This window comes from Hyalella azteca, unplaced genomic scaffold (genome assembly GCF_000764305.2).
Source record: "Hyalella azteca isolate HAZT.00-mixed unplaced genomic scaffold, Hazt_2.0.2 contig8449, whole genome shotgun sequence".
In the NCBI taxonomy this organism is placed as follows: Eukaryota; Metazoa; Arthropoda; class Malacostraca; order Amphipoda; family Hyalellidae; genus Hyalella; species Hyalella azteca.
This window is the reverse complement of record NW_025938541.1, coordinates 1,264-73,352: the sequence shown is the minus strand read 5'-3', so window position 1 is coordinate 73,352 and position 72,089 is coordinate 1,264. Positions and strand designations below refer to the sequence as shown.

At 37.9% G+C, this 72,089-nt stretch overlaps 2 protein-coding genes across 2 annotated transcripts in view; both read left to right on the top strand.

Annotated features, from left to right (window-relative positions):
• LOC125178274 (basic-leucine zipper transcription factor A-like) overlaps positions 1-20,612 on the top strand; it is a 21,100-nt gene extending 488 nt beyond the window's left edge. The window contains exons 1-2 of the mRNA XM_047881648.1: positions 1-631; positions 19,873-20,612. The exon at positions 1-631 is cut by the window's left edge and continues 488 nt beyond it. Coding sequence (XP_047737604.1) covers positions 538-631; positions 19,873-20,612 — 834 coding nt within the window. The 5' untranslated portion in view covers positions 1-537. The remainder of the gene's footprint in view (positions 632-19,872) is intronic.
• Positions 20,613-32,864: 12,252 nt separating this feature from the next.
• LOC108665425 (myosin-A) lies at positions 32,865-64,959 on the top strand (the record flags this gene model as incomplete). Its single annotated transcript, XM_047881647.1, is given in 17 exon segments — positions 32,865-33,851; positions 41,995-42,219; positions 42,339-42,455; positions 44,118-44,277; positions 45,801-45,902; positions 47,171-47,325; positions 47,715-47,825; positions 50,030-50,151; positions 50,521-50,689; positions 51,049-51,222; positions 56,867-57,056; positions 57,711-57,882; positions 59,427-59,619; positions 59,851-59,858; positions 62,017-62,278; positions 63,429-63,528; positions 64,830-64,959. Coding segments are annotated over 17 exon segments (3,377 nt in total), but the record flags the coding sequence as incomplete, so codon positions are not given.
• Between the last annotated feature and the right edge of the window lie 7,130 nt (positions 64,960-72,089).

Here is a 72,089-nt window from a genome sequence, read left to right as displayed (position 1 = left end):
TGGTGCAGTTCACTTATTAAGTTTACTGTTAGTTGCTCGTTCGAGTGAGTAACTCTTCTAAATATTGGAAAAATTGAAATTTGAAGTTGAATCCGTGCCTAGTGTTTGTTTTGAGAAACATGTGTTACAAATTACTAGTGAATTAGCGCTTAGCTTAGAATAATTTCACTAAGTTCTGTTGATCTGAAAAAAACTTATTCGTGTTGTGGGTGTTCAAGCGCCATTTAAGAATTAACAGACTGATAATGTAATAATATCAATGAATTTTCTGTCGAAGCGCGCGAAATTTTTTGTTCGCAACAACCTCAGTTTTTAGGAATGCGAAACTTTGTTCAGGCAAAACGGTATTCCTGTAGAAATTCACACCGTTTAACATTTCCTAATTAAATTTACTACTGATTAACTCTGAAAATTATCGTAGATAAAAGTATTAGGATGCCTATGGCAATTAGTGACGTGTCAAAGAACTGGTACGTCGTGACGACGTTCAGAAGGACGATGATGGCAGCGACGTAGCGAGGCTAACGTTCACTCCTGATGATGGCCGCTCTCGGGCTCTCGAAACTCTTCATTCTCGATAAATATTTCTCTGAACTGCAAAAGTTTTACGAAACTGAAAAGAAATTACAAGGTGAGTCTGTTTCTGGCGTTTCGCACTTTAGGTCACAATTTCACGTTAAAATGTTTTAATGTGAATGTTCCTTGTTTGTGTCACGTCTTGACATTTAGTTCGATGATAATGTTGTCTGAGAGCAATACTTGTCACTCATCTTATCATTATCTTGGTAACATTGTACATGATTTACATTATATTAGACTTTGCTAATAGTTATGTTCGAACTGTGCATATTAAAATGTTTCGTATTAATATCCTCCATCTATTAGCCCGTCTCATCTCCCCCGTATTACTGGCCTGCCTGTAATGTTATTGAGCCGTCTCATCTCCCCCGTATTACTGGTCCATTTGTAATGTTACTGGGCCATCTCATCTCCATCGTATTACTGGTCCATTTGTAATGTTATTGAGTATCTTTAGGATCCTTAGAATATGTTTGGGACGTAGCAGTCCCAGGCCACGATGGATCGCCGCCTCTGATTATCGTTCATCCGCCCTCATTTGGGCCACCTGATGCACGATGCTGTTGCTTGCTTCTCGCCGCTGGTAGTGTTGCAGGGGAGGTCGATCTGGGATTGTGCTCAGGATCACGTCTAGNAATGTTATTTAGTATCCTTAGAATATGTTTGGGACGTAGCAGTCCCAGGCCACGATGGATCGCCGCCTCATATTATCGTTCATCCGCCCTCATTTGGGCCACCTGACACGGAAAGGCGTTGAATAGCCTTGCGTTGGCACCTAGGCGTTGAACAGCCTTGCGTTGGCACCTAGGCGTTGAACAGCCTTGCGTTGGCACCTAAGGCGTTGAACAGCCTTGGCCCTGCCACGGAAAGTAATCCTTTTTAACATGACATTAACGTTGCAGCCGGTTTTTCGTCAGTAATTGGTTGACTGATATACGGACTATTAACAATTTTTGATAATACCTTAACGTTTGTGTCGTGTGCAAAACTCACGAAAATAACAATTCATGCGGTGAGAAGATATTTCACCATTCTTCCCTCAGTCGCAATTATAAGCATTTATTTACCTTAAACACTACCAAATAATCAAACAATTGTCTTCAAGAGCGCCTTATCTATTTATTTCACTTTTGACTAGTCACAACTTGTAAAATTTGCATTCAATTGGTGATCTTGGCAAACGAATGACATAAAATTACCTGGTTGAATTCAACAAATGAAACTGACATAAACGAGCTCAAAATGTTTCCCGACTGAATCATTGCAGGTGTTAGTTGTTCCTAGATCATTGATGATTTCTAAGAATATTAAAACTATCACAAATCGAACTCGTTGAAGCAGGTAATTAAGTAAACCTGATCATTCTAGTTCTCATAAACGATTCTAAAATTTCAAAATATTTGAGTTTGATTTATTTCTCTCTATCTTCATTCTGAACTTCACTGCTAACAATTAACAATTTTGACAGCGATCAGCCAGCGAATTAATTTTCTCGTATCTATGATGCGCTGTCGCACAACTTCTGTCGAGATTTCGGCCGCAAAAAGAAAGGAAATTGAAATTCGTGATCAAGACTGCAACTCCACGCAACTTTCGGCTGATCATTTGGGCGCGATACTTCCATATTAATTCGAGTTGAGCCGTTGTCTGAAAATGTTCGCCATGAAGAGGTCGACTACACCCGAGCGTCCAGTGGGAGATGGTGTGATGGATTCGTCTAAAGAAGATGAGACCGCAGTTTGCGAAGATCAGCGTTCTTCCGAAAACACTGCAAATAGTTATGGTACTAAACGTCAATGGTTTAGCAGCAGCTCTAATGATTTCATCGACGAAGTGAAGGAAGTTCGCAAAGGAGCGAGCGATGGTTGCATGGAGAGGACGACAGCTGCTTCATAGCATACAATGCAAGACAGCACGATGGATTCGTCGAAATAAGATGCTTTGACTATGAGATGCTTTGACTTTGAGATACGCCAAGTTTGTGAAGATCATCGTTTTTCCGAAAACTATGCAGTGTGCTCAGCAGGCCGTAAAAAGCTACGGCTTAGCAGCGGCAGCGACGAAGAAATGAAAGTTAATGAAGAAGCAGACATTTTTGTCATGGGCATGGAAGGCTGTGGTAAGACTACTTTATTGGAGTTGGCGGTGGAGAAGAAGATACCGAGTTGGATGAAATTTCAGCCGTACGTTGCCAACTACTTACTGAAGCCTTGGCTTAGGAAGCAAGTTCTTGTGATGCAGGAACTCAGCGGCAGCCTACATGAATAAATCTAAGTGTTCAAGAAAGTGAACAAAAACGGCTTAAAAACATTGATCTTTCTTGTCGACGTCTCGGATCGGATGAATCTGTCTACGTCCATCGAAATCCTCAAGCAAATCATGCTCGACGGTGACCTGGGGGATTTACCAATCTTAGTGCTCGCTAACAAAGTCGATAAGCTGAGGGATGTTTTCGCGGGTGCAGAACAAGTAGACCTATTGGACTACTTAGATTTGAGAGAGGCCATGGAGTCCGATGAAGCACGTTGCTGCAACCCCAACTTTTTGTCGGTGTTGCCCTGTTCTTTGACGGAAAACTGGGGTTATCAATGCGGTCTCCAGTGGATCCGATAATATTACGATTGAGACCGACGAAGATCGACGCTGGAACTGAAAATAAAGCCCAAATTTATGTATTAATTTGGATATAAATGTATTTGTTATTTAAAAATTTGGCAATTGATAACAACGTGATTTTAGAAACTATTAACTAAACTTTAAACTTTGATTAATATGAAATTTGCGGTACAAGGACCTTTTGAAATTTGCGGTACAAATTTATTGTGTCATGTCTAAAAACTAACATTTAAGAAATAAATGGATCGACAAGTCTTTGATGTATGCGTTTTTTCTGTACCTAATTAACGCAGTTTGCAGTTTTCCAATAAACGAGTTTCATTTAACGAAATCAGAAATCAAATTACCGATTCAATTGTCGTGAATTCAATTAAAGATAACATGTAACAAAAATAATTCATTTAAGAGATAACGGGAGACTCAGATATTCATTTGCGTGTCTGACGCCGTGATGTCTGTAGTGTGAGTGCAGGCATTCATCACATGCATGTCTGACGTCGTGATGTCTGTAGTGTGAGTGCAGGCATTCATCACATGCATGACTGACGTCGTGATGTCTGTAGTGTGAGTGCAGACATTCATCACATGCGTGACTGGAATGACTTGTCGCTCAGAAGGGAAACTTAAAACACTTGGTATTTTTGCGCGTAATTAATTAGTTGTGGATGCAAGTTTTACAGCTGAATTATTCACTATAGAACTGACCTTAAATAGCGCTGTAATTTTTTTTATCCCAGGCTATCATTCGTTTTTACGGCAGACCAGCTAAAATGATATCGTAGGTTGGCCGCATTTAGGATTTTAGTACGACGTCAGACTTGGCTGGAAATCTCAATGTAGGTTATTGTTATGATCGATTTTTTTCTAATCGTTATGATATCAGAAACAATCCTGATAGCGATCAATATTGTTGAAAAAGACCTAACCAACGCCGAGAAAATTAATTATTGATATATTATTGTTGTATGATACGGAGGCTGCGACGCATGACTCGCTTGCATCGCCAGTGAAATGCTGAGACCAAAAACATGTCCTCGGAGGCCCAGGCTGTGAAAGGCGGCATGTCGGCCGCCGCCTCCGGCCATTGGTTGATTATGGCGGGGCTTGGCGGCCCTCCTGCCCGCCACTGCGCTGCATGGCGGCCCTCCTGCCCGCCACTGCGCTGCATGGCGGCCCTCCTGCCCGCCACTGCGCTGCTCGGTGGCCCTCCTGCCCGCCACTGCGCTGCTTGGCGGCCCTCCTGCCCGCCACTGCGCTGCTTGGCGGCCCTCCTGCCCTTTAATTTTATCCAATTGATCGAAATTCTTTTTAATTTCGAAAACATAAATTCATTCAACTGATCGAAATTCTTTTTATATATTGATTACGTGACTTGAAGATGTGCGCATTTTGATGCATGTGAATTATTCAGTGGGCCATCAATCTATTGCTAGCAATATGACCAGTGTGTAGTTTCTACAGCCACTAAAACCGATGCCTGGTATGGCCTAACTTATGTGCTCTGGCTCTGTCTACTTTCACGTTTTTGTTTAGGCACTGCTTTGAATTGTAACATTTTAAGGTACTCATCTTTATTTATGACCTTCAATCATAAATAACCTCTTGTATACAACGTTTGCTTCCATTGGAAGTTCACATGAATGAAGGTTGGACTAGAGAATCGCTCGTCATATTTGTAGCTCAATAAATTATTGCAGCTAGCATCATACGTAGCTCCTACTATGCGTTATAAAAAGTACGAAGAATATTTCATATTTTAAGTCCTGAAAACATTTTGCATCATGATTTGCAGTTACAGTGGGTGCAAAAAGTATTCGACACAAAGGTAAATTTGTATTACTTTGAACCTCAACTTTAATAAAATTACAATTATCAAGTCAACATTTAATGATATTAATGTTTTTGGTATGATATTTGCATTTCCCATGAAAATTAACATTAGAATAGTGTTTATGTTATTTTGTTGGATAAGCTTTAATTAAATAATTTTTTTGTGTCGAATATTTTTGGCACCCACTGTACGTGTTGTTTTTATTTTTTGGCCGCGTGTATCTCAGTACAGTCAACATATCGTCCCAAACTCGACCAGATTTACTGAGTAAGCAAGTAAATATGGATGCTGTGCCCAGAAGTTAAATGCATGTATATATACTCCGTGTATCATCATTGAGATCAAATCCCGCTCTAAAAACACGATTTGGAGTCTTCCGTAGTAATAGTTTTAATAGACTGTGCTCTGATAGATGGTTTGTGTCATTAGATAATTGATATACTGCGTGTCAGTCTCGTGCTGTTTGTGCCATTAGATAACTGATATACTGCGTGCCAGTCTCGTGCTGTTTGTGTCGTTAAATAATTGATATACTGCGTGCCAGTCTCGTGCTGTTTGTGTCATTAGATAATTGTTATACTGCGTGTCAGTCTCGTGCTGTTTGTGTCGTTAGATAATTGTTATACTGCGCTGCAGTCTCGTGCTGTTTGTGTCGTTAGATAATTGTTATACTGCGTGCCAGTCTCGTGCTGTTTGTGTCATTAGATAACTGATATACTGCGTGCCAGTCTCGTGCTGTTTGTGTTATTAAATAATTGTTATAATGCCATTAACCTATAGCTATTCTGCGCTGCAGTTTCGTGCTGTTTGGCTTACAGTTTATAATTTTTTCTCACAAGAAGTCTCGATTTTTTTGTCTTGTAGATCATTTCTTGCACTGCGTTCAAGTCGCCAGCCCTTGTCCACCTAAACCAAGTGCTACATTTTAGGCTTTGCGGTCTCGTAAATAATATATTAAACTGACCTACAATTAAATGACGATTCACGTTCCATTGCATTTCCGGGCTTCAACATTTTATTCTTCATGCCTTTGCCTTATAGATAATTGTATTCCTTGCATCCTAGAGAATACATTGTGTTTGTAATTTATTAGTGCCTTCTCTGTATTGTTTTTCATTTGTACAAATACTGTTCTAGGTGATCACTACTCCTACTTTCCAACTGTTGCTATTACTACCTCTTCTTATCAATTTTTTCTTGTGGTCATCACTCAGTTGCGTTAAGGTCCCAGACTTCTGGTATCATTACGTACACCTTCTTCCAGTCTAAGTTATATTTCTTCATTCTAATTGTATTCCCTGCGTATAACTCCTTATCCGTTTTAGTGTATCAAAGGTTTTTATTGCTGTTTAGTCTCGTTTTGTTGTCGTTTGGGTCATTACTTTAACCGCGTTGCGGTGGTTACACGGATTATGTCCTTATACCTGCGTTATAGTATCCAAGATTTCGTGTCTGGGATCATCTTTTTTAATGCCAGTCCGTCTTTTGTGGGGCATCATTTCAACTGCTGGCCATTTCGGATTGTTAATTTATTAATTGTTATTAAAGTTAATTGTTAGCTTTTCAATATAAATTTATCGAGTATAAAATATGTACGCATTTTTAGCACGTTTCTATAATCAGGTAGATTGAAGACTAATTTCCTGGTCTTCAATCAAACCTGTTTAAAACAACAAATTCAGCCATCTTGCGCTGATATGAGTACGTATGTACAAAAAGTGTTTAATATTTAGAAATATTGGAATATTTACATTTTACAATTTTTTTATTCAGATTTTACGTTTTCATATAATCTAAATTTTCTTCTATAACTTGCATAGTTTTTTTTTATCAGAACTATAAGGAAGTACAAATTACGCGTGTGTGGCATGACCGTTGGTTGACACAGTGACTTACAGCGCCATGCTTATCCTGCTCTCTGAAATGTTTTGGCTAATCATTTATATTAATCAGATTTTATATTTCATCGCATTATATTAGTTTCAATTGGATGTTTTGCGTTAGGTTTTATGAGACGGAAAATTATTGTTTGTCATAATTTATGTGACTTGACATTTTCCTCAGTTAATTATTATGATTGATATTTTGAATGAGAAGAATGTCATTATTGAATATGCAATAATTTACATGTATTTCAAGCTGAAAGTCCGACTCACATGGTGAAAGTCGTCAATGAAAATTTCTAAGTTCAATTTACTACTGCATGTTTTTTGTCTTTCTACCAAAATGATTTTAGTTCGGCAGGACGAAGAGAAAGTATTGAAGTTCCCTGTCCTCTGTAATCAATCCATGTTTGGTCTGCGAAGAACTCCATAGTCTGAGCTGACAATACTGCGAGTCTGAGCTACTCAGTTTACAATACCATGAGTCTGAGCTGCTCAGTGACATAACTCTGAGTCTGAGCTACTCATACCTAATTCTATGATTGCGATGTAGTACGTACGCATTAAATTCTATGAGCAACTTCTTAGAATTTAAATAAATAATTTATAATTATGCGGAGAGACAAAAACTAAAAAATACTCTATTTTTGGTGAACCAATATAATGAGAATAAAGTGAAACCTAAATGAATGAAATCTCCGATGAGTCATGCAGTTCAAATTTTAAGATTATGGCGAGAAATTTACAACGAAAATGTTAGTTTTCAGAAACAGAAGTTGCGCTATTACATCTACGGATGGAACCCTTTACATATTGTATAAAATGTTTCATAAAAATTGTTCAAACGTTCAACCCCTATCGAAACTTTTATTCCTGTCAGCCGCTGGCACAAGGACGCCCCAAATTCTTGTTACGGTGTAAATTAGAAGCTCTATGTCCGCTTTAGGTTCCGGTTGCCGGAGCGAAATAAGCGCCGAAATGGAATCTTGTGAAATTACCCGTCGAGCTTGGGGCTGTCTCTTATACACATCTAGATGTGTATAAGAGACAGAAATTGCAGCAAGGAAGGCGGTATCTTGACAATCCGATGACCGAAATTGCAGCAAGGAAGGCGGTATCGAATATCCCGACGAGAGCAACACAGCTTCTTGAAAATAAGCGCTGCGCTTAACTCCAGTAGTGCATGCCAGAGTTGACCGGAGTTGTTGCTTCTCTTACAAGGCGGCCGATGTAGGGCTAAAAACTGCGCCTCGGGCCAAGCTTTTTGTGCCGCGCTGACGATCGGTCTGGTCATCACATCGCCATAGAGCGCTTCTGTGAAGCCTCAGCGGCCTTCTGGACATCACATCGTCATAGAGCGCTTCTGTGAAGCCTCAGCGGTCTGGACATCACATCGCCATAGAGCGCTTCTGTGAAGCCTCAGCGGTCTGGACACCACATCGCCATAGAGCGCTTCTGTGAAGCTTCAGCGGCCAGGACATCACATCGCCATAGAGCGCTTCTGTGAAGACTCAGCGGTCTGGACATCACATCGCCATAGAGCGCTTCTATGAAGCCTCAGCGGCCTGGACATCACATCGCCATAGAGCGCTTCTGTGAAGCTTCAGCGGCCTGGACATCACACAGCCATAGAGCGCTTCTGTGAAGCTTCTGCGGCCTGGACATCACATCGCCATAGAGCGCTTCTGTGAAGCTCAGTTGCATGTGATGAAGCCTGGTTATTTGGGTGGATTGTGTGAAACTTCCTGGGTTGTTATGGTGGTAGACTGTATGGTGAGCAGCCAGGGTTGGCATGGTGAAGAATCCTATAAATAAGGACCATGGGTAGAATAAAAGAAAAAAGGAACACATAAGAATCCTGAAATCCTAAGATGGAATATCATACTAAACTTCAAAGAAATGACTAATACGAGAAGCCTGAAGAGAGGTTCAATGGATAATATTATTGAAAGGACCAAGGGAAGGATTTTAAAATTGGAGGAAGAATCTTAAACTAAAGAAATAATAATGAAAACGAAAAAAATACAGTAAAGTAAGGCCTAGAAAAGAATATAAAAGGAAGAGCTAAAGAAAGAATCCCAACGGCAAGAATAGAAAGATTGATAAAAGACTTCCTTTTTTTCAACACTACTCTCCGGCCACTGATGCTCAGGGCCTATACTTTAAAAAAAGTTAAGAGATCGTAAGTTCATCAGCCAATCATCGACGGCCTTTCAAGCAAAATCAACCAATCATAGACAAGAAAATAGAGCGTAAGTACTTACGTTCACTACGTTCACTTAGCCAGTTTTGAAAGTATATGGCCCCTGGAAAGTATGGCTAGACTCTTTTAACTAAAGTTTAACTGCTGAAACCACGACTAATCCTTCAATGAATTTTCCATCCGCTGTTTCTGTGCAGCGACATTCCTTCTTCTTAGTTGACAACTCTTTTCATCTTGTTCAACATCTTTTCTTCTAATTTTAGCTTTATTTAGCATTCCTCTTTGTTTTTTATTGGTAAGCTCTCTTCTAATATCTTATTTCTTAACAAAAATCCTGGACCTCTTATATCTTTTTCTAAGGCTTCACTCTAGATTCAATCGTAACAATTACATATCTCATAATAATATCTTAGCACACGAGCCCTCCAACACTATTAACCCTCCTCTAAAAGTTTCTGGCAATCCTACATCTCTCTTTTTACCGGAACTTTTTCTCTCCAAAGCTCCTTTTGACCACTCCAATGACTTTTATGTGGTTATGTGGTATTCTATATCTCTCTTACCGGAGTTTTTTCTATCCTAAAGACCACTCCAATAACTTTTCTTCCATTGACCACTCCAATGACTTTTGTTGGTATAAATAAACGATTCTAAGACTCCCGAAGTTGCCGGATATGAGTAGAGGGATATGAGTAGAGGGATATGAGTAGAGGGATATGAGTAGAGGGATATGAGTAGAGGGATATGAGTAGAGGGATATGAGTAGAGGGATATGAGTAGAGGGATATGAGTAGAGGGATATGAGTAGAGGGATATGAGTAGAGGGATATGAGTAGAGGGATATGAGTAGAGGGATATGAGTAGAGGGATATGAGTAGAGGGATATGAGTAGAGGGATATGAGTAGAGGGATATGAGTAGAGGGATATGAGTAGAGGGATATGAGTAGAGGGATATGAGTAGAGGGATATGAGTAGAGGGATATGAGTAGAGGGATATGAGTAGAGGGATATGAGTAGAGGGATATGAGTAGAGGGATATGAGTAGAGGGATATGAGTAGAGGGATATGAGTAGAGNATAATATATTATTATATAATATAATATTATATTATATTATATATTATATTATATTATTATTATCGCTCTATTATAGAGCGCGGTGGCAAAAGGCGTCCATTTCATTTGTTAACGTCCATGACTGTAAAAAGTGTCGTCAATTTTGCAATGAAGTATTTTGGTCACACTATACGACGGATGTTTTTTTAATTTTTGTCAAGGGCAAGTATAAGTGCGTGCGTTCCAGCAGTAGCACGTTGATATTAATATTGAATTAAGAAGCGCAGCGTTGAAACAGAACTAGTTCAGTGGTCGCCGGAAACTGCTCTAAAAATTAAGTTGTGATTTCCATCCTATAGGTGGTAGCTAACTTTTTATCAAACGATGTTCTTGTAATTTATATTTCGCCGCCTTGAAATGTTCTGATGATACGTGACTTGCGAACATGGTTCAACACTACGGCTTGTGAACACGTTTCAACAATAAGTGTTATGAACATCATTCAACTCTACGGCCCTGCGTAGGTCCTGCCTGCGTAGGTCCTGCCCTGCGTAGGTCCTGCCCTGCGTAGGTCCTGCCCTGCGTAGGTCCTGCCCTGCGTAGGTCTTGTCCTGCGCAGGTCCTACCCTGCGCAGGTCCTATACCCTGCGCAGGTCCTACCCTGCGTAGGTCCTGCCCTGCGTAGGTCCTACCCTGCGCAGGTCAGCGCAGTGTGCCCAGCTATACCGCAGTCTGTTGAGCTCGAGTTTGGTCTGTCAACAGAGCGCTCTATACACAACACACGTCTCTGCCACACAACACACACGTCTCTGCCACACAACACACACGTCTCTGCCACACAACACACACGTCTCTGCCACACAACACACACACGTCTCTGCCACACAACACACACGTCTCTGCCACACAACACACACNTCATTGAGCTTTCCCGCGACCTCTTATCTCATTGAACTTCCCCGCGACCTCTTATCTCATTGAGCTTTTCCACGACCTCTTATCTCAATGAGCTTAAACACGACCTCTTATCTCATTGAGCTTTCCCGCGACCTCTTATCTCATTGAGCTTTCCCGCGACCTCTTATCTCATTGAGCTTTTCCAAGACCTCTTATCTCATTGAGCTTTTCCACGACCTCTTATCTCATTGAGCTTTTCGGCGACCTCTTATCTCAATTAGTTTTTATATGGCACTTATCTCTGACGACGTCTTATCTCATTTGTCCTTGGGTCTTTTAATATCGTAAATCAAGCAGAATTAGATGTGTATAAGAGACAGAGCGTATCCTGCTCAGCTATGCAAGAAATGTCGCCTGCGCGTCCACTGTTGATGTTGTTGTTGCTGTCGTTGTTTTTGCTGTTGATGTTGTTGTTGCTGTCGTTGTTATTGCTGTTGATGTTGCTGTTGCTGTTGTTGTTTTTGCTGTTGTTGTTGTTGTTGCTGTCGTTGTTTTTGCTGTTGATGTTGTTGTTTTTGCTGTTGATGTTACTGTTGTTGTTGTTGCTGCTGTCGTTGTTTTTGCTGTTGATGTTACTGTTGTTGTTGTTGCTGCTGTCGTTGTTTTTGCTGTTGATTTTGCTGTTGCTGTTGATGTTGCTGTTGCTGTCGTTGTTTTTGCTTTTGATGTTGCTGTTATTGTTACTGTTGTTGTTGTTGCTGCTGTTGTTGTTGCTGTGATTATTGATGTTGTTGCTGTTATTTTGGTTGTTGCTGCCGTTGTTGTTGATGTTGATGTTGCTGTTGCTGCTGTTGTTGTTGCTGTTTACGTTGTTGTTACTGTTGTTATGGATGTTACTGTTATTATTGATGTTCTCGCTGTCGTTGTTGATGTTGTTGATGCTGCCGTTGTTCTTGCTGTTGATGGTACTGTTGCTGTTGTTGTTTTTGCTGTTGATGTTGCTGTTGCTCTTGCTACTACTACTGTTGTTGTTATTGCTGTTATTGTTATTTTTTGTTATTGCTGTTGTTGTCTTAATGTTGCCATCAGGCTACGATGGTCTGTATGGATGAACACATTTGCAGGCTGACGTAAAATACGCAGCAATTTGAAATTCCGCGTATTTTACGCAACCTTTCAAATTTTCAATATTGGAGTAGGAATGATTGATTTTATAATGCAGAACTCAGTTGATGATTTTTTAATGCGGAACTTGGCTAAAGTCATTCAATATCATCGAAATTGCACATTCGAATATAAAAGAAAAACATAATCGTCTTCCTAGGTTTAATAACTTTTTATCTACTCTTATTTAACTATGGTGCTCGGTAAATGAGATGCTATCTATTTATGTGACCGCGCGACACGGTGGTCCTGGGGCCATACTTTCAAAACTCGCTAAGTGAACGTAAGTACTTACGCTCTATTTTTCTTGTCTATGATTGGCGGATTTTGCTTGAAAGGCCGTCAATGATTGGCTGATGAACTTACGGTCTCTTAACTTTTTTTGTTTGAAAGTATAGGCCCAGGTTACCATGTATGCTACCTGCTGATAAATTGTTAATTTTATTCCATATGAACAATTTAGAGCATCAGGTTTTACAGAAATATTTTTTTTGTTCAGTGCAGAACAATAAGTTTTTGACGAAATTGTAATTATGAAACTTGGTGACGTTGTATTGTAAGTTGTATTGTAATTACCAACCTTGGCGACGTTGTATTGTAAGTTGTATTGTAATTACCAGCCTTGGCGACGTTGTATTGTAATTACCAGCCTTGGCGACGTTGTATTGTAATTACCAGCCTTAACGACGTTGTATTGTAATTTGTATTGTAATTATCGACGGCCGCTGCAGTGGCCCGCACCGCGAAAAAAAAAGCGGCCGTTTTTTTCAAAATTTTTTTCTGGTCATTCGACCGTACGGCGACCGGAAATTCTGGCCGCGGGCACGGGCTCATCAGGTGAAATTGCGGGAATATTTTCCATCTGGCATTTATGGTCAGTTTTGTGTGAGGAGGCATGAGTCTGTACTTTATGAGGAGGCATGAGTCTGTACTTTATGAGGAGGCAGGAGTCTGTACTTTATGAGGAGGCATGAGTCTGTACTTTATGAGGAGGCAGGAGTCTGTACTTTGTGAGGAGGCATGAGTCTGTACTTTATGAGGAGGCAGGTGCAGTGCAGCTGCCTCGCTTAAGTCACAACTCATCGTCTTAAATTGGACGCTTAGCCGTTTGATGTGCCGCTTGATGAAACTCTTGATCTGCGGCTTAATGTGCCTCTTGATGACACTCATGATCTGTGGCTTGATGTGCCGCTTGATGTTACTCTTGATCTGTGGCTTGATGTGCCTCTTGATGACACTCTTGATCTGTGGCTTGATGTGCCTCTTGATGATACTCTTGATCTGTGGCTTGATGTACCTCTTGATGTATTCTTGATGCAGCTGCCACCTGATGCGCCCTAATTTAACTGTTTGATGTGTGCTTTGATGTCGAAAATATCACTGACTATAGTATAGTAATTCATTAATATCATATTCATCATATTCATGCTGATATTCATTGATATCAGCAAGTCGCTTATCTCTCAGTCTGAATTTGTACAACTCAGATACTAATAAATAATACTAATACTAATAATATTGATAAATAATACTAATGTTCTGCATGTCTTTACTGCAGCGCATTTACTATACTGATAATTAATCTATTCTGTACAATCTTTCCCGCGACCTCTTATCTCACTGAGCTTTCCCGCGACCTCTTATCTCACTGAGCTTTCCCGCGACCTCTTATCTCACTGAGCTTTCCCGCGACATCTTATCTCATTGAACTTTCCCGCGACATCTTATCTCATTGAACTTTCCCGCGACCTCTTATCTCATTGAGTTTTCCCGCGACCTCTTATCTCATTGAGCTTTCCTACGACCTCTTATCTCATTGAGCTTTTCGGCGACCTCTTATCTCATTGAGCTTTCCCGCGACCTCTTATCTCATTGAGCTTTTCCGCGACCTCTTATCTCATTGAGCTTTCCCGCGACCTCTTATCTCATCAAGCTTTTCCGCGACCTCTTATCTCATTGAGCTTTCCCGCGACCTCTTATCTCATCAAGCGTTCCCGCGACCTCTTATCTCATTGAGCTTTCCCGCGACCTCTTATCTCATCAAGCTTTCCCGCGACCTCTTATCTCATTAAGCTTTCTCACGACCTCTTATCTCATTGAGCTTTTCGGCGACCTCTTATCTCAATTAGTTTTTATACGGCACTTATCTCTGACGACGTCTTATCTTATTTGTCCTTGGGTCTTTTAATTTCGTAACTCAAGCAGAATTACCCCGGCAACTAAGTTACTATGAACCTCAGTTGTGGCATGTTTACGTTTCGTTAAGATTGGTTGCTTGTTTGTCTACAATCGTTAGGGACAGTTGTGGCGTGTTTACGTTTCGTTAAGATTGGTTGCTTGTTTGTCTACAATCGTTAAGGACAGCTAGCCTCTTACCATGCCGAAGAATTAGCAACATGTATAAAGTTAAGGAATGTTTGCGTTGCGTTACGACAGGAATGCTGTTTATTTACGAGCTGTTCTGGCAGGACATGCGACACTGCGACTGCGTACTGAATACTGATTCTGTTTTTTTTTTTCATTGGATTTCAATGAAGTTTTTTCAAGCGTGGTTCGTTAACCCTTAGAAGCATGCGACAGTCCCCAGCTTTCTTTGTGCTTGTCGTGGGCATATTTTTTCCCGTATTTATTTTCTATTTATTTGTGTTATAAATTTTGTATTCTGCATCAAATGCGAAGGATGTTCAGAATTATTAATGAGAGTGTCAATGGTGTGTTGCTGAGGCTGGTTAAATAATAATAATAATAATAACAAATAAATGTTAACTCTTTCGCAGGCAAGCATTGAAATATCCTACAATTCTAAATTTTCATCCTCGAAAAAAATGTAAGAACATTTCTAAGATATATTTACACCTTTGGATTTTCTTTATTTCTTTCTTTTGAATGGGTAAATAGCAGTCGAATAAGTACTGTAATTAGGCTAACACAAATGATTTAATTTTAATTCAAGATGTAAATGTCCCCATCAAAATTGATTATCCAACTTCATTTTACTACTATTTCATCAAATTACATTAATTAATTGATAAGATATTGCCACTTCCGCCTTTAAAAAGAAAGGAAAGAGCCTTAATTTTATATTTAGGGTCAAATCTTCATTGAAATGGTCACATTTTCATTCATTGGACTGGTATAAGATGATGCTAGGAATTGTACGATGATTAAAAATTTAAAAGCGAAGAAAACTCCACGAAAATTCAGCATTTCTCTATTGAAAACGTTTTCAATAGAGAAATGCTGAATTTTTGTGGAGTTTTCTTCGCTTTTAAATTTCTAGTGAATCTGCGATTCAAGCAATCTAGTGACAGCAGCACGTGGAGGCTGTAGTGAAAATTTTTAAGTGACCATGCATAGCAAGTTAAATTATTTTATATTTTGTATTAATATATATATTTTATAGCTATATTTTTTAACCCTTCACTTTAAGTGACCATGCCAGCTGAAGGATTAGAAAATATAACTCAGTACTCACTGCAGTGAGTGACAGAGAGCGCTTTTTCTCGTCGATGAAAACGTCAAATAAGGGACGGACGGACAGACGGACGGACATGACGTTTTTTCCATAAATGAGAAAATGCGCTAAAAAGATGTTTGCTGCTGCAGTAAATCTTGGGTTAAGATTATTGATACACTGGCGCGATATTGCTTTGATTATTGTCTACCAAATGAGTGTAGTCTGTCAAATGAGTGTAGTCTGCCAAATGAGTGTAGTCTGCCAAATGAGTGTAGTCTGCCAAATGAGTGTAGTCTGTCAAATGACTGCACTCATTAATAATACGCTGTTGTGCTCTAAATAAAATAATTATAGGCTTTATTTTATTTATTTATTTTATTATATTTTATATTTATATATATTGCTTTATATTTATATATATATATTGCTATATATTTATATTTATATCTATTGCATTATTATAAAGCCTGTCATGGCGCTGGGTTAATTGTACGCTGTTGTTCAGTAAGTATCGTAAAGCAAGTCAGGACCTTGCTTTACGATACACTTAATTGCTGCTTGATTTACCCCCTTCCCTGTTACTATTTTACCCCTAATTGCTGCCTGATTTACCCCCGTCCCTGTTACCATTTTACCCCTAATTGCTGCCTGATTTACCCCCGTCCCTGTTACCATTTTACCCCTAATTGCTGCCTGATTTACCCCCGTCCCTGTTACCATTTTACCCCTAATTGCTGCCTGATTTACCCCCGTCCCTGTTACCATTTTACCCCTAATTGCTGCCTGATTTACCCCCGTCCCTGTTACTATTTTACCCCTAATTGCTGCCTGATTTACCCCCGTCCCTGTTACCATTTTACCCCTAATTGCTGCCTGATTTACCCCCGTCCCTGTTACCATTTTACGCCTAATTGCTGCCTGATTTACCCCCTTCCCTGTTACCATTTTACGCCTAATTGCTGCCTGATTTACCCCCCGTTCCTGTTACCATTTTTCGCCTAATTGCTGCCTGATTTACCCCCTTCCCTGTTACCATTTACTCCCATGAACGCTGCACCAAATTCTTACGAGCTTAATTTAAGTTCTTATTACGGTCGATTTAGAGGCGATTAATCCCCCCCTCTTATTACGGTCGATTTAGAGGCGATAAATCCGCCCATCTTCATCTTCATCTATCTTGTGAGGATTCGGCTCATTGCTTCTTCTTTTTTTTTTTGTTTCTTCGTGAAATGAAATTTATTTCAACGGTATTATCATTTTACAGCTTTTGATGAGTCTTAACAGGATGCTTGGTATATATGGAATGTTATCCAGTGAAAACCTTTAACTTGGATGCCACTGTGTTATAAATTTTGTATGTGTTGACCAGTTAAATAATTCTTTAATCATGAATTTCATCAAAACCATGCTGGTAACTTTTTTAGTACTTCAAAGATCACGATGTTTTCAAACTGCCGAAAAAGATTTTTTTTGAGCTTTACAATGAAAACATTTTATTTAGCCTCCATCACTGCATTGCTCTGTCTTTATACATTCGATGTTGTAGGCAACATATTCAACATATATATATATTACATATATATTTTCATGGCATATATATTTATAACTGAATTATATTCTGTCGTATCTCTTTCTTCGGTTTCAGTCACATGTTTCAGCCATATATATATAGTCTAACTGAGCAAAATTTTCTCAGTTTTTATTTTTTTAGCTCTGCCTCGTTTAATTCTAGCGGCTAATCTATATAGGTCGATTAGTGGCCGTTGATTATGAGGAGAAATTCTTTTAGGAGATCATGACTGGACGCTCCTGATGCCTGGTCGTCAGAGCTTCGTTGTTGGAACCTGTTTGTTGCGGAGGCCACGCATATAAACTATATATAAACTTTCAGAGTTATTCTGATATTTATTAGGAGTCTTCTGTTTATTTATCCGAAAAGGTACCTCTTATTTTTCTAAAATTAAAATTTTTCTCTCAACTTCTCGTAATTCAATATTATCGTATTTTAAATTATCATGATTTCTTCAAGGTAATTTAAATCATATTGAACAAATTCCGTTGAGTTTTATTGAGCGCTTAGTGAAGCGTAAAAAAAGATATGATGCAGCAATAATAATTTAATATTCCAGTCAAAATCATCGTTTATTTACTATTTAATCTATCTCTTTCTCTATTTCTCTATTTGTTGTATGTTGAAAAGGTTAGGAATATATATACATATATACCTGTCTGGTATATATGTATATATATTCCTTGGATCTGTATTGTTGGCTGAGAACAATGAAAAGCAGCACCATTCTCACCATCAGGAGTTAGTGCTGCTGCTGGCAGCACCATTCTCACCATCAGGAGTTAGTGCTGCTGCTGGCAACACCATTCTCACCATCAGGAGTTAGTGCTGCTGCTGGTGCAGAGCGTCGGTCATTTCATGGCTGCGTTCTCCTCATCGCTGAGCTCATTAGTCACAAACCTGGGCCAGGCGAACGTCCTGTCGCCTTCGCCTGTCTTTTTACTGTCGCCTGTCTGTTTACCGTCGCCTGTCTGTTACCGTCGCCTGGCTGTTTACCGTCGCCTGTCTATTTACCGTCGCCTGTCTATTTACCGTCACCTGTCTGTTTGCTATCGCCTGTCTATTTACCGTCTTTCGCGTTCTTGCTTCTTCTTCTCAAAATTAACGCACTCAGGCGAGGACGGAGGCAGTGACGATATAGAGGATAAAAAATAAAATAATAGGAATAAGAGAAAATCATTTAAAATGAAAACGATTCGAAATTTATGATGAAATTATGAAATTATTTATGATGCGCGCACATCACAAATTGCGTATCGTTTTTTTATCCAGTTTCAATTTTTCCTTCGCTCTGCTCGAATAGTTCCTCTTTTCCGTATCTGTATTCGCCTTAACTACGAAAAAAAATCGAGTAATGAATTAGTATGCTACAAAATGATTGTTAATTTAGAGCTGTCAAGAAGTGTTTTTGATCTTAATTAAGTGTGATGTTAAGTTTGGCTACAACATTAAGCTTTCGATAAAGTTTGAAGCCGTGACTACACTCAAGTCTCGGCCATCGAAATTTTGGTCAGGAAATTCTAAGTTAGGGATATAATTTTTGCTACTTGCAGTGGAAAATTAATTTATTTATAGTGCACTTTAAGTTACAATTACTAATCCAGGTTTTGTCAAGATCGTATGATTTTGCAAATAATAAATTTATTAATTAACACTATCATAAGTTTCATTGTTTCATTATTTCACTGAAGCGAATTTCGACGTTGCTGTCGTTGTCTTGCTTGGCTGTTCCGCTAAATTCCCCGCTAATGAGCTGTTACTTGCAGTTATAAATTATTGCTCCCCCTTCCATAAATTAGTGCTCCCCCCTTCCATAAATTAGGGCTCCCCCCTGCCATAAATTAAGCCTCGGTGCCATAATGAGTGACGGTTACCATACATGGAAGCCCCTTCGTCACGACGAATTTCGGATGGCAGCGCTTCTTAGGCAATCAACCGTCGGTATGCGGTCATTATAGTTTTTTTTTTTCATTATTTATTCTCTTTAAATATGCTATTAAAAATTATGCGACTCTGCACCGCAGTTGAATTGACATTCTTATTGATCGGAAGCTATAGATTATTACTTATTATTGACATTCTTATTGATCAGAAGCTATAGATTATTACTTATTATTGACATTCTTATTGATCGGAAGCTATAGATTATTACTTATTATTGGTTAATAGTGCAAAACGATGTTACCGGTCAAATACGATGCGATATTGTTGAAAATTAGGTTAATTTCTTTTATACACTCGGCCGATGAATGGAAGAATTGTCTGTGTTGAAGGCGTAGAGGAAAGTTTTCTGTGTTGCAGGTGTAGAGGAAAGTTTTCTGTGTTGCAGGTGTGGAGGAAAGTTTTCTGTGTTGCAGGTGTAGAGGAAAGTTTTCTGTGTTGCAGGTGTAGAGGAAAGTTTTCTGTGTTGCTGGTGTAGAGGAAAGTTTTCTGTGTTGCTGGTGTAGAGGAAAGTTTTTTGTGTTGCTGGTGTAGAAACAAGATTTTCGTGTTGCAGATGCATGAACTATTTTGCCGTGTTTCTAATTTCTGTAAAAGTTTCCTTTATTTCAGGTTTATAAACTTGTTTCGTAGATGTGTGAAAAAGTTTTTATAAGCAAATTTTGTGTCTTGCAGATGTATGCAACACAACTGAAGCTGCTCATCTGGAGCAGCAGCTGCGTTCGCTGGGCTGTGAACTTGTAACTCTGCGGTCTCGGCTGCCAGCAACAGCTGTAACATCTGCACAAAATATAACACCAAACATATCAAACAACAACAACAACAACGAGAGTGAAAACTGCAACAAGCCTGAAAAAATTCTTCCACCACAGCTGCCAGCCGTGAACTCGAGCCGCATTAACCACCCAAATTTGCTCGACTTGAACCCCCCGTTGCGCCATAACCCCTCGACCCTGGCTGGCACTACCAACCCTCCTAACCTAAAGAACCCCAGAAATTTTTCTCGGGTTAACAGCAATACGCGGACAATCGAAAACTCATCCTACAATTCTCATAGTTTTGCCCCTCGTGCCGCTCTGCATCAGTCCGAAGAGATTTGTTCTTCGGCAACCACGACCAACAACTTCAGTAACGGCAATTTTCACGCCAACAACAACAACACAAATATCAGCAGTAGCGACTTCCACCGTATCCATCAAAATTCATTTATCCTGCGGCACAGTCGCCCACAGCCGCTGCAGATCCACCAAAAGCATCCTACACAGAAGCCTCCTGCCGCTCCCCCTCCTGCTAAACAAGGACTTCTGAAACCTCCTGCCCAAGTACAAGCCATCCACCAAATCCCGGATCGCGCTCCCAAAGAAAATCCTGCGAGTGAATCCGCTTCTAAAAACTCAGCGACGGGAGGTGAGTGATGCGACCACTTAATTTTTTGTGTTGTGTATTCAATAATAATTTATTCAGGTTATCCAAAGCTGGGCTTAATTATTTAACCCAATCTCCGCAGGTTGAACAGTAAGTCTCACACTTTGTAAGAGCTTTAAAAAGATGGTCGGAGAAAAGTCTAACAGGCACTCCAGTTTTCACACTCTTATATTAGACGGAGCCATGGTTTAGGATCTATAATACGTCAGGTGTTCTCTGATCAATAATACGACATCAGTGTTGATTTTGACTAATTATTTTCGTTTTTTAATGAAAATGTTAGAAACGCCCTAGGTTTGGCTCAGCTGTAGCGTGTAGGGCAGATGTGAGCATAGCCTCCCTGTCAACTCCAGGTGATGCCGATGCTGCTGCTGCCACTCATTCTGTGACTTTCGTTAAAGTTGTTCTGTGAATATTGTTAAAGTTGTTCTGTTAATATCGTTAAAGTTGTTCTGTGACTTTCGTTAAAGTTGTTCTGTGAATATTGTTAAAGTTGTTCTGTGAATATTGTTAAAGTTGTTCTGTTAATATCGTTAAAGTTGATCTGTGAATATCGTTAAAGTTGTTCTGTGAATATCGTTAAAGTTGTTCTGTGAATATCGTNTTTACGATTCATTAAGCATGTGACTGTGTTTATCGGTCTACGATTCATTAAGAATGTGACTGTGTTTATCGGTCTACTATTAATTAAGCATGTGATTGTGTTTATCGGTCTACGATTCATTAAGAATGTGACTGTGTTTATTGGTTTACGATTCATTAAGCATGTGACTGTGTTTATCGGTCTACGATTCATTAAGAATGTGACTGTGTTTATCGGTCTACTATTAATTAAGCATGTGATTGTGTTTATCGGTCTACGATTCATTAAGAATGTGACTGTGTTTATTGGTTTACGATTCAATAAGCATGTGACTGTGTTTATCGGTCTTCGTTCCATTAAGCATGTGACTTTGTTTATCGGTCTACGAATCATTAAACATATGACTGTGTTTATCGGTCCGCGATTCATTAAGCATGTGACTGTGTTTATCGGTCTGCGATTCATTTAGCATGTGACTGTGTTTATCGGTCTACGATTCATTAAGCATGTGACTGTGTTTATCGGTCTGTCTCTTATACACATCTAGATGTGTATAAGAGACAGCTGTTTATCGGTCTACGATTCATTAAGCATGTGACTGTGTTTATCGGTCTACGATTCATTAAGCATGTGACTGTTTATCGGTCTACGATTCATTAAGCCTGTGATTTCGCTTATCGGTCTACGATTCATTAAGCATGTGATTTCGCTTATCGGTCTACGATTCATTAAGCATGTGACTGTTTATCGGTCTACGATTCATTAAGCCTGTGATTTCGCTTATCGGTCTTCGATTCATTAAGCATGTGACCTGTCTCTTATACACATCTAGATGTGTATAAGAGACAGGGCATGTGACTGTGAATATCGGTCTTCGATTCATTAAGCATGTGACTGTGTTTATCGGTCTACGATCTGTCTCTTATACACATCTAGATGTGTATAAGAGACAGGTCTACGATTCATTCATTAAGCATGTGACTGTGTTTATCGGTCTACGATTCATTAACCTGTGAATGTGTTTATCGGTCTTCGATTCATTAAGCCTGTGATTTCGCTTATCTGTCTACGATTCATTAAGCCTGTGACTGTTTATCGGTCTACGATCTGTCTCTTATACACATCTAGATGTGTATAAGAGACAGGTCTACGATTCATTAAGCCTGTGACTGTTTATCGGTCTACGATTCATTAAGCCTGTGACTGCGTTTATCGGTCTACGATTCATTAAGCCTGTGATTTCGCTTATCGGTCAACGATTCATTATAAGCATGTGACTGTTCATCGGTCTTCGATTCATTTAGCATGTGACTGTGTTTATCGGTCTATGATTCATTAAGCATGTGACTGTTTATCGGTCTACGATTCATTAAGCCTGTGACTGTCAAGCTTGACGCCTTGGTCAGATGTTAGTGCAAAATAAAGGGCAAGCTTGACGCCTTGGTCAGATGCTAGTACAAAATTAAGGGCAAGCTTTACGCCTTGGTCAGATGGTAGTACAATATTAAGGGCAAGCTTGACGCCTTGGTCAGATGTTAGTACAAAATTAAGGGCAAGTTTGACGCCTTGGTCACATGTTAGTGCGAAATTAAGGGCAAGTTTGACGCCTTGGTCAGATGTTAGCCCAAAATTAAGGACAAGCTTGACGCCTTGGTAAGATGTTAGTACAAAATTAAGGGCAAGCTTGACGCCTTGGTCAGATGTTAGTACAAAATTAAGGACAAGCTTGACGCCTTGGTCAGATGTTAGTACAAAATTTAGGGTAAGCTTGACGCCTTGGTCAGATGTTAGTACAAAATTAAGGGCAAGCTTGACGCCTTGGTCAGATGTTAGTACAAAATTAAGGACAAGCTTGACGCCTTGGTCAGATGTTAGTACAAAATTTAAGGCAAGCTTGACGCCTTGTCAGATGTTAGTACAAAATTAAGGACAAGCTTGACGCCTTGGTCACATGCTAGTACAAAATTAAGGACAAGCTTGACGCCTTGGTCAGATGTTAGTTCAAAATTTAGGGCAAGTTTACGCCTTGGTCAAATGTTAGTACAAAATTAAGGTCAAGTTTGACGCCTTTGTCACATGTTAGTACAAAATTAAGGGCAAGTTTACGCCTTGGTCAAATGTTAGTACAAAATTAAGGTCAAGTTTGACGCCTTGGTCAGATGTTAGTGCGAAATTAAGGGCAAGTTTACGCCTTGGTCACATGTTAGTACAAAATTAAGGGCAAGTTTACGCCTTGGTCCGATGTCAGTAGAAAATTTCAGCGCAGTGCCCCTGGAATGCATGTTGCACGCATTCCATTAAAAAATTCCACCATCCACCTGAAATTACCTTCAGTGTTTCTCTGGCGGTTGTGGCGAGAGGTTGTACGTGTCATTCGCTCCCGTCTCGGGTTACGTCCGTATTTTTTTGCGTGCCCCAAACCCCGGATGTTTTTACGGTCGTTTTTTTTTCATTTTGTAGTCGAAGAAAATTAGCATGCCATGTGCTGAAAGAAAAAGAATCTTCTTTATGATCTGCAAATGAAATATCGATTTTTTCATGAACCAATAACGGAGTGAAATAAAATCTTACTTATAGGCATTTCATATTAAAAAATTGAGAGAAAATTTGAAGAAAATTTCTCAATGTTAACTGTTTCACAAATGTAAACTAATTTACTTCCCATAAACTAGAGTGATTGTGTATAAATCGTACCCGAAAACTTTCCACGAGGACACACAAAAAAGCTAGCCAGATTTATAACTAAATATCATCAGATATTACATTAGTTCAACATTATTTTCTTATCTCTTTTTCATTCATTTTTGTCTTAGATTTTATAATCATCAATTTTTTCATCGTCCATTTTTTATTATTTCATATTATTTCACCTGCCATCATTATATTCAAGATTATTTTTGAAGCAGTTCATCATCCATTATGAAGCGATTGCTTGAATTTATATTTATTTTAATTTATTTTATTTTTATTTCGGAACAGTGCTGAAAAGAAATAAACTAAGAATATTTTAAACTAATTTTCCAATGTTGAAAAACAAAATTGCATCACCGACTGATATTTTTAAATGAATTTAAACGCTTAAAAGAAGTCTGTGCAACGTTTGTTGAACTGTTTCATACATGATTGTTGAATGCAGCTGTGTGGCGTCTGTTGAACTGTTTTATATATGATTGTTGAATGCAGCTGTGTGTAGTCTGTTGAACTGTTTCATGCATGATTGTTGAATGCAGCTGTGTGGCGTCTGTTGAACTGTTTCATACATGATTGTTGAATGCAGCTGTGTGGCGTCTGTTGAACTGTTTCATACATGATTGTTGAATGCAGCTGTGTGGCGTCTGTTGAACTGTTTCATACATGATTGTTGAATGCAGCTGTGTGGCGTCTGTTGAACTGTTTCATACATGATTGTTGAATGCAGCTGTGTGGCGTCTGTTGAACTGTTTCATACATGATTGTTGAATGCAGCTGTGTGGCGTCTGTTGAACTGTTTCATACATGATTGTTGAATGCAGCTGTGTGGCGTCTGTTGAACTGTTTCATACATGATTGTTGAATGCAGCTGTGTGGCGTCTGTTGAACTGTTTCATACATGATTGTTGAATGCAGCTGTGTGGCGTCTGTTGAACTGTTTCATACATGATTGTTGAATGCAGCTGTGTGGCGTCTGTTGAACTGTTTCATACATGATTGTTGAATGCAGCTGTGTGGCGTCTGTTGAACTGTTTCATACATGATTGTTGAATGCAGCTGTGTGGCGTCTGTTGAACTGTTTCATACATGATTGTTGAATGCAGCTGTGTGGCGTCTGTTGAACTGTTTCATACATGATTGTTGAATGCAGCTGTGTGGCGTCTGTTGAACTGTTTCATACATGATTGTTGAATGCAGCTGTGTGGCGTCTGTTGAACTGTTTCATACATGATTGTTGAATGCAGCTGTGTGGCGTCTGTTGAACTGTTTCATACATGATTGTTGAATGCAGCTGTGTGGCGTCTGTTGAACTGTTTCATACATGATTGTTGAATGCAGCTGTGTGGCGTCTGTTGAACTGTTTCATACATGATTGTTGAATGCAGCTGTGTGGCGTCTGTTGAACTGTTTCATACATGATTGTTGAATGCAGCTGTGTGGCGTCTGTTGAACTGTTTCATACATGATTGTTGAATGCAGCTGTGTGGCGTCTGTTGAACTGTTTCATACATGATTGTTGAATGCAGCTGTGTGGCGTCTGTTGAACTGTTTCATACATNTACTGCCACACTCTGTATCTTAGTTACTGCCACACTCTGTATCTTAGTTACTGCCACACTCTGTATCTTAGTTACTGCCACACTCTGTATCTTATGTTACTGCCACACTCTGTATCTTAGTTACTGCCTCACTCTGTATCTTAGTTACTGCCGCACTCTGTATCTTAGCTACTGCCACACTCTGTAGCTGAGTTACTGCCTCACTCGCTGCCATGCTAAGTTATTTTTTAATTATATTATTTTTTCAACCATTCAATCAGCAGCCAATGAACAAGCCTAGCTCTTGCTCGTTCTAATGAAGCTTCTCCTATAAGGCTGTTCGTCTTGGCTGTTCCTATATAAGGCTGTTCTCCTATAAGGCTGTTCGGCTGTTTGTTATTAGAACTTCGATAGTTTGATTTTTGGTTTATCATTGTTGGTGCTCTTCGAATTGTTTGTTTCTTCAGGATATGACATTGTCTGTATGTTTTTCTTTTAATCAAAATCATGAGTAATGTAGTTGCCCTGTAAAATTAGTTCATTCGCGAAATTTCACCGTAAGTGTGGAGAAACAAAATTAAGTTACAGTTAATCAACGTCCCATATAGCCTCTCTATGTTCTCAATATTATAATAATAGAAATTATTTTAAAATAATCAGTACTCAAGTTGAATAACGTCCCATGGCCTTTATAATGTTCTCAATATTTTACTATAGTATAAATTGTTTAAAATTAGTCAATACTCATTTCAAGAATCCGAAACATGTACCTACGCAAAACGTGCGTTCTTTTTCTGCGAAGACTTGAAGTATTTTAAAATTAATTACAAGGATTCACTCTGTATCTTAGTTATTGCCACACTCTGTATCTTAGTTACTGCCACACTCTGTAGCTGAGTTACTGCTGCACTCTGTATCTTAGTTACTGCCACACTCTGTAGCTGAGTTACTGCCGCACTCTGTATCTTAGTTACTGCCACACTCTGTATCTTAGTTACTGCCGTTCTCGGCACCATGCAAAGTTATTTTTTTTATTCTATTATTTTTTCAACCATTCAATCAGCAGCCAATGAACAAGCCTCTTGCTCGCTCTAATGAAGCTTCTCCTATAAGGCTGTTTATCTCGTTAATTTGTTATTAGAACTTCGATAGATTGATTTTTTGGTTTATCGTTGTTGGTGCTCTTCGAATTGTTTGTTTCTTCATCATAAAACAAAATCTGCATGCATTTCAGTCGAAATCGTGAGTGATGTTGAAGTTGCTCTTATGAAATTAATAATAATTAGTAAATTAAGCTCCTGGATTGAGTGTACGCATATTAGAAGTATATGTATATGTACTACTATTTATATCATCGCGAAATTTCACCGCATGTGCGAAGAAACAAAATTCAGTTACAGTTGATCAACGTCCCATAGCCTCTCTATTTTCTCAATATTTTACTAATAGAAATTATTTTTAACTAATCAGTACGCAGTACAAGGATCAGAAACATATGTACTCAAAATGTGTGTTCTTTTCTGCTAAGACTTAAAGTATTTTAAAATTAATCAATACTCAATACAAGGATTAGAAACATGTACGCAAAATGTGCGTTCTTTTTCTGCTAAGACTTGAAGTATTTTAAAATTAATTACAAGGATTAGAAACATGTACGCAAAATGTGCGTTCTTTTTCTACCAAGACCTGAAGTATTTTAAAATTAATCAATACTCAATACAAGTATTAGAAACATGTACGCAAAATTTGCCTCCTCTTTCTGCTAAGAAAAAGAACGCATTAACGTATTAAAATAATCAATACTCAGTACAAGTATTAGAAACATGTACGCAAAATGTGCGTTCTTTTTCTGCGAAGAAAAAGAACGCATATAAGAACGCATTAAAATTAATCAATACTCACTACAAGTATTAGAAACATGTACGCAAATACGCACAATATGCGTTCTTTTTCTGCTAAGTCTTGAAGCTGAGCTCCGCCCCCTTGCGGTAGTGTCCTGCAACTTACACTCGGTCGCCCGCCTACTCGGCCGCCCGCCTCCTGCTCCAACAGTAGCCGTATTTTTACTTCGTCTTATTTTATTTTTTGTACCTTGGGGCATCAGAAAGTGGGGAACAGTCGCCATGATGGTGGGGGTAGAGTATGGGGATGCCATTTGTCGGTATGTTCAAGCTATTCTTTTACAAAACTTTGTATTAGGGCATACAAATGCGATGGATTAATATCGAAACATAACTTTCCGAGAGTAATTTATGAAAGTTTTAATATGTTGGGTAATTTTCACTGCATTTGATATTGCTGGAGAATTGCTACGGGAGAGGTGGTGAGGGTTGGGACACGGGCTCTGGAATGTGAACGGGCACTTAGAGCTTCTGTATTTTGCGCGCTGGTTTTTTTTTGTGGTTATGTGTTATTATTTTGGTTCGTTCGGGTGTTGCACTGGGGATAAGAAACTTGGTTTGCCCCATATTGCTGCCATGCCCGTGTCAGCTCCAGCTGCCTGGACGTGTCAACTTGTTTCTTCATCTTTTGATTTAAACTTGAGGGAAATTCTGATGTAAAGTTAAACTTGAAGATTAAAGCAACAATTTCTCTGGATCAAAATGGTGGACAATTTTTCATATCTCCAGATCGAGTGTGAATTATAATAAACATCAAAAAATAGATTGCGATTTTGAACATTTTATTTTATTGGATTCATCTTTTGATTTAAACTCGAGGGAAATTTGGATGTAAAGTTGAACTTGAAGATTAAACCACCAATTTCTCTGGACCGATATTATGGAAAAAATTGCAATCTCCAGATCGAGTTTGAATTGTAAACACCGAGAAATACATTGAAATTTTGAACATTTTATTTTATTGAATGAAATTACAGAATGACAATATTTACCTTTACCTTACCTTCAGAACAAAAATTTAGTAAGATTTTTAGTTTAATGAATTACGAATTCGGAACATCTTCACTTCTTAATAGAAGTTATTGCATTTATTGTAAAGAAAGAACCTTGGAGTATTACTTAGACCAAAAATCGCTTGAAAACGATTAATTATCATAGATGCTTTCTCTTCATTCTTCAGTTGTGATTTTCGTGGAAGAATTTGAGTTTCGTTTCCAACATTTGTATCGGGCACTCGGGAAATGTCACACTTCAGTTATTGGATTTGTACTAGAAATTAATTCTCAAAGTAATTATTTTATTTCATGAATTCTTAAATCTTTAGTTTTACTTCATTATTATAACTTAACAGCCATGCATGGTAATATCAGCAGCTATATAAGAGACACCATCACTTTCAAACTTATTGCAAGTTTATTGTTTACTGAACATGTCCGAGGCATCATTTGTTTCAGGGTTGGGCAGAGAGCTCCTGGGAATAGGGCAACTTGAGTGCATTGAATTTAAACTGAAATTTTATGTATCAAATGTAAATGAGCTATTAATTACTTCAGAAAATATCCACTAGTCCGTCTGTTTTGATAGCAATAAAAATTATCCTTTGCACTACTTTGTTCAGAGGCACTAAAAATGTTGAGAAAATGTTACGTGTTTCTTAACAGGTAGCAAGCATCACATTTGACTATACACGACGCAACCAGAAATATTTACTTCAATTCCTTTATTCAACTCAATTTAAGCTATAATTCCACCTCATTACTCATGGAGCATAAAGCTATATACCCAAATTACACTTGAAAATTGCTTATGAAAAACCCGCAATAAATTTCATTTATTGTTTTCAATATCAGACATATTAATTGACGATTTTCCTAAAAATTTCGTGAATTACAGTAAATCTAACAGCAGCGCCATAGGCTGTGAGATGCGTTAATTAATAGTTAATTTAACACAGTTCACAGTATTAATAACAGTTAATTTCATTCATGCAATAAATTATAATCACTTTACATTTTTAGACCGTCTACAACACTTACTATATGGGAAAAAAATATACAATCCTTGTTTACCCGCGCCAAACTTCTCCATCTTGCTGAACTATAATCAGATGCTCACGATTTTAGAATATCGGAAATTCTTTCATGGTCTTAAGCTCATTTTCCTGATCTGTTATTCGCAATATTGGTTTTCAACATTAAGTGTGAATAAAATACATGGTAAAAAGATCTGATAATCTGCTCTGTTCCGGAAGCGCCGCGAAAACAACGTACATGAAGAGACGCATTGTACATAATTAAGCGCATTGTACATAGTATTGTTCTTATTAATATTAATATCATTAATATAGACGCATTGTACACGAAAAGACGCATTGTACACGAAAAGACGCATTGTACACGAAAAGACGCATTGTACGTAATTAAACGCGTTCCACATATTGTCAATGTTGACCTTGATCTGGGTAGAGATGTATACTGACTACCTTATATTACTTGTATTGCTTTTGTATATACTGACTACCTTATATTACTTGTATTGCTTTTGTATTGACGTTGAAATCATTGATACTTATAACTTTCTAATCGTCCTCCAGACGATTAGAATGACGACAATCGTCATTCTAATTTAGACGATTATCGTCTAATTCATAGAATTAGACGATAATCGTATATTATGTTTATTATATGATATAATCGTGTTCTATTATTTATAGCTGTTGTTGTGCCCACAGATGGTGCCGTTATATAGTTTATAAGATGAAGGTTGTGATGGCCTTAAAATTTTCCATACTTTTTTAAAGGTGCCCATAAATGTCGTTGTTAGTTTCCTATAAAGAGGTTGTAGAGGATTTAAATCTTCCATTATTTTTGTCATGACCATAAATGGTGCCGTTAGTACCCTAGATAAAGGTTGCAATGGCCTTAAAAGTCTTTCATCACTGGGCAAGACCTGTGATGAATGTGTTACCTGTGATGAATGTGCTACCTGTGATGAATGTGTTACCTGTGATGAATGTGTTNGGCCTCACAGGCGATGAGGCCTCACAGGCGATGAGGCCTCACAGGCGATGAGGCCTCACAGGCGATGAGGCCTCACAGGCGATGAGGCCTCACAGGCGATGAGGCCTCACAGGCGATGAGGCCTCACAGGCGATGAGGCCTCACAGGCGATGAGGCCTCACAGGCGATGAGGCCTCACAGGCGATGAGGCCTCACAGGCGATGAGGCCTCACAGGCGATGAGGCCTCACAGGCGATGAGGCCTCACAGGCGATGAGGCCTCACAGGCCAGCAGGTCACGAGGCCGCTTGAGAAACGATCGCTGATCGCACGTTGGCGGCTGATGGATGAGCCTCCCTACATGATGATGTGATGATGTGGTGATATGATGGTGTTGATATAGTGATGTGGTGCATGAGGAGGCACCGTATAGTGATGTAATGAGTATGGGTGATATTTGAGCAGTGATGTGATGAACGCTAACTCCGCATTGGCCAACCTTCAGCCACCAACCTTGAGCCGTTATCCTTAAACCACCAACCTTAAGCCGCCAACCTTAAGCCGCCAACCTTAAACCACCAACCTTAAGCCACCAACCTTAAGCCTCTAACCTTAAACCACCAACTTTATCCGCCAACCTTAAGCCTCTAACCTTAAGCCTCTAACCTTAAGCCGTTAACCTTAAACCACCAACTTTAAGTCGCCAACCTTAAGCCGCCAACCTTAAGCCTCTAACCTTAAGCCTCTAACCTTAAGCCGCCAACCTTAAGCCGCCAACCTTGAGCCGTTATCCTTGAACCACCAACCTTAAGCCGCCAACCTTAAGCCTCTAACCTTAAGCCGCCAACCTTAAGTCGCCAACCTTAAGCCGCCAACCTTAAGCCGCCAACCTTAAGCCGCCAACCTTAAGCCTCTAACCTTAAGCCGCCAACCTTGAGCCGTTATCCTTAAACCACCAACTTTAAGTCGCCAATCTTAAGCCGTCAACCTCGTAAGAAAATTCAAGGCCTCCGAGGCTCCATCATTAAGGATGACGTTGGCGACTTCTCAGACAGCGATGTTAGTTTGTTCCCGCAGTGCGATGGCTATGAGAGCCTTTCATGTTGTGCGGTGCGTGTGTTTGCGTCGTGTTATTCGTGTATTATAATCAGTCGTGTGCTAGGTTACAAGCTTAGGTGTCGCCGGCCTGGGCCCATACTTTCAAAAAAAGTTAAGAGATCGTAAGTTCATCAGCCAATCATTGACGGCCTTTCAAGCAAAATCCATCAATCATAGACTAGAAAATAAAGCGTAAGTACTTACGTTCACGAATTTTGAAAGTATGACCCCTGGTCTGCGTACGAAATTCTACTCGATGTCGAGGTACCGACAGCGACAGTGTGGCTGTGCTCCGTGCTTCGTCGTAAATTTAGCCTTGGCTATCTTATAATTCTTCTAAACTTGTCTCTTCTTTACTTAGGAACTGCCAAAAAAATGTTTATCTCAACCCTAGACTATATACCAAAAGAGCGTCAAGTGGAATGTTTCATTAACATTATATATGTATACTACAGTATACATAGAAGGTTCATTTTTCTCGTTATAAATGGTTTTGTTTTATTTTTATTTTAATCGTTGAATGGGGCGATTTAATCATGAATGGGTTTTCATTTTTTGGTTTGCAGTGAACTGTGCTGATTACAAAAATTTCAATGTACTGTTCAGTATATCGTTCAATTATCATGCAGATTTTTACTGTAAGTTTCTTTTTCAGGATTTTTTAAAAACTAGCTGTGTGCTAGGTTACAAGCTTAGATGTCGCCGGCCTGGGCCCATACTTTCAAAAAAAGTTAAGAGATCGTAAGTTCATCAGCCAATCATTGACGGCATTTCAAGCAAAATCCATCAATCATAGACAAGAAACTGGTCTGCGTGCGAAATTCTACTCGATGTCGAGGTACCGACCGCGACAGTGTGGCTGTGCTCGCAGTTTCGTCGTAAATTTAGCCTTGGTTATCTTATAATTCTCCTCTTTACTTGGAAACTGCAAAAAAATGTTCATCTCAGCCCTAGAATATACACCGAAAGAGCGACCAAAGGAATGTATAATTTTTTTATATATATATAAATATATTTATAGAATGTTCATTTTTCTCGTTATAAATGGTTTGTTTTATTTTTATTCTAATCGCTGAAAAGGGCGATTTTATCATGAATAAGCTTAATCACTGTAAGTTTCTTTTCCAGGATTATTTTAAAGCTAGCATGAAATGCTCCTGAAAATGGCAACTTTTGAAGTTGCCAACTCCCAGAATAATATTTTGCGTGAATGTTGTTCTTAAAAAAAATATTGGGACGTTAATTTCTTTTATTGCAACAATGCAGTGCAAGGCGAAAGAAAAATTGTTCTTAGTTAGTTGAGCACTTTTTACCAACAGTGCTTGAAAATTATGCTTAATTGAATTGATTTGTTTATGCAGCATCGTGGCTGAATTTGTTTTAACCCACAACGTTCAGTATGCCAGAGAGTGTGAGTAGCAAAGCTCGTCCTTATGAGTAACATACAAGTAGAAAACGGTGAGCATGTCACTATAGACTACGCGGATGATGCTGGTGGAAGAGTGGATGATGTACGTAAACAGAACTATTGTATTTCATCGACAACCATTTGCTTGGCGAAGCAGGACGGTGCTGGAAGCCATGTTGAAAATTGGGAACGAAGTGAAAGTGAAGCAGAATCTTTGGGCGACTTCAAAAGTCGCTTCGAGAGATATCGGCGAATTTTTGATACCTGTGAAGGTTCTCTGAACGAGCAGAAGCAGCGTGACCTTCAGCAAAGGACTAACGAAGTTGTTGTCAAAGAGTCACCTAAGTTTAGCAGAGCAAAGAGTAACGGAGTTTTTGCCGAAGAGTCACCTAAGTTGGCCAGAACAAAGAGTAACGGAGTTTTTGACAAAGTGTCACCTAAGTTGGCCAGAACAAAGAGTAACGGAGTTGTTGTCAAAGAGTCACCTAAGTTGGCCAGAGCAAAGAGTAACGGAGTTTTTGCCGAAGTTTCACCTAAGTTGAGCAGAGTAAAAAATAACGGAGATGTTGACAAAGTGTCACCTAAGTTGAGCAGAGCAAAAAGTAACGGAGTTGTTGACAAAGAGTCACCTAACTTGAGCAAAGAGAACGGGGTGACAAGTTCTTTCAATATTGTCTCTATTGAGTTGGAACCTTCCAAAACAACGATCACTTCCCGTCTTTTGGTTACACCGACGATTGATGTAAATGATGAACTACCATCTATGAGCTTCATTGACAGTAAATTCAACTCAAACCTTGGAAAAGATTCAATAGCTTCTTCAAGCACGTCGCCGATAGTTAGCAGGTCGAATTTTTCATCACAGATGCCATCGACTTCAATTATAAAGGATTCATCTTGCTCGTCCGAGAATTCCGGCATCACAACCGTCAACATACAAGCAGAACGCTATAAAGAAAATATTTTCCATATAAATTCGGCGGTAGAGAATAATCTTTCTTCGCCATCGAAGGTTCGTCAATGTCTGAAACTAGCGTCAGCAACCGCTTCCAGTCAATCAAACATTGAGGATCTAAAACCCCCAGCTACTCCTCTAATAACTAAATTAAAAAATAAGCAAAATTTTGTATCTAAAAAGTCTTCTAAGGAAATACAATCCGAAAAACTTGAAGGCAAAAGTGAAGAACTCTGTTCATTATCAACTGACCTGAAGTCTCGTAATTTTTCACAAACACAAAATGGGTCTAACACGAATCAAAATGGCTGCATTGCCATTAAGGAAACTTTATCGAGAGAAAGTGAGCAAAACAGAATAGTCGATGATGAAGAAAGTTCCGATGAAGCCGGCTGTACAATATTTCAATCAAAATCACACATCAAACATTGTACGACAAATGAAACTTCTGAGCTCAACATCATCCTGAATTCAGGCAGCTTCACTTCCGGTTATTTTACCCTGGAAGAATCGAGAAGCCAAAATACAACTCGCGATTCAGATGAAATAGATCATTGTGTAAATATCATTGATAATGAATTCTCTAAACTTCGCAAGACCGCTAAATTTGAGAATTATCGAAGCCCGCGTGGCCGACGATCGAAAAGAGGATCGCTTGCATCTAAACCTCTACCATCCTTGTCAGATGCATCTCAAGTTGTTACTGTCAACGTTGCTCAGGCGAATGCCACTCACAGTCACTACCAAGTTTTGAATTCTCTAAACTTCGCAAGACCGCTAAATTTGAGAATTATCGAAGCCCGCGTGGTCGACGATCTAAAAGAGGATCGCTTGCATCTAAACCTCTACCATCCTTGTCAGGTGCATCTCAAGTTGTTACTGTCAACGTTGCTCAGGCGAATGCCACTCACAGTCACTACCAAGTTCATTCCCGGAATTCCACAAGATACGTGGACGAAAAAACTCTATCTTCTTCGGGGAACCTAAAATTAAGCCCAAGGATAAGCTCTTTGATAACAAATACGAGCGGCGATGGCCGTCGCTCAGCTGATGGCGTCAGTAGATCTAGTCACCTTCACTCCAGAGGAACACTTCCCTGTGTTCTTGAAGAACCTTCAACTTTATCCTCTTTGTTCCTAGACCAGAGTACTAGTACTCAATCGGAGGATACGAACCAATGTCAACTGGATAACGCAGAACCAAAGTATCAGAACCAAAAGTCTTCAGCAACAAACTATCCCCGAAAGCTTCATTTCCGGCCTTCGAAATGCGCGTCTTCGGGCGACGTTGACTCGGCTCCTTTAGTAAAAATTAGCGCCCTGGGGCACCTTCACGAAGAAAGTCCCGGATGTTGCATGTTATCAGCGTGCCCTCCACTAGTCTACTCAAGCCCTTTAGACGGCCCTAACTGCTGCAGTTGGAACCGTCCTAGAGACAAATTAAATCTCGATGCAGTCGCCGATATGGACTCGAGTGTTACAGAGCTTGGCATCATCACGCGGTCATGTTCTTGTTCTGACCACAACACCCGAGCTCTCACTCCGCCGCCCATACTCGCCTATCCTTCAGGTAAAATCTTTTGTCTCCCGTACGACTTTTATGGTTAGATTCAACTCGGGTTTTTTGCTTACTGGCCCGTGTTAAGCTTAAAGGCTTAGGAATTTTTCTAGTTACTCTTTATTACCTCCCTTTTTATTTGAATGGGGTCGTTGTGCTACAGCTTGGGCTGTTTAGGTCTTGAAGATTGTATTAAATTTTAATAGTCAATTTTGTAGGATATTTTATGTCTGCCTTTCAGGCTCCTGAAAATTATTCTTAAACGTGATGTGATAGTAGAGAACTAGAATGCTATGCAAAAGTATAACAAGATTTTCAAGTGCACCGGTGGCTCTGAAGAATTCTTGAAGAGCGATGTCTTAGCCGATGAATATATTTGTTAGCATTCATGTAATTTTGCGTTGCCATTCATCATGTAATTTTAAGCTTCGGACAAAAATAAATATATATAACATTTTCTCAACTGTTTGCATCTTTTTCTTTAAAAATATCATGAAAAAAAACCTGGAGAAGAATTAACTCCAGGCTTTGCGTCATTCATTGCTTTGCACAAAGATAATGTTTCAGGCTTTATCCTGCCGATAAAAGCTTTTTCGCCAATATTTGCCAAGCTTAATTCCGTTTGTCGGCTTATAAACTCACTCCGGTCTAGAATAGGTTACGCGTTTTAGTTTTTATTCATTCTAGTCCAGCATGAATGCGGTGCCCCGAGGCTACAGGCATTCTACGCTAAATTACACAGCGCTGCGTAGCCCAATTCATTGTTTCAGCACTTGCGTATGATCATAGTTTCGTACGCTCTCATCACTTCACTCTAATATATTGATCTTTGGTAACAAGATTATATATTTACTCGCATTAAGTAACCACTATTTGATTCTTTCATGAACATAAATGAATTTTTTAAACCTATTATTGTTTCATATACGCATCAAAATGAAATGGTATTTTAAGACGTTGTTACAATCGCCGAAAAATTATATTTTGATCCGATATGTTCCATTCTCAAACCACGTCATGGTTTGCCACACATCATACATCTACACAAGGCAACGTCATGTATTACCACACATCATACAGCTACGCAACCCCACGTCATGTATTACCACACATCATACAGCAACACAAGGCCACGTCATGTATAAACACACATCACACAGCAACATAAGGCCACGTCATGTATTACCACACATCACACAGCAACACAAGGCCACGTCATGTATTACCACACATCACACAGCTACACAACCCCACGTGATGTATTACCACCACACATCACACAANCAGACCTCAGACCTTGCTCTTCTCTATGATTTAATACCTCAGACCTCAGACCTTGCTCTTCTCTATGATTTAATACCTCAGACCTCAGACCTTGCTCTTCTCTATGATTTAATGCCTCAGACCTCAGACCTTGCTCTTCTTTAAGATTTAATACCTCAGACCTTACTCTTTTCTATGATTTAATACCTTATCTTCTCTGGCCTTGCTCTTATATATGATTTAATACCGTTTTCTTTGACCTTGTTCTTCCCAATTCCTTCCTTATTTTCTCATGCTCCTTCTATTTATTTTACTTTCCCGCGACTTCCCAATACTCGAAAAAAGAATTTTACTAATCTTGTACGTAGTACATTTGCCATCAAGTACTCCGGTGTTAAGAAATTTTGTTCTCTGTTGCTCAGTTTAATTTTTTATTAACTTTAACATAGTCATAGTTTCATGCAAACTAAGAAATATACACGACGCTATTGTTAAGTTTTTACATCATTTCTCACACCTTTGCTGGTTGCACAAGAAGTGCCCAAGCTAATTGAAATTTCCGATAAATTTTTTTTCCGTGATAATTTGTTATCTTCCACGTTGTTTGGGGACGAAAAATATTTCAATTTTTTGGCTTTTTATTATTCTAAATTTTTTCCGATACAATTTTTTCCGTGATAATTTGTTGGCTTCCACGTTGTTTGGGGACGAAAAATATTGAAATTTTTTGGCTTTTCATCATTCTAAATTTTTTCCGATACNGTAGATAGAACTACCACATCTTCTACCAGATGTTGGCAGGGCTGACACAGGAAGAGAGAGGTGGGTAGACAGGTAGATAGAACTACCACATCTTCTACCAGATGTTGGCTGGGTTGACGCTGGAGGAGTGAATAGTTTGGTCATAATTAAGATAATTTGAAATATTCCAAAACATATTTGTTTTACTTATAACTCGTTCATACCAGTGCAATCATTTCTTTAAATTTTTTAAATCCTTATTTACTTTTCTTTCGTCATGTATGTTGATATGTTTTATTTCATGACCATGTAGATAAAATGTGACGAACTATCCTCGGATATTCAGATTACTAGTCGCGTCACCTCAAAATTTCGGAATTTCCTCTCGCCACTCCTACAAATGAACGGAAAATAAGACACTTCTTTATTGGTTTAGTAAGCAAGGCTTGAGCTGGAAAGGATTTTGAAAAACCGATGACAAGCTAGAGTTAATTTATTAAATGTAAAGTACTAATTACTAAAGTGACGAATGGGAACGGATAACTGCCGAGAAATAAGAAACCAAAAAATTAACAAACTGACTACTCGGAAACAAATACTTGCAAGAAGGAGTTGGGACAAATGTAATGATTAAAGAGAGCAGAAATATGTAATATAGTAAGCTGAAAATTTCCTACTACTTGCCGGCAGACCGCTAAGCATGCATTAGACCGCTAAGATCAAGCATGATCAGGGGCCACACTTTCAAAACTCGCAACGTAAGTACATACGCTCTATTTTCTTGTCTATGATTGGTGGATTTTGCTTGAAAGGCCGTCAATGATTGGCTGATGAACTTACGATCTCTTAACTTTTTTTGAAAGTATAGGCCCAGCTCATAAGGCTTGGTGTGGTGGACGATTGTCTTAGAACACAAACTGCCATTGCTAGTCTAACGGAAATATATAAATCACTAAGACTGCGTGTTACGACCCCGTGTAAAATGCTTGTCAGGGCGAGGAAACGAGCTATTGTTACCGAGGCTGTGTAGGAGGCACCGTTACTTTGCTTTCCTCGAGCAATTCACTCATGAGAAGTTAAAGTATTTTTGAAGACAAAAAATTCATATACAATTTTCTTATAGTTTCAAACGGCCGATAACAGAGCTTGTTTTTCATCATAGTTTGAGATCTCATATTTTAGTGTCAAATTTTGATAAAATTTTTCATTCATATATGTGCCGGATGAAATGTGTTAAATTTAATAGGTCATTCAATTGTTCATCCGATCTATTTTAAAAAGTAATACTCATATTTTAAGAATGAAATTAATTTCTATTCCTAGCTTCAAACTTAGAGAAATGATAGGACTTTGTACAAAAAGCGATTCATCTTTTGGCCTATAGTGGGTCATATACCGACACATTTCGGACTATTAAAAGGCGTACCAGTGCTACGTAGTGATAATGTATCATTATTTGAAAAGTATCATCCAGTAATTTAATGAGTGTATTACATGACCACGAAACCCATCTGAAAAAATCCATCGAAAACGAACAACGAGAAGTGATATTACAATTAAATTTCGTTATTTCTACTGAACCAAACTTGGGTTTTATTAATTCAAGATTCTATTAATTCAAGGTGAAGTGATGAATTCACTATACAGAACACTGAACACTGAAAGTTATCCCAGAATTAAACTGTTCTTAATTGCATAATTTCCATGGACCTCTCGTATTTTCTTGTATTGACGTTTAAATGATACTTTCTAATCGTCCTTCAGACTTCTGCTTATTCTGATTCTCTATCACAAAAATGCAAAGAACGGCTACCAGTTATTGCAGCAATTACGCATATACTAAATCTTAATGTAAATCTTAGTAATCTTAATGTAATCTTCTTAAAGTAAATCTTAATGTAATCTTTATAATAAATCTTAGTGGTGGTAAAGCCTATAGCTGTTGTTGTGCCCATAAATGGTGCCGTTTAATTTATAGTTCATAAGATGAAGGTTGTAATGGCCTTAAAATTTTCCATAATTTTTCAAAGGTGCCCATAAGTGGCGTCTTTAGTTCCCTAGATAAAGGTTGTAGAGGATTTAAATCTTCCATTATTTTTGTCATGACCATAAATGGTGCCGTTAGTACCCTAGATAATTTTAAAAATACTTCTGAAGTTTGCTCCTTAAATTAGCTCCTTAAGTTTGCCTCTTAAAGTTGCTCTTTAAAAATACTTCTGAAGTTTGCTCCTTATGTTTGCTCCTTAAGTTTGCTCCTTAAGTTATCTCCTTAAGTTTTCTTCTCACGGTTGGTCCTAAAAAGTTACTTTCTGTTCTACTGATCTTTGATCGCGCAACTGGTCGAATTAATTTCTATCTTCAATTTGAAATGTTTAAGTTTTGGTCACTTCAGCGACACAACTTTATTTCCTCATACTTCACAGCTCAGCCTTGCGTTTTGCTTGCTAAAATAAATGATACTGAATTTTTTATGCTGTGAAAAATTACGTTTACCAAAATCTAGCAAATATTGTCATTAGCAACCCCCAAGAAACGCTAATGATTCCCACAGACACACAAAATTGTTATTTAATTAACAATTATAATTACCTAATTTTTCTTTAAATTTGAAATAGCTTCGTGCCTTGTACGGTTTGTTGTATTATAACCGAAGGGGTATTATATACTAGCGGTAATTAGTTCCTCTTGAATGGCTAATATGTGAGCCATAACCTGTTATTTTTATACAAATAAGGTGATTAATTTATTAATCTGTTAATCGCTGGGTGTCACCTCAAGCGTTCAAAAATCCAGTTCACTACTGTATGCCTCGAACACTTGACTGTTCCTCAAACACTCTGCCTTGCCGCCGCGATCAAATAGTTAACTTCCAAAGCGTGTGAAGTCTTTGCCACATCCCTTACTTCACTGTTAGAAAAAACGGTGAAAAAACGGTCCCACTGGCATTCTAGTGGCCGGTCGCCCCTTGAAAATAAACTGTTTCGCCGTTTTTATAATATGTTTTACGGATTTCTAGTGTTAAATTAGAGTAAAAACGGCGACACGGTGTTCTTTTCACGTGCCGACCGGCCACTGAAACGCCGGTAATACCGTTAACGGTAATTTTTCTAACAGTGTTCATGTACACTTAATGAAGTAAATTGCCACTTCTTCCCTGAAATATTCTGTAAATATTACTCGTATAAATTACTGCTCACAAATTGAATACCATTTTAACAGAAATTGAATAAATATTTTAAATTTTGTCGACATCGATATTGTTTACTCCTAAGTACTTAAATGAAAATTAATTATTTGGTAATCTGCTGCCATCCCTAATTTTCCTTAATAAATTAAAGTCCTTAATTTTTTTGTAAATTTTCGGAGTCTGATCACGGAAACAATTGTTTGGAAATCTCCCAGCCTGGTTCCGCCTTAGTTTTAATTTGTCAATGTATTTTCTGAGATGGTTCATTTTAGTCAAATTTGTATGGAATCTATAAAGATTATGTTTCATCACAGAAATAAATAGTATATATCCAATCCAGGATGTTTGTGATGCTTATTATTGTTAGTAGTCATGTTTCTTATTGAATTTCTGACGTTCCCAGTTTTTATAGACACAATTTTTTTCCCGCAATGATATCTACTTCGAAGTCTTTATGCAATATGTGTTTTTCTTCAATTATTTAGATGTGCAACAAACTGTCCCTGCTCTGTCACAGTTCTTTCTGGCGTTCCCGGTTGTTAGAGACCCAATTTTATTCAAAATTGATACCTTTTTGAATTATTTATGCAATTAGTGTTTTTCTTCACTTATTTTGACGTGCAACAAACTGTCCCAGCTCCCTCCTATAGTTCTTGTTCCTCTGTGTCTCCTGCACTTAAGGCCCTCGCTTATCTCAAGCATTAGCGGCTCAGGTTACCCAAGGTTCAGGGGTCAACCGCTCCTTCTTTTAACCCCTCCACTCCACCCCTCACTCCCCTTTCATTCCTCCCGCTACCTGCTCCACTCTTCACTCCCCTTTCCTCGCTACCTGCTCCACTCCTTACTCCCTCACTCCACCAGGTTCCCACTCTACCTCTCCATTCCCTTTTTCTCCCATTCCTCAGCAATCCATAAAATCTCATATTACATTCCAGGGTGTGTCATGACGGTAAAATATAATAATTACCATTAGAAATGGTTTCATGACCACCTTTATACATGAAATTGTTTTTTGGATAAGTGAAAATAAGTTGATGAGTTCAGATAGAGATTTGACCTCTAAATTTTCCTAGGATCCTTGTCAACCAAAACTATAATTAGATGAACTCTGTAACAAGAAGTTCTACTTCGGTATACAACGTTCATCAAAAGGTATCTGTCTTATTTTCTTCGAATAGGTTTGATGTATTGCGGTTAATTCTTGTTTCGAGAAATTTTTCGTCTGTATTGTTGGGTGATTAATTTGTGCTCCAGCTTTAAAGGCAAGTTTGTGGTTTAAAGTTCATCATTAAAAACTTGGTCAACAATTTTCATTTGAAGAACAGCAATCTGTGGTATAAAATATTTTGTTTTCATTTTGAATGCACTGATTTATTTAACTTTCCAGACAATATGAAGTATAAAATATTTTATGTTTTAATTTTGAATGTACTGATTTATATAACTTTTCAGACAAATGTGGGGCCCACGCTGGTGTCCATTAACCCGTACACGGCGGTGGGCAATTCCCTCACCCTGGCGTCGACGAGGGGCGCCCCTCAGAAGCCCCACCTCCTGAGGGTTGTACACGAGGCTGTCCGGCAGCAGAGCGAGACCGGCTACCCTCAAGCTGTCATACTCTCAGGTACGTCAGGCAGCAGAGCGAGACCGGCTACCCGCAAGCTGTCATACTCTCAGGTACGTCAGGCAGCAGAGCGAGACCGGCTACTCTCAAGCTGTCATACTCTCAGGTACGTCAGGCAGCAGAGCGAGACCGGCTACCCGCAAGCTGTCATACTCTCAGGTACGTCCGGCAGCAGAGCGAGACCGGCTACCCTCAAGCTGTCATACTCTCAGGTACGTCAGGCAGCAGAGTGAGACCGGCTACCCTCGGCCTCGCCAAGACTGACATCAACTCCGAGTCCAGCAGAATTGTGAGTTGTGTGAGCTTTGTGAGTAAATGTGAGTTGTTTGAGCTTTATGAGTCAGATGTGAGTTGTTGGAGCTTTATAAGTACTCACAGTAGTTTGAGCTTTATGAGTCAAATGTGAGTTGTGTGAGTAGTATGAGTTAAGTGTGAGTCCAGCAGAATTGTGAGTTATTTGAGTATTACGGGTCAAATGTGAGTCTAGCAGAATTGTGTGTTATTTGAGCTTTATGAGTAAAATGTGAGTTGTTGGAGCTTTATAAGTACTCACAGTAGTTTGAGCTTTATGAGTCAAGTGTGAGTCCATCAGAATTGTGAGTTGTTTGAGCTCTATGAGTCATATATGAGTTGTTTGAGTGTTATGAGTTAATTGTGAGTTGTTTGAGCTTTATGAGTCAAATGTGAGTTGTTTGAGCTTTATGAGTCATCAAATGTGAGTAGTTTGAGCTTTATGAGTCATCAAATGTGAGTTGTTTGAGCTTTATGAGTCTAGCTAATTAGTGTAGAGAACGGTAATCTGTCTTCCAGTCTTTACTTCATTTCAGTCTTTCTTGAACTGATTTTTTAACGAATTATACTAACTGATTTTTTATCATTGATTAACGAATCATTGACATTACCTAAAATTGAGAGACTCTTGATTTATGTCCATTTAGGTTTTCGTAACTTGCAGGTTTGTTGGAAGTTCTGTTTTGTAATTCAACTTGATTAGAAATTTGTATATATAATAAAAAGTTTTTTTTTCTCATTCTGTACCGGGAAATAATCATTATTCCTCAGCGAAATTTCATTTTCAATTTTTTTTAATTCTTCACTTGTGGCTACTTTGTCCATGCATTGAGAGCAAAAGGAATTATTTCTCAGTATTATTTGATTTTTCAGTAGGAAATGTTCCATTACGTATTCACTTGGTAACAAATTAATCATTAGGGCCCATACTTTCAAAACTGGCTAAGTGAACGTAAGTACTTACGCTCTATTTTCTTGGCTATGATTGGTGGATTTTGCTTGAAAGGCCGTCAATGATTGGCTGATGAACTTACGATCTCCTAACTTTTTTGAAAGTATAGGTCTAGGTCACCATTACGGAGTTTAATCACTCGACATTATTTTGGCCGCAATTGTACGGCCAGAATTTAATGAGCTGACTAAGATCGTAATAGCGAGTAACTTGGTTTAAAAGATCAATAAACTTTAACCTACTGTAATGTAATGTTAAAATCGTACTTTTAATCGTTTATTTTCAGGTTTCGAAAGATATAATTTTACTTATTTAAATATAATATATTATATTATATTTGTTATATATATTAAATTATAGTATAATAATATAATTCAATATAATATATTAATGTATATTTATATTATCATTAATTATAAATAATATTTGGTGACTGTTAATGATGATTAATGAAATGACATGGGGAATAATATCGAATTCGGGTTAATGGGAAACTGCGCTGAATTGATCAGCTGGTAAATTTACCAACGTTCGTAAAAAATGACTTACGTTAGTAACTACAGAAAACATTTGTACATTGTCGCTACTAGTACAAATAAACTGTACTTGTATTTAATATATTAAATAAACTATTCAAATAACTGTACTTGTATTTAATATATTAAAATAAAAGTAATAAAGTATTATATAAGATATCGCTGTTTTCAGGGCCATTTCATCGAGGTTCAGGTCACTGATGGCGCTCTCTACCGAACCAAAATCCACTGCTACTTCCTGGACCAAACGCGAGTGGTGCGTCCGCTACCACACGAGAAAAACTACCACATCTTCTACCAGATGTTGGCGGGGCTGACACAGGAAGAGAGAGGTGGGTAGACAGGTAGACTGAACTACCACATCTTCTACCAGATGCTGGCGCGACTGACACAGGAAGAGAGAATAGTTTGGTCATAATTAAGATAATTTCAAATATTTCAGAAATTTGTTTGTTTCACTTATAACTCGTTCATACCAGTGCAATCATTTCTTTAAATTTTTTAAATCCTTATTTACTTTTCTTTCGTCATGTATGTTGATATGTTTTATTTCATGACCATGTAGATCGAATGTGACGAACTATACTCGGATATTCAGATTACTAGACGCGTCACTTCGAAAGTTTTGAATTTTCTCTCGGCACGCTTAACAATGACGGGAAAATAAAACACTTCCATATTGCTTCAGTAAGAAATTCTTGGGCTGGACCGGATATTGAAACGCCAAGACAGGTTAAAGTTATGTAGTAAAGGTAAACTTCTAATTACTAAAGTGAAGAATCGGAACTGGTAATGGACGCGAAATAAGAAACAAAAAAAAAAAAATAACAAACCGATTACTCGGAAACAAGTAATAGTAAGAGAGCCGGGACAAATTTAACGCGTAAAGAGAGATGCAGACTCGAGTTTCGAGATAAAATGCGTAATCCTAAAAAATAGAAGACAAAGAATAAACACCTAAGCATGACGAATCAATTATATGTTCACCAATATCACGCTATTTCACAATGCGTTAGAACTTCAACAGTACCGCGCGTGACAAGTCACTCTGACCCTGGCCTTGAATGAAAATCCTTTAGGAGCCAGCAATGCCACGCTCATGTTAGAGCTGGTCATGCTTAATCTTAGCGGTCGAATGGCAAGTAGTAAAAAATTTTCAGCCTACTATATTACATATTTCAGCTCTCTTTATGCGTTAAATTTGTACCAGCTCCTTCTTGCTAGTATTTGTTTCCGAGTAATCAGTTTTTTAATTTTTTGTTTCTTATTTCTCGTCAGTTATCCGTTCCGTTTCATCACTTTAGTAATTAGAAGTTTACCTTTAATAAATTAGCTTCAACCTGTCGTTGGCGCTTCAAAATCCCGCCCAGCCCAAGAATTGCTTACTGTAGCAAAAGAGGAGCGGCTAATTTACGGTCATTGGTAGGCGTACTGAGAGGAAATTCCGAACTTTCGTGGTGACGCGACTAGTAATCTGAATTTCCGAGGATAGTTCGCCACAAATACCTTAAGACGTTTCCGGCACCACGGAGCATATTCATACATTAACTTCACACTCACCACACATTACCTATTCATACATTAACTACACATTCAGCACACATTACCTATTCATACTTTAACTACACACCAACCACACATTAACTACACATCCACCACACACCACTTATAGGCGCTTCACCACAGAGCCTATTCACACATTAACCACACACCCACCACACACTCACCACGCATTACCCACACACTCACCACACACCACCTGTTGACGTTGCACCACAGAGCCTATTCATACAATAACCACACACCCACCACACATTACCCACACCCTCACCACACACCATCTGTTGCACCACAGAGCGGCTGCAGCTGGAGGGCCACACGGTGCGGTCTCTGCGGTACCTCAGCGGCGGCGACACTCGCGTCAATGAAGCGCAGGACGCAGCCAGGTCAGACGCCGGCATCACATTATTTTATTTTGTTACATTTCCTTTTCTAAATTAATAAAATTTAATTGAATTTTATTTTTTAGCGCATTTTCTCACTTATGAAAAAATTTAATGACTTAGATATTAATAGATATTAATTATCTATTAATATATTACTCGTATTAATAGATATTAATTACTAAATAATATTTTTATAAATTATCTATACCTATTAATAGATATTAATTACTTAGACGGACGGTTATACAAAATTAGATTTTAGGTCTGACGGTAGCACCAGCGATCCATCTTCTAAACGCATAGACTATTATATTGACTATTATTATATTATTATTACATTTTGTATGTACGGATGATCATGTTTTAGTATTTCTCTTTAGTAAGTGGCGTGCTAAACGCGGCGGTATTTCCTTTTTTGAAAAGAAATGAAAAGGTTCATACCAGCCCTCGAAGACTGCGTATCGTGTTACATCATGCCACATCAAGCCACATCATGCCACGTCATGCCACATCATGCCACATCATGCCACATCATACCGCATCATGCCAAATCATGCCATATCATGCCACATCATACCACATCATGCCACATCATGCTATATCACGCCACATCACGCCATATTATGCCACATCATGCCACATTTTGCCACATAACGCCACTACATGTCACATCACGCCACATCATGCTATATCACGCCACATCACGCCATATTATGCCACATCATGCCACATTTTGCCACATAACGCCACTACATGTCACATCACGCCACATCATGCCACACATCACGCCACATCACGCCACACATCATGCCACACATCATGCCGCACATCATGCCACATCATTCCACACCATGCCACATCATGCCAAACAGAATGCCACACATCATGCCAAAAGAATGCCACACATCATGCCACGCATCATGCCACACATCATACCACATCATGCCACACATAACGCCACACCATGCCACGCATCATGGCACACATCATGCCACCTCGCTGCAATATAAGACTGGGCACTAGTGAACAACATGCAGTTCAACGGGACCAAGTTTGAGGTTCTGAGATACAGAGGAACCGGAAGAGCTGGAATATAGCACCGCTACCTGGCACCTGACAACTCGGAAATCGAAGAGAAGCGACTCGTTCGCGATCTAGGAGTGTTGATGAACAATCAGGTCAATTTTGGTGATCACATACCGGCAATAACCGCAAAAGGTAGACAACAGATGGGGTGGAACCTGTCTCTTATACACATCTAGATGTGTATAAGAGACAGAGGTGAGGCAGGGCGTCGAGGTGGACATGCAGGGAGGCAGCCACGAGCTCAAGGTGAGGCAGGGCGTCGAGGTGGACATGCAGGGAGGCAGCCACGAGCTCAAGGTGAGGCAGGGCGTCGAGGTGGACATGCAGGGAGGCAGCCACGAGCTCAAGGTGAGGCAGGCGTCGAGGTGGACATGCAGGGAGGCAGCCACGAGCTCAATTAAGGTGAGGCAGGGGGGTGCGGGTTGACTGTATAATTTATATAATATTCTTGATTTTTGCTACAGTTGAAGCATGTGCAATTTATTTTATATTTATTACTCAGACCCATAATGAATGTATTGAAAAAATAATAATGAAAATAATAATATATAACTATATATAGGTATATATATTAATAAAATACAGTGATGTTAGTTTTTTTAATTAGTTTTTATTGTTAATTGATATCAGTTTTTATTATTTATCGATATTAGTTTTTATTGTTTATCGATATTAGTTTTTATTGCTTATTGATATTAGTTTTTATTGTTAATTGATTTATTTATGTTACGCAACAGAGCGTGGCCAGTCTCCTAGGCGTGTCGTCAGGCGCGCTCTACCGCGGCCTGGTCACGCGCACGCATAACGCGCGTGGTCACCTCGTCAAGTCCATGTGTGATGCCAACATGGTGAGTGACATGCGTTATAGTATTATGATGATCATAATGATGATCATTATAATATGATCATAATGATGATCATTGTAATATGATCATTATGATGATCATAATGATGTGACGCCAACATGGTGAGTGACATGCGTATAGTATAGCATTATGATGACTATAATGATGATCATTATAATATGATCATAATGATTATCATAATAATCATATTAATGATTATCATTATGATTATCGTAATGATGATCATTATAATATGATCATTATGATTATCATAATGATTATTATAATAATCATTTTAATGATCGTCATTATGATCATATAATTATATGATCATTATGATTATCATAATGCTGATCAAAAAGCATTATGATGATCATCAAAAATGATCATGACGTGCACAAGAAATGATAGCGCGAGTTATGAATTTGAGTAAATGCGAGGTCTTCTCGGGAGAAAAATTCGTCTAGTACGTGTACATCGCTGTCTTTGGGCATACTTCTACATCATAAACTACTTTCATAACTGATTTATTGAGAAATTCATCTTTTATGGAGAAATTCATCTTCTATGAGAAATTATTATTGAGAAATAATTATTGAGAAATTCATCATCGGAACTGAGAAATTCATCTTTTTTTCTGTGAAGTGCAGGCAAACGTTTTTTGATGTGCCATGGAACTGATTTTTTTGCCAGTTGTTCTTGCAACAAGTCAATTTTCATTATTGTGGCATATATGGTAGTTATTTTACAATTTATTTCATTTAACGCACAATTTAACAGGCTAAACGTCTCTATCTCATTCAGATTATATTATCTCGTTATCTCTCGTATCATATTTAGTCATTCGTGTTCCTTATTGAAAATAAATTTTGTTCCATAAATATCAAAATAAACTTTACATCATCCTTCTAGAACAATTCCAATTGTTATGAATCGAATAGGTAGCCCATTTTAGAAAATAATCACCGAATAGCAAACACATTTTTCGTTTGAATTAATGTAAGGTAACAACTCACACAGCCATGAACGTTTGAATTAATGTAAGGTAACAACTCACACAGCCATGAACGTTTGAATTAATGAAAGGTAACAACACACACAGCCACGAACGTTTTAATTAATGTAAGGTAACAACACACACAGCCATGAACGTTTTAATTAATGTAAGGTAACAACTCACACAGCCATGAACGTTTTAATTAATGTAAGGTAACAACTCACACAGCCATGAACGTTTTAATTAATGTAAGGTAACAACACACACAGCCACGAACGTTTGAATTAATGTAAGGTAACAACACACACAGCCATGAACGTTTGAATTAATATAAGGTAACAACACACACAGCCATGAACGTTTGAATTAATATTAGGTGATAAGTCATGAAAATATTATGAATTTGTCAGAGTAACCTAACTCAGGACGCAGTAATAATCTGGTAACTGTAATAAAATAAATGTATGGTAACTGTAATAAATCTGGTAACTCTCATAAAATAAATATATCTGGTAATAAAAACTGTAATGAATTTGTCAGAGTAACCTGACTCTGGACGCTGTAATAATCTGGTAACTTTAATAAAATAAATATATGGTAACTGTAATAAATCTGGTAACTGTAATAAAATAAATATATCTGGTAATAAAAACTGTAATGAATTTGTCAGAGTAACCTGACTCGGGACGCGCTATTGCATTATTGTAAGGTGATAAGCCTTATTGGTATTGATAAGCCTTAAATATTATGAATTTGTCAGAGTAACCTGACTCGGGACGCGCTATTGCATTAATGTAAGGTGATAAGCCTTATTGGTATTGATAAGCCTAAAATATAATGAATTTGTCAGAGTAACCTAACACGGGACGCGCTATTGCATTAATGTAAGGTGATAAGCCTTATTGGTATTGATAAGCCTAAAATATTATGAATTTGTCAGAGTAACCTGACTCGGGACGCGCTATTGCATTAATGTAAGGTGATAAGCCTTATTGGCATTGATAAGCCTAAAATATTATGAATTTGTCAGAGTAACCTAACTCGGGACGCGCTATTGTATTACTGTAAGGTGATAAGCCTTATTGGTATTGATAAGCCTAAAATATTATGAATTTGTCAGAGTAACCTGACTCGGGACGCGCTATTGCATTAATGTAAGGTGATAAGCCTTATTGGTATTGATAAGCCTAAAATATAATGAATTTGTCAGAGTAACCTGACTCGGGACGCGCTGGCGAAGGCGCTGTACTGCCGCACCGTAGCCACCATCGTGCGCCGGGCCAACTCTCTCAAGAGACTCGGCTCTACCTCAGGCACCCTATCCTCCGACAGGTGCTTTGTTAGTTAACATATCCTGTACTTGTGTAATGAAAGTGTACACTTTTGCGATAAATAAATTGTTATGTTAGGTTATTTAGTAAATACCTGGATAAATAAATTGTTATGTTACCGGTAGGCTTGACTAAGTGTGTAATAAACATTTATTTTGTTGAACCAATGGTGAAATGAATACTAGATAAGTAATAGAGGGTTTCTTTTATAAATTAATGATAGAATGAATGAAAGTAGGCATTAAACTGGTAAGTTTTAATTAGTATTTAATGTAATAGCATTTATTGTTAAGTTAATTATTTTGTAAACTTTAGCATCTTAAAATAATGCTAAAATGAGTTCAAAATTAGTAATAAATGTTTATTTCAGTAACGAAAGCGTGCACCAGAATGGCGATGCGGCCTCTCACCACGCGTCCACTGTCGGCACCGGCGGGTCCAAGGCGTCCAAGAGCATGAGTGTCCTGAACAGCGCCGTGAAGCACGCCACCGACGGCTTCATCGGCATACTTGACATGTTCGGCTTCGAGGACCCGAAGGTTAGTGGGATGCCACCGACGGCTTCATCGGCATATTCGACGTGTTCTGATCAATAATTCTAATCAATTAATACTTCACATATTAATAATTTTTTAGTTTTTGTTAATCAACACTTCTTATGTCATTTGCCTTACCAACTTTGGAAAACAATTCATAATAAAAACTTGGCCCTCACTGAGTGTAATCAATTCTATGTCCCAAGTGGTAAACCTTTTGTCTACTTTCGGAGTATCTCGTTACCAGGCCGGTAGGTACCAAATGAAAATGAAACGAGTAAATTTTCCCTAGACTAAAAGTTGAATTCTTTTGAAAATGGTCTACATCAAGGAGCAGTAACTGAAAACCGCTTCACCACCAGCCTTCACACTTGGAGCACCTGTGCATCAACTTGTGTGCTGAGACCATGCAGCACTTCTACAACACGCACATCTTCAAGAGCTCCGTCGAGTCCTGCAGAGAAGAGGGCATAAGTTCCATCGTGGAGGTGGACTACGTCGACAACGTTCCTTGTATTGACCTCATCTCATCCCTGGTGAGCTTATCTCTTCTCACTTACCAGGGATAAAATATTGCTTTTTATGTCCGTAGTAACTGCACAATCCATCAAAATTAGAGTCACACAACACAGTTAACCTATACTAAATCACGCATCACAGTTAACCCATAGCACCTCACACAACACAGTTAACCCATAGCACCTCACACATCACAGTTAACCCATAGCACCTCACACAACACAGTTAACATCATGGTATGTTCTGTGCAGCGGACTTACCACATCACACATCACAGTTAACAATACCACATCACAGTTAACAATACCACATCACAGTTAACAATAGCACATCACACATCACAGTTAACAACACCCCATCCCACATCACAGTTAACATCATCTAATGTTGTGTGCAGCGGACATACCACATCGCACATCACAGTTAACAATACCACATCCCACATCACAGTTAACAATACCACATCCCACATCACAGTTAACAATACTGTCAGCGGCCAATTCACTTGACCTGATAGAGATTGAGGACTGTCTCTTATACACATCTAGATGTGTATAAGAGACAGCACATTACCTATTCACACATTACCCACACACTTACCACACATTACCTATTCACACATTANAGTAGAAATTTTATTAAAGATGGCTACTTCTACCTGAAATTAAAAACCTGAGATGATTTTGGAAATGCTTGTTACTCAAATTTTACTCGAATTCTTGTCAAATTCCAATGCTTGTCAAATTAGAATGATTGACAAATTCCAATGTTTGTTACTTTAGATTATCGTTCATCACGGCTTTAGCGAGTATATTTTTTCGAGGTTTGCTCCGAGATAATGTGTGCCATTTATTGTTTCATTTTATGGATTTTTATGCGCGAAAACTTTTGCAGGTAATTTGAAAAATATAATTTATTCTACATCTTGAATGTATGAACAATGACTTGTTTTTTTTTACGCAGATCATTAATCCGTAATTTTTGCTCTCTAATACCTTTCCTTCACTCTCTTGCACTATTTATTCATTAATCTGCAGTCCCAACATATATATATTATCTCTATATAATAAATTGGCTCTCCACATCACCGTACTACATATACTGTATGCCGTACTAAATATCTCCCAGCTCTCCATATTCATAATGAATATCTTATCAATTACTATCCACAAAACATATTAGCCCTGATATTTATTTAAGCTTCCATTAAGCACTATTAATCCATTATTGTTACATTAATTAATAACGATTATTACGACCAGACACGAACCGAGACATCATCACGGACGATCTGGTGTGTGTGTTATTTTAGCTTCCATTAATCACGGTTATTACGACCACAGACACGAACCGAGACATCATCATTAACCCTGATAGTTATTTAAGCTTCCAATAAGCACTATTAATCCATTATTTAAGCTTCCATTAATCACGATTATTACGAACAGAGACGAACCGAGACGACCTCGTGTGCGTGTTATTTAAGCTTCCATTAATAACGATTATTTTGACCAGACACGAACCGAGACATCATCACGGACGATCTGGTGTGCGTGTTATTTTAGCTTCCATTAATCACGGTTATTACGACCACAGACACGAACCGAGACATCATCATTAACCCTGATAGTTATTTAAGCTTCCATTAATCACTATTATTACGACCAGACACGAACCGAGACATCATCATTAAGCCTGATAGTTATTTTAGCTTCCATTAATCACGATTATTACGACCAGACACGAACCGAGACATCACCATTAACCCTGATAGTTATTTAAGCTTCCATTAATCACGATTATTACGAACAGACACGAACCGAGACATCACCATTAACCCTGATAGTTATTTAAGCTTCCATTAAGCACTATTAATCCATTATTTAAGCTTCCATTAATCACCATTATTACGAACAGACACGAACCGAGACATCATCACTAACCCTGATAGTTATTTAAGCTTCCATTAATCACGATTATTACGAACAGACACGAACCGAGACATCATCATTAACCCTGATAGTTATTTAAGCTTCCATTAATCACGATTATTACGACCAGACACGAACCGAGACATCATCACGGACGACCTGGTGCTGTCTCTTATACACATCTAGATGTGTATAAGAGACAGAACTTGACATGTTCGGCTTCGAGGACCCGAAGGTTAGTGGGATGCCACCGACGGCTTCATCGGCATACTTAACATGTTCGGCTTTGAGGACCCGAAAGTTAGTGGGATGCCACCGACGGCTTCATCGGCATACTTGACATGTTCGGCTTCGAGGACCCGAAGGTTAGTTGGATGCCACCGACGGCTTCATCGGCATACTTGACATGTTCGGCTTCGAGGACCCGAAGGTTAGTGGGATGCCACCGACGGCTTCATCGGCATACTTAACATGTTCGGCTTTGAGGACCCGAAAGTTAGTGGGATGCCACCGACGGCTTCATCGGCATACTTGACATGTTCGGCTTCGAGGACATGAAGGTTAGTGGGATGCCACCGACGGCTTCATTGGCATACTTGACATGTTCGGCTTCGAGGACTCGAAAGTTAGTGGGATGCCACCGACGGCTTCATCGGCATACTTGACATGTTCGGCTTCGAGGACCCGAAGGTTAGTGGGATGCCACCGACGGCTTCATCGGCATACCTGTCTCTTATACACATCTAGATGTGTATAAGAGACAGCCGTCCCACCGTCATCAAGCAGATACGCGCGCTACAGGTAACCCTACAGAGACGCCCGGTCTCTTTGACCGTCCCACCGTCATCAAGCAGATACGCGCGCTACAGGCATAACGCGTCACATTTTATCTTGTAACATGTAACTTGCAGCTGTTACGTTTTGTTGTTGTAGCTGTTGTTGTTGAGGCTAATGTAATGTTGTTGCAGTTAATGTAATGTGTTAATGTTATTTTATAGCGCGATGGTGTATTTCTGTTATAACGTGCATTGCTTCTACACTGATGCAGTAACGTAAGAACGCGTAATGCTGTTGTGAAATATTAGTGCATAATGAAATTATGTGCAAATGAACAATTTCGGCGGATGTGAAGAGTGAAACGTACAATCAAAATCTTTGCCGTACGGGCGTTGTAATGTAATCATTTGTTCGTCGAAATGTTCGGTAAAAATTACGTTATAAGACGTACGAGATGCTAATGTCCCAGTGCCATATGGCGTATAGGATACATATTTATATAATATGGTATAGTAGTAGTATATAATCTATCGTTAGTTATGGAAGGATCGGGTTCAAAAGGCTGGACCCATTGTGGAATCAAGTCACGAAAAGTACAGGAATCGGCAACAGGCCATGGGCCTATTTATTCAGTGCCGACACTTCTATTCTATTCTATTAGTATAGCAGACGCAAGGTTGCCTGTCATGACATAAAGTTACATAAAGTTCCATTTTTTACTAATGTAATATTCAGTAACATAACCACTATGTAGTAGCTTGAAGTTACCCTCCTATTCATTGAGTACGTTTCTAACAAAATAATCATGAATGCCCAGGTTCTGGAGACGGTTAACCTGATGGTTGGATGTTACCCTCCTATTCATTGGGTAAATTTCTAACTAAATAACCATGAATGCGCAGGTTCTGGAGACGGTTAACCTGATGGCTAGAGGTTACTCGCCTATTCATTGGGTAAATTTCTAACAAAATAATCATTAATGCGCAGGTTCTGGAGACGGTTAACCTGATGGCTGGCGGTTACCCGCACAGAATGCGCTTCCGAAGTTTCGTGTTCAGATACCGGCTGCTGGCGCCGTCCAAGAAGCTCAGGCGAACTGACGAGAAAACCATCGAGGATTGCAAAACAATCCTTGAGTTCTTTTTGCGTAACATCGATGACGTCAACAAGGCGTCAATGAATACCATCAATTGGGCGTTGGGCAAACGACATATATTTTTAAGGTAAGCCTGTAAATAATAACCAAAATTGTTTTTATTTATTATGTAACAACATATTTCAATGAGAATCTTGTCGGACGAGAATAATCTCAAAAGATATTGTCTTATTTTTTTCATAGAATACCGCCTTATTTTTGTTTCGATGATCCAAATTATTATATATCTGAGATTGTATCGTTTAGTAAAAGAACTTGTGAAATAAACCATGTTATTCCGTTTCGCTTAATTAGAGAATTAACTCGTAGAACCCTGTTTAATCCGTATCGCTCAGTTAACAAACTAATATTTGCAATGAACCTTGTTTTTCTGTATCGTTCAGGTAAAGAACTTATGCAATGAACCCAGTTCTTCTTTATCGGTAAATTAACGAACTTAAGTAATAAATCCTGTTAATATTCAGAACATCCAGGTGGGGAATGTGACTCCACCAAACGATACTAATTCGTGTGATTTAATAGCATTAAAACTACTGTAAAAAATTAAAAAGGAATGTTGTAAAAGCTTCAAATGTTGCTTTAACTCATACTAATAATACAGATTGGGTGAACGGATGAAATGCAATTAGTTGTGCTTGATGTTGATTTAATTTCTGAACTAGATTATCTTCTGCTGATGTTATCAGTCCACATTCGGTAAAGGTTGACGACTTTTATATAAAAAATTCTGAATTAAACGATTAGTTATCGCAGCTAATGTGCTTTTCTGAACACGAAAATCAACAAGGAACATCAACAACAATGTTTCAAATTATATTAGCTTTTAGCTAAATAAAGTATTGGTGTTTCTTCCCACTATGCAACACTTGCAAATGCATCCTAAATACAAGCGTTATTTCTGGTGGAACACAACCCTACATTTTCCGTCTAGTTGGCTTCAAATTCAACCTTATTAAGACATTATAGCGATCGCTAGCACTTTGGAAGTGTTCACTCTTGTTATATTTGTTGAGTTTGNGGATGCCACCGACGGCTTCATCGGCATACTTGACATGTTCGGCTTCGAGGACCCGAAGGTTAGTGGGATGCCACCGACGGCTTCATCGGCATACTTGACATGTTCGGCTTTGAGGACCCGAAGGTTAGTGGGGCTCTACTGACGGCTTCATTGGCATACTTGTCATGTTCGGCTTCGAGGACCCGAAGGTTAGTGGGTGCTACCGACGGCTTCATTGGCATATTCGACGTGTTCTGATCAATAATTCTAATCAATTAATACTTCACATATTAATAATTTTTTAGTTTTTGTTAATCAACACTTCTTATGTCATTTGCCTTACCAACTTTGGAAAACAATTCATAATAAAAACTTGGCCCTCACTGAGTGTAATCAATTCTATGTCCCAAGTGGTAAACCTTTTGTCTACTTTCGGAGTATCTCGTTACCAGGCCGGTAGGTACCAAATGAAAATGAAACGAGTAAATTTTCCCTAGACTAAAAGTTGAATTCTTTTGAAAATGGTCTACATCAAGGAGCAGTAACTGAAAACCGCTTCACCACCAGCCTTCACACTTGGAGCACCTGTGCATCAACTTGTGTGCTGAGACCATGCAGCACTTCTACAACACGCACATCTTCAAGAGCTCCGTCGAGTCCTGCAGAGAAGAGGGCATAAGTTCCATCGTGGAGGTTTGTGCAGCGGACATACCACATCACACATCACAGTTAACATCATGGTATGTTATGTGCAGCGGACATACCACATCACAGTTAACATCATCATATGTTATGTGCAGCGGACCGGCCTCTTAAGCATGCTGGACGTGGAGTGTTCTGTAAGAGGCTCCCCAGAAAGCTACGTGCAGAAGGTGAAGCTGCAGCACAAGGGCTGCTCGCGTCTCTTTGAGCCTAAGAGCGACCTTACCAGAGCCTTCGGCATCCATCACTATGCTGGTCGCGTCGTCTACGAGGCTTCTGATTTCTTAGGTAGATAATTTTTAGTAGAAATTTTATTAAAGATGGCTACTTCTACCTGAAATTAAAAACCTGAGATGATTTTGGAAATGCTTGTTACTCAAATTTTACTCGAATTCTTGTCAAATTCCAATGCTTGTCAAATTAGAATGATTGACAAATTCCAATGTTTGTTACTTTAGATTATCGTTCATCACGGCTTTAGCGAGTATATTTTTTCGAGGTTTGCTCCGAGATAATGTGTGCCATTTATTGCTTCATTATATGGATTTTTTTGCGCGAAAACTTTTGTATGTAATTTAAAAAAAAATATAATTTATTCAACATTTTGCGAGTATGAACAATGACTCGTTTTCTACGCAGTTTTCTCCTCACTAATCACTAGTTTCTGGACTCTAACACCTCAATCTTTACTCTCTTGCACTTTTTGTTAATTTATCTTCAGTCCCAACATATATATTATAACTATTAGTAAATTGACTACATGAATAGCATAGTACATATATTATTTGCCGTACTAAATATCTCCCAGCTCTCCATATTCATAATGAATATCTTATCAATTACTATCCACAAAACATATTAGCCCTGATATTTATTTAAGCTTCCATTAAGCACTATTAATCCATTATTGTTACATTAATTAATAACGATTATTACGACCAGACACGAACCGAGACATCATCACGGACGACCTGGTGTGCGTGTTCCACAAGCTCACGTGCAGCTTCGGCTTCGCCACGCATCTCTTCGGGTCTGAGATGAAGGCGCTGTTCTCGCAGGACGCCGCCCCACGCGGCGTATCCTTCAGGATCTCACCCACCTCACACACGGACTTGTGAGATGCTCTTAGTTTATTTATTATTCTTTTTAGTTACCCAGAGCTTTAAGTTCATTCATTATCCTTTTTACTCACCGGCCTCACACACCGACTTGTGAGATACTCTCAGTTCATTTATTTCAGTTGTTTTCATTCTTTCAGTGACTTTTCTCACGTCCCTCAGGTTTATCATCGATTATGATCATGTACAAGATTCAATAATACAAAATAATATTAGATATAGTAATAAATCTGATTGAATGTGTATCTTGAGTTGCGAGGATTCTTAATAATAAAAATTTCGTAAGGGCATATTAATATTTTGACATTTCTTGTGAACTTTTTTTAATTAACACGTTAAGTGCGGGACGACCCACGGGTGGGTGGCAGGGTCTTTTTTCCGGATAAATTCCGCGATTTAGTTTTTTTTTTCAATTGCGTTTGTCGACAAAAATTTATGATGGCAGTACTGCCTCATTAAAATATAAAATGTACGAAAAAAAGGAAAATTTAATTTTTGTACCTGAACCTACAAATTTACTAGTGTATTTTGAATTATAGGCCTTTTTAGCAGCGGACTTGGCCGTTTTTAGGCCAGCTGCCAGCGCTGTGGGCCGTTGCCGCACATAAAGTGTTAAAACGGAAACTGAGTTTGACTCCGACTTTCCAGCTTCTTGCTTCGACTTTCTAGCTTCGTTCAGTTTGAGAACTTATGCTATAAATTCTTTTCTTCGTTCAAGAACTAAAATAACAAGAGTTTGATATCAACTCAGCTAGGTTATATGATATTTTTTATTCGATCTCATAATTCATTGTACTCATAAGGACAAGGAGCAAGTAACACATTTGTGTTTTTCATTTTCACCCCTTGTCTTTCCCTCGCTCAGCTGTTCCGCCAGCCGAAATTTTCGAGGGAACTTTACTGTATTCAACTCAACTCAGTTTTGTATTTTTCTCCGACCTTTTCTCCGCTCAAGAGGTCTAGTTCGTGCATTTTATAATGGCTGGACAGAAAATAAAAAAGATAGTCGAAAAGCCCTCTATGGCCTCTAGAAAAAAAAATGAATCCAAAAAGAATGTATGAACGCGTTCAAGAACAGACTAGATAAAGCTATGGAGAAATATATGTTCAGACTTGAAATGCCTAGCTCCTTATCGAACCTGGTGGAAGTCTAGTAGCTATTTCAAACTATATCGTCAGTCATGAAAAGATCCGGTCAAATAACACGATATTAGATCTTCTGTGAACAAGTCACGAAAAGTAAGAATCGCCGACAGGCCACATCAGGCCTATTCTTTAGCGTTGACATCACTATGTTATGTTATTTATGTAAAAAGTATCACATTAATTGAAATGCATTATAATTATATAATAGGCAACCTAAAATGTCGATAGATAATAAATATCATAAATTTATCTAATTCATATTTACCGTACAGACAAAATGGCGACGAGCGTGAATTTATTTGTGATTTGCAAGTATTTTTTATAAAATAGGCAACCTAAAATATAGATAGATATTGAGTATCGTTAATTTATTTAATTAATATACACTGTGCAGACAAAATGGCGACGAGCCAGTCTCTACCCTGACCCAGGACTTCCACACGCGCCTGGACAACCTGTTGCGCACGCTGGTGCACGCCAAGCCTCACTTTGTGCGCTGCCTGCGCGCTAACCCTACAGAGACGCCCGGTCTCTTTGACCGTCCCACCGTCATCAAGCAGATACGCGCGCTACAGGTAACCCTACATGTAACAACATATTTCAATGAGAATCTTGTCGGACGAGAATAATCTCAAAAGATATTGTCTTATTTTTTTCATAGAATACCGCCTTATTTTGTGTTTTGATGATATAAATTATTATAGTTCTGAGATTGCATTGTTTAGTAAAAGAGCTTGTGGAATAAACATTGTTATTCCGTATCGTTTAATTAGAGAATTAATTCCATAAACCGTTTAATTTTAATCCGTCTCGCTCAGTTAACAAAGTAATACATGCCATAAACCCTGTTCTTCTTTATGATTAAGTTAAAACACTTCTACAATGAACTCTGTTCTTTTTCGTTAAATTAACGAAATCATACAATGAACACTGTTCTTCTTTATCGTTCAGTTAAAAACTTATACAATAAACCCTGTTCTTCTTTATCTTTAAATTAACGAAATTATGCAGTGAACCCTGTTCCCTGTTCTTCTTTATCGTTCAGTTTAAAAACTTATGCAATGAACCCTGTTCTTCTTTATCGTTCAGTTTAAAAACTTATACAATGAACCCTGTTCTTCTTTATCGTTCAGTTTAAAAACTTATGCAATGAGCCCTGTTCTTTTTCATAGTTTAATTTGCGAGCTTTAGTAATAAACCCTCTAAATATTCGTAACGCCCATGCGTGTGACCACATGAAAATTTTCTGGATGAGAATGGAGCTCCACTCAACAATTCTAATTCCTGCGAATTTTAAAGTAAATTAAATCTGCTGTGAAAAATTCAAAAGGAATGTGGCAAGAGCTTCAAATGTTGCTTTAACTCGTACTAATCGTAAAGATTGGGTAAACGGATAAATTACAATTAGTTGTGCTTGATGTTTATTTAATTTTTGAACTAGAGTATATTCTGCTGCTGTTGTCTGTCCACCTTCCGTAAATGTTGACTAGTTTTATTTTTTTTTTTCAAAAAACTTTCTGAATTAAACGATGAATTATCGCAGCTAATGTGCTTTTTTGAACACGAAAATCAACAAGGAACATCAACAACAATGCATCAAATTATATTAGCTTTTAGCTAAATTAAATATTGTTGTTTCTTCAGCGACCCCACTATGCAGAAGTTGCAGATTTACCCTAAATACAAGCGTTATTTCTGCTGAAATAAAACCCAACACTGTTAGAAAAATTACCGTTAACGGTATTACCGGCGTTTCAGTGGCCGGTCGGAACGTAAAAAGAAACACCGTGTCGCCGTTTTTATACTAATTTAACACTAGAAATCCGTAGAATATCTGATAAAAACGGCGAAACAGTTTATTTTCTCGGGGCGGCCGGCTACTAGAACGCCAGTGGGACCGTTTTTCTAACAGTGTACATTTTCCGTCTTGATGGCTTCAAATTCAACCTTATTAAGACATTATAGCGATCGCTCGCACTTTGGAAGTGTTCACTCTTGTTATATTTGTTGAGTTTGTTATTATACTTGCACGGTATAACAATTCTAGCGATCGCTCGCACTTTGGAAGTGTTCACTCTTGGTATATATGTTGAGTCTGTTTGTTATCTCACACTTTGACCTCTTTGGAAGTGTTCTTTCTTGTTCTATTTGTTGAGTTTGCTATATATAACACTTGCACGGTATAACAATTAACATTCATTGCAGCTAGGGAGCCAGACAACAGCTGGAGATGCAGCGCATAGATGGCACCTCTAGTTGGCTTCAAATTCAACCTTATTAAGACATTATAGCGATCGCTAGCACTTTGGAAGAATTCACTCTTGTTATATTTGTTATGTTATATATAATACTTGCACGGTATAACAATTACCGTTCATTGCAGCGAGGGCGCCAGACAACAGCTGGAGATGCAGCGCATAGATGGCACTTCTAGTTGGCTTCAAATTCAACCTTATTGAGGCATTATAGCAATCGCTCACTCTTTGGACGTGTTCACTCTTATTATATTTGTTGAGTTTGTTATAATACTTGCACGGTATCACTCTTATTTTATTTGTTGAGTTTGCTATATATAACACTTGCACGGTATAAGAATTAACGTTCATTGCAGCGAGGGAGCGAGACAACAGCTGGAGATGCAGCTCATTTTTTCAGCGCTCCTCCTGATGGCACCTCTAGTTGGCTTCAAATTCAACCTTATTGAGACATTATAGCGATCGCTAGCACTTTGGAAGAATTCACTCTTGTTATATTTGGTATGTTATATATAACACTTGAACGGTATAATAATTAACATTCATTGCAGCGAGGGCGCCAGACAACAGCTGGAGATGCAGCGCATAGATGGCACCTCTAGTTGGCTTCAAATTCAACCTTATTGAGACATTATAGCGATCGCTCACTCTTTGGGCGTGTTCACTCTTGTTAAATTTGTTATGTTATATATAATACTTGCACGGTATAACAATTAACGTTCATTGCAGCGAGGGTGCCAGACAACAGCTGGAGATGCAGCGCATAGACACACGGCACCGCAGTGCCACGCTCATTCAGGCACACTGGCGAGGATGGCACACCCGGCGCCGGTGGCCCACTCTGCGCCGCAGCCTCGAGTTACGGACTCGGTCTCAGAATGTGGTGCGACCGAGACCCCAGCCCATAACTTGTACACCTCCACCTGAGGGGCTCGAACGATGTGACCATAAGACCATCCAGCAAACTTGCGACCTCTTCGGCCTCGACTTGGTTAGTTGCCATTAGATGGCTAACGCGACCTGTTCGGCCTCGACTTGGTTAGTTAACATTAGAGGGCTAGCTTGACTTGGTTAATTGCCATTAGATGGCTAGCTTACCCCAACTGTGGTGGGGGTTGTAATGGGTACTACCTTACCCCAACATCCTCCTTACCATTAGATGGCTACCTTACCCCAACTGAAGCATGGCTGGCTTACCCCAACTGTGGTGGGGTTGTAATGGTAACTACCTTACCCCAACATCCTCCTGACCATNCTACTAGAAACTGAACCTGTCTCTTATACACATCTAGATGTGTATAAGAGACAGGGGTTGTAATGGTAACTACCTTACCCCAACATCCTCCTGACCATTAGATGGCTAGCTTACCCCAACTGAAGCATGGCTGGCTTACCCCAACTGTAGCGAGTCTGTCGCAGAGTCTACATTATAATCATACCTTTATTTTTCTTAGGTTTTAAATTATGGTATCTGTATTTCAAATTTCCTTTAGTGCCTACACCAATAAATTCATACTGAGTGATTGCTCGATGGATTTAAACTTTGTTTATCAATGAACAATTCATCATTTAAAAATTGCATACCCACAAATTTCTATTTTGCAAGGCAATCTTTCTGCAAATGATATCAATTTTACAAATGCGTTATTTCCACAAATATTTGAATAACTTGGTGTCGTTCTTCCGGAAAAATTCAAACTGTCGTAAACCGATTGTTCTGGCCCTTCATTTGACGGCTTATTTCTTGATCGTTGATTCCAAATTATTTATTATTTGTCGCTTTGTTTCCGTATCTTCATTTTTATTATCTAATTATAGTCACGTTGTTGATAATCTTTCGCCACTGTAGGAACCGGGGTGCTTTATCCTCACGACAGAAGGAAGCAAGCCTCATGATATACTTTATTTTTCATTTCGGATTTTCCAGTCATTGTACATCTTTGGTATGGAAAAGAGAATTATTACTCCAGCTTCTATTTTCTTCGTCTCCTAGGGGATGTCGTCCAAATACCTCTTTGCCACACCTTGAAATTGTTCATATTTATCTCCATTATTAATTATTATTCATCTATTAATTCATCATCATCCATTAATTCATCACTAACTTACCCACCCTCATAATCATCACCCCCTTCCTCCAGGAGCGCCCCCCACCCGTGCCCCCCAGTCGCTCCTACACCATCGCGGGCAACCAGAAGCTGGGCTACCCGCAGACCAGGGTGCTCAAGATGGCCTTCACTGGTAACGTTATTACCTCGTACTTGTAGTATTTATTCCGTGATAGGTTATAGCCTTTACTGGTAAAGTTATTACCTCGTACTTGTAGTATTTATTCCGTGATAGGTTATAGCCTTTACTGGTAAAGTTATTCAGTTACCTNTAGCCTTCACTGATAACGTTATTACCTCGTACTTGTAGTATTTATTCCGTGATAGGTTATAGCCTTTACTGGTAACGTTATTCAGTTACAGAAGTTATATCTATGCCGTGTTATGTTTAGGTTGTTGAGTGTCCATCGATGCAATTTCTTAGAATCAATAAAGTATTTTAATAGTTATTTTACTCAAGAATTTGTTGTAAAAATTAAATTTCTGTTGATTGTGTCCAGAGGTAATTTTTCTATTTGCTCCTAATGTCCTATGACGGAATGTCGAATGACATTCTCTAATGCTGCATCTCTTACCGCATGTAATATCACCATCTGTAATGTTACCGCATGTAATATCACCATCTGTAATGTTACCGTATATAATATCACCATCTGTAATGTTACCGTATGTAATAGCACCATAAGAATATTTGAGTAAATGTTCCAAAATCGTTCAATAATAACGAATTATTTAATAGTTACAAACATTTAAATATATTAGATGTTTGTAATAATGGTATTATAGCAGCGTAAAATAATATCATAAAAATAGTTTCATTCATATAATCAAAATATTTGAAATATTATGAGTTTACAAGACAAAATTAACTAAGCTATTTGACAAACTTTGATATTGGTTGGCCATCAAAGCCAGAATATTGAAGTTAGCCATCAAAGACTTTCTTTTCTATGATTGAAAATTTTTTTGGGTGTACCAAAGTTTTTTCGTAACGGTTGGCCTAGTTTATTTGAAAAATGTTCTGAATTGTAGAACCGTCAGGTAAATGGGGTAAATGGATTTAATAGAACAATGGAAGAACACATACACTTACTAATTATTCTGTGTGCACGTTTCTAAAATTAATTGAATACCGTAGCTAAACCATTTTTAATTACATCATATAAGTAACACGCCAATAACACTGCAGCGATAGCCGATCAGTTTATTTCAGATTGTTTGTCATAGTTGCGATGGACAAATTTCGTAATTACGCTATAAATAAATATAATAATATATCATCTAACGTCATCTTTAGAATTTTGCAGTAAAATGCTTGTTTCACAACCGAAAAAGTCATTTGTTTGTAAAATTAAATTTTTGTAGTTGCAAAAAATATGACAACATCGAAAAAATATGACAAATATGCATCGAAATGATGAAATATGTTCGCAGAAGATGGTGGTGGTGATGCGGTGCTGGTGAAGGGAGACGTGGTGATGGTGGTGGGTGCAAGTCATCGTCGTGGTCACGTCATGGTAGAGTACCAGGGCATCTCCGTACACGTACCCTACCAGTACCTAGAGTAGGACAAACGCCTGCTCAGATGGCAGAATAAATGCTAAAAATGCCCACTGTTGAATGCTAACAATGAATGGAAATATCCTACCAATAATTTATTATGAAAACTATATAATGCAGCTAAAGAACGGAAGATTACAACTAACCGATCTTGAAAATTTATTGAAAATATGCTTTCTAATTCATTGCATCTTTTGAAAAGTTCAGAAAAGAGGAATTTTTCTTTGGAGGCGGCACATTGCTGCAGAAATTCACCCATACAATTGCCACGACTAAGAACGTATACAGTAAAAATATTTGTATATTATATCGAACTCGTCTCCTGTAATATCTTAAAGAATCACTCTCATAACTTGCTACCTATGCTGAGTGTTTGTTTGCTACGTAGCCAAGAGCTCTAAAATAACATATTACATACAAACTAATAACATCTTAACTACAAACTCGGCTATGGAGCTAATTCGCTAACTCAGATCAAGCAAAGAGTAAATGCAATAAATTTCTATCAGCCAAACGTGGCGATGTCCACCATGGCGACTGCCGCACTCAATCCATCAAATTTTAATCCATTATTTCTTTTATTGTTGTCGTTTTTGTCCTACAAACTAAAATTTCAGATTCGAATTCGTATGATTCAAATCTGATTTTTCGTGCGGATGTCGGGAAATTCCCGTGCATGGGGGAATTTGTGGACCGTATGAAATTTAAAAAAAAAAATTATTTTATTTTTTTTGACGAAATATTAACTAAATGCTTTGAATTACACCGCTCAGCTATGACTAATACATGTATGTAATTATTGATTAGGAATTATCGTTGAATTTGGTAGGCATGAAGCCCAGTTATCTTAGTTATATCCCGCCTGTTGATAAAAATAAGCTTGCCGATACAAAATATTAAACTCTTCAGAACTGGTCATGTAATAGAACATTTGTTTATAAATCGAAAAGAATGTTTGAGTGGTTCACAAACAATTTATACTTTGTCTCATGAAAGACCTAAGTAAGTATTCAAACTCTCTGCTGAAACTTAGTACAATGCAACTTTGGACTTTTTGAGTTTGTTCTTTGGTCGTTGACAAGCGCTGCGACGTGTTCAAGCGTTTATACATCCGCATTTAGTATAGTAATAATGTTATTATTGTTATTTGTTATTGTCATAGCTTGTAGATTTCGACATGTAAGGATGTCTCTTGCGTAATATTCTAAATTAATGTTCATGTGAACAATCGTTCGTGATCATGCCTTGAAAACTATGTGCCAAATTTTGAAGAGTAAGATTTCGCTTGTTGGGGAAGTCATTTCCAGATCGCTTCTGTATTGCAGGTTCAGCTTACAAAAATCTGCTTATCCTTTCTTCTTCTAATCTGCAAAAATCAACAATTATCTGACCAATCGAGTGAGACCTCAAACTAAAGAAGTCCCTCCTGTACCCCCATGCCTCCTATTAATTTTTTACTGATCCTGATCCATTTTCTTATTTCATTTACTTTTTCCTGATCCATGCCTCTTATTAATTTTTTACTGATCCATTTTTGGAGAGTAATTAATTTTCTTGGACTGGAAATGATGCTTGGCACATAGAAAACTTTACAGAAAATTGACTGTTACAGTTTGGTCATAATCACCAAAAATTACTCGCTAGCTCCCGGCACGACTTCTATCGGTATTTTAAGGTTATTAAGTGAAACATATTTTTCACATTTTTATTAAAATTCGATATTCTTATTATCTAATGTACATTGTGCATCGTATGCATTTTTAAATTCAGCGACTAGTTTATCGTATTTTTTCAGAGGCTTTAAAATTTAGAGGCCAAAAGTTTACTTCTGTGTCAAATAATTATCGTTTAAAAAAATAGATTTTAAAACTTGAATAATAAATTTCCCACAATTTCAACTATTGAAGATATTGCCGTGCTAATAGCACCCAAGATAAGTCACCAAATTTATTATTATTATTTTAAATTCAATATCTTAAATTTATTCCCCGACCTTGCAGTAAGCATTTCGCCACAAATCAAGAGAACGTGCGTCTTTAACGGGTTATTTTGCCATAAGTTTCTTCTGTACGAATATTTACAGTTGAGCACGATACAAAATGTTTTTAATGAACAAAAATTCATTAATAGAGATTGTGTTCCGTTTTTATCATGTATTTGCGAATGATCACATTTGAAGAAATTCCAATAACATGAGATAAAAAAATGAATTGCATTAGCTGCTGCCAATCGTAAAATCTTACCGAAAACGAGACAAAAATGTTAAATATTTCCAACTGAAATGCATGTTTAGTATTAGCTTTCTGTGCGAGCATCTTATTATAAAGACATCGAAACTTGTTTATATTGTGTAACATGAAAGCTTGCTCATGCCTTTTATATAAACGTCTTGTATATATTTAAAAACAGCTACGTAACACATATGTATAGAATTGATTCATTCTATTTGTTTAACAACGAATTTGAGTGTTTTTTCCTGATCGAAAGTCACCTGCATTAAGTGTTTCGAGTTTCACTTTGTTACGTCGTGTTACATTGTTAAGAAGTTACGTCGTGTTACATTGTTAAGAAGTTGTCGTAAGTTAAGGTATGAACGACTCTGCCTGCATGGCACTTATGAAATATTTACTGTTTAAGCAGTTATTTATTTGACTTTGCACCCTTTGTTTAGATCTAAATGTTTAAAATTTCCACCCTTAATTTGTTTAAATCTGAACGTTTTTAAACGCATTTATGCAGTCTGTGTTTTTCTGCTCTTACACGTAAATTATTGGGTCTAAACAATTAAACATTTTCCATGTATATTCTTCAGATCGAAATTACCAGAGTTTGCAAGGGAGAAAGTGTCCATTCAAATCTTGAAGATGCACCTAAATGAACAATATTATATTGAAGTGTTATGCATTTTCTAACTCTATGCATATTTTCACCGTACATTAACTGTATGTTCACCCCATTTCTTGGAACACGTGTGCTACGTGTCGCTTAAAATTGTAGTTTCCGAAAAAAATATAGACTGGTCCACGAAAAGATTATAAGCGCGTTTAGGATATATTTTTGATGTGCGAGCTGTGGCTTAACGTACAGCCAAGGCTTAAAATTGTAGTTTCCGAAAAAAATATAGACTGGTCCACGAAAAGATTATAAGCGCATTTAGGATATATTTTTAATGTGCGAGCTGTGGCTTAACGTACAGCCAAGGCTTAAAATGAAAATAATATCTATACATGATAGTTATTAATAGACTTCCATGCCTACATAGATTTATTCTGGCAGTTAGAAACACTGTTTAGTCTAAAGCGTTAGAGGATTAATTAACATTTTGAACATTATCTTTGTAATGATTTGGTCGTTGTTGTATTTTAAAATTAAGATTATTGCTATAAGTGAAATAACTTCGAACATCCGCGTTGATTACAACTTTAGTACTATGATTTAGGCTAAAAAAGTGTAGATTTTTATCGGTGAAAGGAATACAATCGTTATTAGTAAATATTTTTAATAAAAAGCTTAGTTTCCAAATTAGGTGTAAGTTCATTGGAGAGTTTTTAAAGACTACTATAAAAAAACTCGGCATTTTGAGACAATGTTCATGTTTGCTCAAGGAACCATTGTTCATATTTAATTTAGGTAGTTATTCCTTTTAATGTTGAAGTTATTTTCAGTATTGTTGTTCATTTGCTGTGTAATGTGCCGTTAATTTGCTAGTGTACTGGATAGTCATCACAAATAGCATGATTCTCACCTCGCTCGTTTCGTGATTTTGGTAACATTCGGAACAAAACATTGTTGAAAAGTTTCGTGTATTTCATCATCACTAAAAGTAATTATTTATTTGCACCGTTTATTTGAATGAATCGATTCATATTTCATAGAAATTTCCGTCATCGTTTGTAGAATTTTCAAGTCATTTATGCCTATAAACCGAATCTCTGTGCCGCACGGCATGGTTGAATATTTCCCTCGCAGTTGCTGTATCGAATGTCGACTAATTGTAATGATGAACTTACCTCATCTATGTTATGCTGTACATAGACAAGTTCGTACATAAAATTTCAAATCATACTGTCATTTTACATCCTTGTAATTTTATACCATTCATGCTGAACAAAAACAACTTGCGCAAAACCGTTAGTTCTAATCCGCCTTGTATATTCTTTGCTTCATCAGCGAGATGTACACATATACAACCAACAGCTGTGACAATAGCTACGTTGACACTTGCTTTTACATCAAGTTCACTTCCGCAAAAGTATAACTGCCAAATTATCTAAAGATACATCATAGAAATATACTATTCTCTGTGATAGTGCGTGAATCTCAGAAAAAAAAAATATTTCTTGACTCCTGGTCGATCTCATAAATCAAAGCATGTTTATTATTATTCTTCGAAGTATTTATCGCGGCGTCTGGTTCAAACGAACTGCGAAGGCACGTCACAAATAAGATTAATTACAAGCGAAAAATAAATAGACACATGAAAGGATAGGAACGGATAAAATGACTAAGCACTTGATTAATAGGCTCTACGAAATAGTTCCGTTTTTAGGCGTCATTGAAACACCGGCAACGAAGGAGCCAAAGTTACGGAAGCCGGCAGACTGTTCCAGGTTGTGGGGTGGAGACACCTAAGTGTGTCAAGGCACCCAGCATTTCGGCTGTTTTTTAATTGCCGCTTGAAACGGGAAAAGTGATTGGAATTTTGATGTAACTGGAATTTTTTTGAATAACCCGGAATAATCTGGAAAAGTGACTGGAATTTTTTTAATAACCCGGTAGGCTCATATTAAAGGGTTGGAGTGGGTTTGAAACATAACATGATAAAAACCTTGCGTTTATACGATGTTTGCGTAAAGAGTTAAAAGTTGAGGATTAGAAACAATTAGAAGCAATATTTGGTGTGCGTTATTACAGACAATGGATGCACACTCTTCAACAATTTGATACTCGATACCGTTGCATTTTAGATACATGAACTAAAATTCCTCGGTGTGATGTATGACGTTAGCAAATTTGATGTTCTATCTCGTCAAATAAACATCTTTGAGCTAAACTAGACATCAATTGATACACGCGCCGTAAATCGTTCAGTTGTGTTCGTATGAAACAGAGATCTTGATGTTGATGTCAAGTGATGTGTAATTTGTTCAGTTGTGTTCGTATGAAACAGAGATCTTGATGTTGATGTCAAGTGATGTGTAATTTGTTCAGTTGTGTTCGTATGAAACAGAGATCTTGATGTTGATGTCAAGTGTTGTGTAATTTGTTCAGTTGTGTTCGTATGAAACAGAGATCTTGATGTTGATGTCAAGTGTTGTGTAATTTGTTCAGTTGTGTTCGTATGAAACAGAGATCTTGATGTTGATGTCAAGTGTTGTGTAATTTGTTCAGTTGTGTTCGTATGAAACAGAGATCTTGATGTTGATGTCAAGTGTTGTGTAATTTGTTCAGTTGTGTTCGTATGAAACAGAGATCTTGATGTTGATGTCAAGTNAAATAAAAATATAAAAATAAAATCACACAAAAATCACGCATAAAATGAACATAATTATAGTCTTACTTACTGTTTTTGACGTCAAAGGAGGTCGCTTTCTCTGCCTTGGATTTTTATTAACGCTGCCGGTGCCGAGGCCGGTCAAGGAGGCGCTAGATAAATCACTGAAACACAAGAAATCTGATAAATAATACAAAACTAGAAGGAATGCAATTTTAAATACGTATATTTATGTTGAAAACTAATGGCAAAGGTTATAATATGCGTTTAAAAATTATTATTATATTTTTATTAATGCTGCCGGTGCCGAGGCCGGTCAAGGAGGCGCTAGAGCAATCACTGAAACACAAAAAATTTAATGAATAATACAAAACGAGAAGGAAAGCAATTTTTAATACGTATATTTATGTTGACAAATAATGGCAAAGGTTATAATATGCGTTTAAAAATTATTTTTTAAAGACAACATTTCTAAAGAGGCCAGCGTCTCCGATGTTACTAATATATAATGAATTTTATTTTTTATTTAAATATGTAAAAAAAATATTTTTTACCATTTCTTTATATATTTTTATTTTTTGAAATTATTTATCATGCATTATCTCCGACTTCACGCAAGTATGCAAAATTTCAAATCGATTGGACAGGAAGAAATGTGTTAAATATCGATTATAAGATTTGTAGCATACAAACAAGAAGTGAAATTGAAGAGAAGTATTGTAAAATAGGAGCTGCGTGAGGCTGAAACTTTTAATAAAGTATGAAGGTATCAACATAGACTAGCATTAGTTGTTTATTCCTTTATAAGAAACTGATGCATTACCGTGATAAGGGATGACTAGCATATCTACCTTGAGACATTTTCTTATCCATTATTACTATATTTTTCAACACTTCTCTTTAACTTCATTTTTTGTTTGTTTGTCTGTATCCATTCTTACTATATTTTACAACACTTCTCTTTAACTTCATTTATTGTTTGTTTGTCTGTATCCATTCTTACTATATTTTACAACACTTCTCTTTAACTTCACTTTTTGTTTGTTTGTCTGCTACAAATCTTATAGTCGATATTTAACACACTTCTACCTGTCCAATTTTCCTTGTCTAATTCTACCTGTCCAATCCAATTCTACCAATCCAATCTACCAATCCAATTCTACCTTGTTCAATTCTATTTTCCTTGTCCAATTCTACAGTTCTACCTGTCCAATTTTCTACCTGTCCAATTATTTCTGATCATTACGTATATGTTTGTATGATTTTTTGTTGTTTGTTTGTTTACTACAAATCTTATAGTCTATATTTAACACACTTTACCTGTCCAATCGATATGAAATTGTGCACACTTGCGTAAAGTCAGAGACAATGCCTGAATTAATTCACAATAAATAATTTTGAAAATTTATTTTTTAAATAGAAAAATTAAAGATTAATTTTCAAAAAAATTAATTTTTAGAATTCTTGCCTCTAAAAAATAACTTTTAAATGCATATTATTAACATTACCCTCAAAAATTATTGAGATCGTTATTTATTATTATTAAATAATAATAATAAGAGAAAAAAACATTGAGCTCATTATTTATTATTATTAAATAATAATAATAAGAGAAGAAAATTATTGAGCTCATTATTTAT